Genomic DNA, 59,848 nt, shown 5'->3' with positions numbered 1-59,848 from the left:
AGCCATTCACTAAAAGCCACATCTTGTATGACGCCATTTACATGGAATGTCCAAAACAGGCAAATCTCTAGAGACAGAACATAGGTTAGTGGTTGCTAGGGGTTGGAAGGGGATGACTGCTATTGGATAGTAGCTCGCTTCTTAGAGTGGTGAAAATGTTATGGAATGAGAAAATGATAATGTTCCACAACTTCATGAATATATTAGGCACCACTCAATTTTAGACTTTAAAAGGGTAAAATTTTTTATATGTGGATTTTATCTCTACTTTAAAAGATGATGGTAGATCAGGAGATGTCTAACGCCCAGTTGTCTCTTTTGTTATGTCAGTGTCTTTGATGCTTAAAACCTGTATCCTACATTTCACTGGGGATTGCCAAGTGGTGATATTCTAATTCCATTGTGCTTTTTAATTAATAGGGATATTTTATAAAGAGATGCTTCTCCTCATCTGTTATTTGGTTAAATAGCAATACATTTTTTTCTGTGCAAAAGGTGGAAAAAATGCTTGAATTTTTCTATTTATCAGCTTTCAACATACATAACTGATTAGCTATCATCCTCCAAAGAAGCCAGTCAGGGAAAGTATACCTCAGAGACATTGCAGGTTTGGCTCTAAACGACTGCAATAAAGTGAGTATTGCAATAAAGCAAGTCAAATGAATTTTTTGGCTTCCCAGTGAATGTAAAAGTTATGTTTACATCATATTGTACTATACTAAGTGTGAAGTGGCATTATGTCTAAAAAAATGTACATACTTCACTAAAAAATACTTTACTGCTAAAAAATGCAAAGCATCATCTGAGCGAGTGTTCATCAGTTGTAATTTTTTTTTTTTCTGGTGGAGAGTGTTGCTTCAGTGCTGATGGCTGCTGACTGACCAGGGTGGTGGTTGCTGAGGCTGGGGTGGTGGTGGCAATTTCTTAAGGCAACAATGAGGTCTGCCACATGATTTCCTTTCACAAGTGATTTCTCTGTAGCATATGATGCTGTTAGCATTTTTCCCACAGTAGAACTTTCTTCAAAATTGGAGTCAATCCTCTCAAAACCTGCCTCTGCTTTATCAACTAAGTTTATGTAATATTTAAATCCTTTGTTGTCATTTCAACAATCTTCACAGCATCATCACTTAGATGGACCAGATTCCATCTCAGGAAACAACTTTCTCTGCTCATCCCAAGAAGCAACTCCTCATCCGTTCAAGTTTTATTATGAGATTGCAGCAATTCAGTCCCATCCCCAGTCTCCACTTCCGATTCTAGTTCTCTTGCTGTTTCCACCACATCTGCAGTTACCTCTCCAGTGAGGTCTTGAACCCCTCAAAGTCATCCATGAGGGTTGGGATCAGCTTCTCCCAAACTCCTGCTCACGTTGATACTTTTACTTCTTCCCATGAATCATGAGTGTTCTTAATGGCATCAACAGTGGTAAATTCTTTCTGGAAAGTTTTCAATCGACTTTGCCCAGATCCGTCAGAGAAATCTCTACCCATGGCAGTGATAGCTTTACAATATGTATCTCTTGGGGCGCCTGGGTGGCTCAGTCAGTTAAGCATCCAACTCTTAATTTTGGCTCAGGTCATGATCTCACCATTTGTGAGACTGAGCCTCACTTTGGGCTCTGTTCTGACAGTGCAGAGGCTTCTTAGGATTCTCTCTCTCTCTACCCCTCCCATCCCCTTTCTAAATAAATACATTAAGTAATTAACATTTAAGGAAAAAAAAGGCTGTTTTAAACCAAACAAAGCAAACAAAAATGTATTTCTTAAATAATAAGACTTGAAACTCAAAATAACTCTTTGATTCATTGATTGTAGAAAGGGTATTATGTTAGCAGGCATAAAAATAGTAATCTTGTTGTATATCTCCAAAAGAGCTCTTGGGTGACCAAGTGCATTGTCAATGAGCAGAAATATTTGCAAAGGAGTCTTTTTTTCTGAGCAATAGGTCTCAACAGTGGGCTTAAAATATTCAGTAAACCATGTCGTAAACAGGTGTGCTATCATCCAAATTTTGTTATCCCATTTATAGAGCACAGGCAGAGTAGACTTAGCATAATTCTCAAGAGCCCTAGGATTTTCAGAATAGTAAATGAGCACTGGTTTCAACTTCAAGTCACCAGAGGCATTAGCCCCAAAGAGAGTCAGCCTGTCCTTTGAAGCTCTGAAACCAAGCACTGACTTTTCTCTAGTTCTGAAAGTCCTAGATGGCATCTTCTTACAATAGGAGGATGTTTTGTCTACATTGAAAATCTGTTGTTCAGTGTAGCCATCTTCATTATCTTAACTGGATCTTCTAGAGAACCTGCTGCAGCTTGTACACAAGCACTTGCTGTTTCACCTTGCACTTTCTTCTTATAAAGAAGGCTTCTTTCCTTAAACCTTATGAACCAACCTCTGCTGGCTTCAAACTCTTCTTCTATAGCTTCCTTACCTCTCTCAGCCTTCACAGAATTGAAGACAATCAGGGTCCTGCTCAGGATTGGGCTTTGGGCTAAGGGAAAGTTGTGGCTGGTTTAATCTTCTATCCAGACCACTGACACTTTATCCATATCAGCAATAAAGCTGTTTCACTTTCTTATCATTTGTATGTTCACTGGAGTAGCACTTTTAATTTCCTTCAAGAACTTTTCCTTTCCATTTATAAGTTGGCCTAGCTTTCAGCAGCCTATCTTAGCTTTTGGCAAGCCTTCCTCACTAAGCTGAGTCACTTCTAGTTTTTGATTTACTTATTTGTTTCATATTTTTATTTAAATTCTAGTTATTTAATACATATTGTAACATGGGTTTCAGAAGTAAAATTTAGTGATTCATCAGTTACGTGCCTGTCATAACAAGTGCCATCATTAATACCCAGATTTAGCCCATCCCCCCCCCACACCTCCCTCTATCAACCCTGTTTGTTCTCTATAGTTAAGAGTCTCTTATGGTTTGATTCCCTCTTTATTTATCCCCCTTCCCATATGTTCATCTGTTTTGTTTCTTAAATTCCACATGAGTGAAATCATATGGCATTTGTCTTTCTCTGACTTATCCTCCATCCACATCATTGCATGTCTCTACCTCCATCCACATCATAGCAAATGGTGAAATTTCACTCTTTTTGATAGGTGAGTAATATCCCACTATATCTATATACCACATCTTTATCCATTCATCAGATGATGGACATTTTGGCTCTTTGCATAGTTTGGCTATTGTTAATAATGCTTCTAGCCTTTGATTTAAAGTAAGAGATGTATGACTCTTCCTTTTACTAGACCATTTAGAGGCCATTATAGGGTCAATAATTGGCTTAATTTCAATACTGTATCTCAGAGAATAGGAAGGCCTGAGGAGAGGGAGAGAGATGAGGAATGGCTGGCTGGTGGAGCAGTCAGAACACACACACCATCTAATGATTAAGCACATCATCTTACATGGGCCTTATCTGTGGTGCCCCAAAACAACTAAAATAGTAACTATAAAGATCACTGATCCCAGATCACCATACCACATATAATACACTGATCCCAGATCACCATACCACATATAATAATAATAATAATAATAAAAATAATAATAATAATAATAGGAAACACTGTGAGGATTACCAAAATGTGACAGAGACACAAAGTAAGCAAATACTGTTGGAAAAAATGGTTTGACGCAGGGTTGCCACAAACCTTCAATTTGTAAAAACAACAACAATAACCCACAATCCCTGTGAGGTAAAATAAAGCCATGTATAGTAAAATGAAGTATGCCTGCATCTGTATGTATAACACACACAAAATTACCAACCCATGAATTTAAATATATTTAATAGGTTTTGATCAGCTGAATTATTACCCTTTTTAAAGTTCAAATGATCTCATCTTTGGCCTGGGGAGCCACTGCATGCAGGCTCTTGAGTCCATTTGACACGGCTCTAGCAGTTTTCCATAGCTTCCTCTTACTTTCACCTTTTACATTTTCTGCCTGAGACCTGGAATCAGTTACTTCCCCAAGAATTCTTGGTGTCTTATAGTGGGAAATGCTGTTCTAAAAACCATTGTCTGGACTCTCAATACGCTCAGTGTGTCGGTTGGGCGTCCGACTTCAGCTCAGGTCATGATCTCACGGTCCGTGAGTTCGAGCCCCGCGTCGGGCTCTGGGCTGATGGCTCAGAGCCTGGAGCCTGCTTCCGATTCTGTGTCTCCCTCTCTCTCTGCCCCTCCCCCGTTCATGCTCTGTCTCTCTCTGTCTCAAAAATAAATAAAAAAAAAAACATTAAAAAAATTTACTGTAATGGGTTAGGTAACTGGTTGATATCTTTTTCAGCACTAAACAAGGACACACACACACACACACACACACTTATATAAAATAAAGGTATGTGCTATTGTAACATATATGACTACAGTTGACCCTTGAACAAGATGGACCTGAACCTCACAGGTCTACTTAATACACATATCTTTTTGATACAGTACAGTTCTGTAAATATATTCTTTCTTCCTTATGATTTTCTCTTTTTAATGTTTTTATTTATTTTTGAGAGAAAGAGTGAGCAGAGGTGCAGAGACATGGGACAGAGCTTGACAGACTTTATGCTCTTCATATTGACCCTTGATGCACTGTCAGCACAGAGCCCGATGTGGGGCTCGAACTCATGAACCACGAGATCATGACCAGAGCTGAAGTTGGACACTCTACCGACTGAGCCACTCAGGTGCCCCTTCCTTATGACTTTCTTAACATTTTCTTTTCTCCAGATTATTTAATTATAAGAATACAGTATACAATACATATAACATACAAAATATGCGTTAATCAACTATGTTACTAGTAAGGCTTCTAGTCAACAGGTTATTAATACTTGAGTTTTGGGAGAGTCAAAAGTTATACAGATTTTCAACTGTGCAGGGTCAGTGCCCTTAACCCCTTTGTTTTTCAGAGTTCGACACTATATATACAGATATATCTATATATATAGATATATATATAGATATATCTGTATATATATGTGTGTGTGTGTGTATGTATATATGTATATATGTATATATATACACACACATACATACACATACACATTCAGTTATATCTTATATACTATATCTTCTATATTATGTTAATATAGAAGATATATTTTATGTTATTTAAGTTAAAATATATCTTGAGTTCATATAATTCTTCTTAAAACACAAGGCTATGGGACTTTATGTTTATATCTTACATTGTATCTCCTTTCTTTGACACTGACAAATGTGGACAATGATACACGTGGACACAGAGAATAGGAGAAGTAGAATATTTCATAATGACTCATTTGCTCTTTTTTCTATATTATACACAGAACCATTTTAGAATATGATGCTAATATTACTGCCAGCAATCACATTCCTAAGAAAAATTAAAATATTTTGTGTATATATTCCCCAATCTCTGCATCATTTGTTTGTGGTTTATCATATGTACATTGAGCACAAAGCTACTTCCCTGGTGACTTTACAAAAACAGACACACTTAGAAAAATTCTGATTTTTGTTATTCTTTCATGTCTTGCATCATTTCCTTAATACCTTTTGCCTCATTATTAAATAAAATGTTGCACTTACAGTCTCTCTGTGGAGAACTATTTCTGGCATGTTTGATTATTAATTGTTTTGCTCATTTTTTTCTTATTATTACTTGGTATGGCATTTGACTTCAAAATAATTTTCTATTGAATATTTTTATGCAAATTTGTTGACTTGAACTTTCAAAGGAAGCATGGCTCAGAGTATGGTTTCTAACTTCACAAAGCTTGCTCATTCATTCTATGCATACTATGCTCAAAAATATGACAGCTCACTATGGGATTTCCTGGCTCTGTGCCCTCCCTACTTTGATCTAGACCTTCTCTTTTTCTCTACTCTGCCTGTTCTCCTCAATCTAGATTCCACACACAGTAGCTTTTCCTCAGTTTGAGGTCCTATCCTAGATGGGAGCCCTGGTAAGTTTAGGAAATCCATGGGACTTATACTGCTCTGAGACTTTCTATTCATATCAACCCATGATACAGAAGACAAAAACCTGTCAGCATCACCTGTTTTTCACAGGTTGGCCTTCCTTCGTGCCAGCTGGCTCTTTGGGATTTCTCTATTCCCAGGGTTCTCATGATCATCAGCTACCACATTCCTACCCTCTACCCCATCACCACCCTGCAGGTCCTATGATTATTGATGGTTCTATTCACCAGCATATATTATGGAATGTATGTATGCATGGATGTATGGAATGTATGCATGCATGTATGTATGTATGTATGTATGGGACACCTTTTGCAAATGCTGTCATGAGTTTTTAGTTTTGCCATTTATTGGCATTTTCCATTTTTATACCACCTTTGTTACCATCTCTCTAGAATCCTGCTTATTGGTTTCTAAAAGAACCAAACTTGTTTGAAAAGAACTCTAAAATGTGCGTATGAAAAAATAATTACTTAGAAATGACAGAGGGAAAAAAAAACTACATTTCTTCAGAGACCCATATTATAAATTTCCTTGGCCAAAATTTTACAAAAATAGTTGTAATTTTAAAAAATCTCTAGAAAGACATTACTTAAATTTCTACTGATTACATAAGTGTAATATGATCTCCTCCAAGATAATTCAATCAGTGATATTCGAAGAATTACATGATGTAGTAACATATCTGGAAACTATTCATCACAAGAGTGACCACATTTTCTTCACTGTGAAAAGAAATTACAAGAAAGTTTCAGAATAACCTTTTCATGTTCTCCCAGTCATAAAATTCTGCTCCGAATAAAGGGTTTTTTTTCATATTGGTCATCCTCTTTTGTTTCCTATTGTTTTCAGAGCTGTTTTGTTTGTTCGTTCATGTGCTTATGTGTTTGTTTAACAGTCCTAGTATAGAATGATTTTATTAAGTGAAATTTGAATCTAGTTCCACATTTTACAGTTATTTGCATACTTTCAGCAAGCCTGACAGAAAGCAAAATGTTGGTATACAAATGGAGCTGGCTTATTTAAGCCAAATATCCACTTATACTTCTGTAAAACGGAGATCACAAAAACAAAACAAAACAAAACAAAACAAAAAAAAAAAAAAAAACACCCCAGATGTAATAATCATGAGACTTCTGATCAGAAACAATGAAATAATGGACATGACACCTTCTGTAAAATATTAAGTACTTGATATAAATGCTAGTAATTGCTGTGAGTAGTACTATCCCACCTAAAAACAGAACTTTGTGTATTTCATGTTTACACTAAACTGTTTTTTAAAAGACTGCTTTTCATATATATGCTGTCATTTCTTCTGTGGTACCTACTGATTCAAACCAGGACATTTTTAATTCACCTCTTTCTGAAAATGTGTCTTTAGGTTTCTACAGAAACTTCTGTAAGGAATTCTGGAAGCTTTAGAAATGTCAAAGTTATCACAGCATAGGGATATGAGGACATTTTACATTTTGCCAATGTCATCACTAGAAGTCAACAACCACAGCTGTAACTGCAATTTAAGTAGAATTCTTTTGCCATACTTTACTGTGGAATCTCAATCTGCCCACTATTTTCTATTTTCTGCTGGAGTGTAAATACAGGTCAAATGACTTTCTTTGACATATGTCGAGTTCTGTTCCATCCCTCCTATATTCTGCTCCTGTTCACTCTGTCTAATCAGTGATCCACACACACTCCGCTTCTTTGTACATCTCAGAAAAGACCTTTCTTCCAGCTGCTATACAAATATTGCCAAGTTGTTCTAATGTAAAGACAGATTCCATAAGAAGAATTTCTGGATAAGTTATCACACAGTTTCAGGACTGAGAAGCAGAAGAAAAAGCCATTAAGGGATGAGGATTTGAGCACTGAAGATACAAGCCCTCAAGGCCTCATACTTTTATGAGATGAGTTAGACAGTGATTTCTCCTCTGTAGCTTTGTTGGAGTGAATTGTTCAAAGGAAACACCTTTCTGGTTTGCTTCGGCATGGCAGCTCAGAATGGCACAAAAGCACCCCTTCTTTTAAGCTCAGGTTCATAAAGTCATGAAATATGAATCTAATGGATGGTTTGCCCTTCATCGTGTCTCTCTGGTAAAATTAAATTTCCCAATTAGAAGTCTTAGGGGTTTGTTATCAGTAAAGCTTGAAAGAATGATGACGCTAACCCCCCACTGTGTCACTCCCTGTACTTTTCCTGAATGAAAGGAGTGTGGGTGGGATTATGTCACATAAACAGACCATTTGAGCAAAAGTAATCTTGGTTTTTATATGCCAACAAGCATTGAACTGAATTTTCCATCTATTAAATCAGACTAGGTGAGAAAAAAAGCAGTGGCTATGAGTTTTTAAAATATTAAGATCAGTGTTCAGTATATTATTGCAAGTATTTAAACAGTTTATCACTAACTGGAACTTCGTGGAGCAAATGTTATCGTGCTCTTTCAATAAAAAGTGCAAGGGATCACAGCAAGTTTCTTTCATATTAACCAGTCTGATACCATCATTTTCCCTATCAATTACTTTAAATTCTCTTACAAAGCAGCTAGGCTTCTCAATGTGAAAATTCTTTATATCAAGCAATGAAATGCAATTCTGTAAGATAAATATTCCTTTATTTTCTTTTTAAAATCTGAAACACAGCACATGTATCATCTAGGAACCAGAATGATTTTCTTTTCTTTTTTAATTTTTTTTAATGTTTTTATTTATTTTAGAAGGAAAGAGAGAGAGAGACAGAGCATGAGTGGGGGAGGAGCAGAGAGAGAGAGGGAGACACAGAATTTGAAGCAGGCTCCAGGCTCTAAGCTGTCAGCACAGAGCCCGATGCAGGGCTCAAACCCACAAACTGTGAGATCATGACCTGAGGCGAAGCCGGACGCTCAACCGACTGCTTGACCCAGGCGCCCCAACTGCTTTTCAACTGAGGTTATAGCAAGCTACTCTGATAGCTCATCTACTCTTGGTCAGGATCCACCCACATATCTGACACAGCTGTGTACCAGGAACAAATTTCTTAGACAACCTCTACGCACAGACCTTGCAGATTTTCCTTTTGTACACCCTCTGTGGCTTATGTAACAAATCTGTCTCTAATCATTCTTCATTCCTAAAGTACAAAATGTTACTATTCAGCTTTCACTGACCATGTCACTTTTGTGTCTGGGTCACATAAGCTTGGATAAGATCTCCCTTAAGGAATTTTTGTAGTGCTCAGTTTCCTACATCAAAAAAAAAAAAAAAAAAAAAAAATCATCCTCAGTAGAAAAAACTCATAACTGCTAAACGTAGATTTAAACTGTCTAAATGGCTTTATGACTTGAAAGTGTGTCTTAAATCCTTAAGGCAATTTAAACAACTGGTGATGAAAAGCTCTAGTCATTCTGAAATTTAACCCTTTTGTTGCAGGATGCTGAGTAACATTCATGTATTAGGCTTGGAAGAGACCTTTAAAATTATCTAAGGAAAAAGCCTAGCTTTTATAAAGAGGAAACTGAGTCTCTGAGATGTGAATGAAGATCACACAGGAAGACAGATCCTGAGCCCAAATCTGCATGTGCTGCTGCAACTCTGTGGACACTCAGGGATCATCAACTGAAGTTTTAGGAGGAGAAGAAAGGAGTTCTGGGGTCAGCAAACCTTGATTTGAATCCTAGCTTTTCCAGTCTCTACAGCTATGACTGGAGTCAAGATTTAGCTTTCTCATCCACGATGTTATATAAATATAAATATAAAAAAAAGTTTAGATTAGATTCTCTTAACTCTACCTGAACAAGAACCTCACGGCTCACACATGGTCACTGGTCCAAAGATTCTACTCCTCTTTTGACCTTTTTTGGAGAGTCTATGGCAAAGATTCAATAATCTTTTTTTTCCTCCCAAATTTTTGTTCCCTCTTCTCATACCTGTGTGCAGTGAGAAAGCCAGACTTCTATACTTCTCAAGTTGTTTGAGAATGCCTCACTGAAGCCCCCAAATAACTAGAACCAGTCTCCATTTTCTAAAGAAATCAGTAAAGCTATAGATGAAACTTCTGCTGGTTGGTCCTAAGGCCTATCTTTAGAGGAGTGCTTGCAATTTTGTCCTCTGAAGGTTGACGCTCACCCACAAACAGGATTTGTTTTGCTTTTGCAAAAGTTAAAAATGTTTTAAATGATTCATTTTTGTAAAGCTTCAATAATTTTATTTTTAAATAATTAAATGTTAAAGTTTTATTTTCTACCTTCTAATACTGTACAGTTCAGCGGCTTTTAAAAAACACGTTTATTTATTTTGAGAGAGGGAAAGAGAAAGAGAGCACAAGTGGGGAAGGGACAGAGAGAAAGGGAGAGAGAATCCCAAGCAGGCCCCACACTGTCAGCACAGAGCCCTATGCGGGGCTCGAGTCCACAAACCATGAAATCATGACCTGAGCTGAAATTAAGAGTTAGATGCTTAACCAACTGAGCCACCCATATGCCTATCAATGACTTTTAATACAGTCACAGATTTGGGCAACATTCACCACAACCAAACTTAGAATATGTACACTACCCCCAAAAGAAACCTCACACCCTGGAGCCATCACCTCCAATCTCTCTATTCCCCTAGCCCTGGCTACCACTATTTCATCTTTTGTTCCTATAGGTTTGTCTATTCAGAGTATTCTGTGTAAGTGGAATCATACAATAAGCAGTCTTCTGTGACTGGTGCTATCATATAGCATACTGTTTTCAAGGTTAACCCATGTTTTAACATATACTGATAAGCACTCTTTTTTTATTTAAATTTATACTTTTATATCTTTCCCCTCATTTTTTCCTGTGAATAGACACACATGCATGCACATGCATGCACATGCATGTACACACACACACACACACACACACACACACATACACACACACAGAGACTTCAATTTTTCAATTACAAGAGACTACGTTTCACCTGATTTATGCAATTATAAAATTAAACAATCAATAATCTTTAACATTCTTACATATATTGTTTGGCAATAAGCAGAGGGCAGGGGAATATAAACATTTTACTACCAATAACAAGTGGTGCTGAGTGACAGAATGATACAACTCTGTGTTAAAAAAAAATCTGCAAAATGGAAATGGAAACCATGTGTGCCAATGACTTCAGTTCTGTACCAATCCTTGTAATGAGTTGTGTAGAGGGTTCAATTTGATGAACAGGAAGAGACTGTGCTCTTCAACACCGACGTGAGCATCTCCCTCCATTAAATTATAGGATGCTTTTTTTTTGGCATCTCAAATCTAGCTGAACATTTTCAGTATGTCACAATAAAAATAAATAACCCAGACAAAATAGCTTCGATGTGGTGGTGGATTAGAGAAATTTTTTCATTGCCACTTAAACCAGTTTTAAGTAATCACTAACACCTAGTTTTATTTAGCTTCATTCAAAAGGCTGTTTGCAAAATAAATGAAGAACTGATAAGCCATCATGTAAAGTCAACCTTTTTTTCCCAGAAAGTGGAAACTGGTTTGATGTTACTGATTAAAACAAAACAAAACACAAAACTTCATATCACCACAGACATTTCAAACTAATATTTTAAAATAAATTATAAAATAATGGGCAAAATTAACATAGTTTACAAGACAAAAATTTAACTCTGCAATACATAAAGCAAAGTATATTCTTTTTTATTTTATTTGAATGAATAATCAAAGAAAAAAATATTAGTCATATCCTTGGAGTCATGTTGAAAGCATCTTCTTTCAAGTGTATGTTCCATAATTTAAAGCCTGGCCACTCTTTGCTTCCCACAGATATCTGAGGCACAAAGCCTTCCAGGTGTGTCAATATGACTTCCACCTTACAGCTAGAGATTTGCTTTTACTGTACTCCCCCCTGATATTACTGTAGCAAACACTGGAGAGCTTGGATGTAGTCCATGCTTTACTGTTCTTGTGATACGAGGAAAATCCATTCCCCTGGTGGACTTTTGCTGGCAGAAACTAGGAAGATCTTTCATGAAGCCAGTGGAAAGCACAGCTCTGTAAAGGGACCATGTAGGTTTCATATGAAGTTATTTCCATAAAACCCAGGAAGGATAGCTACCTGTGAAACACACTTAAGGATTCTGAAACTAAAGACCGATTTTTGGTCCAGTCCTTAGATGTGGAAAATGAGAAAACATTTTATGTGCCAGCAACTTAACAATAGTCAAACATCAACTTAATGAGTTAGGTGAAATTTCCCCCTTTTCACAGATGTGAACCCTAAGATTTAAAGTACTAGCCCATAGTTACATAGATGATAAAAGGTATAAGCATATTTGAACTCAGATTTCAAAGCAAGCTGAATTATCATGCTATACTGCCTTGTAAGCTATAAAAGGAAAAGACTTTGTGAGTTCAACCTGATTTCTCCCCATCTTCAACTCAATATTAAGTTTAAATTTAAATTTAGTTAAATTTAAAATTAATAGTTTCTTCCTACACATACCTATGATCTTAAAGTCCAACTAATCCATAATTTAAATCCTTTTCCCTGTTTTCAGATGAAGAATCAAACCATAAGTGGCAAAGACTTTTGACCACCTATTCAAACCTCAGGCCCAGGGATAAAGCCAGATTAGTCTAAACCAAGTAGTAAATGAATTCCACTGTCAATTATTATTCATTGGTGACAGTGAGGGATGGGAAGGGTAACACATGTCCTAAATTGGCTCAGTTGGACCGCAGGCAATGAAATGCTGTTGACAATCATCTTGCCACCACGAGAAGAGCTTTTTTGGAATGAGGCCAGAGCTGACAATAGCAGAGAACCTGGGTCCTTGATGGCATCATTAAGCCACTCTTGACGTCTTGCCTAGAATGTGCCTTACCTCTGAAACTCGTGGGTTTTTTTTGGATATAATAACTTGCTCTATTGTTAGGTCAGTTTCAGTCAGTATGCTTTGCTACTTGCAGTCTTAGACATTCTGATATATGACATGTAGTCAATGATTATATTGGCCAAATCATTTGTTTCTATTTTTTGACTCTTCAACAAATATTTGGAACACACTGAACAAAATTTAGCTGAGCAAGGCAACAGCCAAACTATCAAACAAGCAAATTCTAACTTTCTGATTCCAGTGGGGGAAATAAAGAAATAAAGAGCTCAAATGAAAGGGAATTGGTGACTCAAGAGTCAGTACATAAATAATGGCCCAAGGTAGCCCTGAAGGGAATCATCCACCTGAGGTAATATCTCCCAAGCAAAGTATAACACTGAAATTACTTATGATTCCATAATACTTTTAGAATTAGATATAAGCTAAGGGCCTTGCCAAATTCTGACTTGTGTATTCACAGGCTGTCTACCAATAGTAGACACATATTTTATCTTGAAAGTGACAGCATGTTGTTGATAGAAAATTGTTTTCTAAATACAGACATTTTTTTCAATTTAAAGCAAGTTCTGTTGAATTGTGCAAAACTACAAACCAGTATGTTTCTACCCACGAATGATAAATCCAACAGAAATAAATAATAAAGGAGATTTAGGGGAAATGTAGTATAGTGTCACCTTTGCAAGGTTTTTAATCACAAACACATCAACCACCACTGAGGGGAGAAAAGACAAATGTCTCCATTCCTCATCCCAGCCTCCAGCCCTTTTCTCAATCTCGGAAACCCTCTGTTAAGTAGAAAATCAAATATCTTAGTAGAATTGCTGAAGGTGTACTCACCTTTGTGTCCTCAGGGCCCAGTATACTACCCGGCATCTAACAGAGGATCTATAATATCAGACTGGGGGGTCCTGGGTGGCTCAGTCAGTTAAGCATTCAACTCTTGATTTCAGCTCAGATCATGATCTTGCAGTAGGGATTGAGCCTGTGTAGGGTTCCCAGATGACAGTGTGGAGCCAGCTTGGGATTTTCTCTTTCTCTCTCTCCCTCTCTCTCTCTCTCTGCTCCTCCCCCACTTGTGCATGCATGCACACGTGATCTCTAGTTCTCCCAAAGTAAATAAATAAACTTAAAAAATTAATATCAGACTATAGGCTCTATGATGGTAAGGAACAGATGTGTGTTACTAATATCCCAGAGACCAGAGCAATGAACACTTCTCGATCCTAATAACTAAATGTACAGGGTACTTACACCTGAGTAGCTCACAAGGTTTATGAAATACATATACAAGTGATAGCCAAGCTGTCCACATTCCATATTTGCATATCTGCTTGGTTGTTTGACTGAATTTATTAAATATTAACTGAATTTTTATCAGCTTTAAGGTTCAATTTATTTTATTAAACATGCCAAGAAATCAAGTGGAGTAATATTTTGAAAATATTTCTGTGATTTACTAGACTGGTGTAACTTTAGTCATGACACTACACCTTCCTGAACCTCACTTTCAGCAGCTATTAAATAGTATGTGTAGGGAGAGAAAGCTGAACCCGTATCTGATGCAGGAAAAAGGAAAAATGCATACTGGCATGTTTTTTTTGTTTTGTTTTGTTTTTTTATTTTTTGCTTATTCCATCTTTTAAAAAATGGGATGTAATTCATATACCATAAAACTCACCCTTTAAGGTATACAAACAAGTAACAACAGCAAGAAAATGAGAAATAGACTCATAAATACAAAGAACAAACTGGGGATTGTCAAAGGGGAGGGATCTGGGGGACTGGGTAAAATTGGTGAAAGGAATTAAGAGATACAAACTTCCAGGGGCGCCTGGGTGGCGCAGTCGGTTAAGCATCCGACTTCAGCCAGGTCACGATCTCGCGGTCCCTGAGTTCGAGCCCCGCGTCGGGCTCTGGGCTGATGGCTCGGAGCCTGGAGCCTGTTTCCGATTCTGTGTCTCCCTCTCTCTCTGCCCCTCCCCCGTTCATGCTCTGTCTCTCTCTGTCCCAAAAATAAATAAAAAACGTTGAAAAAAAATTAAAAAAAGAAAAAAAGAGATACAAACTTCCAGTTATAAAATAAATAAGTAATGGGGCATCTGGGTGGCTCAGTTGGTTAAGAGTCCAACTCTTGGTTTTGGCTCAGGTCATGATCTCACAATTTGTGGGTTCAAGTCCCACGTAGGGCTCTGTGCTGACAGTGCAGAGGTTGCTTGGGATTCTCTCCCTCCCACACTCTCTCTCTCAAAATAAATAAATAAACTTTAAAGTAAAGTAAAATACAATAAAATAAGTAATGGGAATGTAAGGCAAAGCATAGGAAATATAGTCAATAATACTGTAATACACTTATCATGATGAGCATTTCATAATGTATATAACTGTTGAATCACTATGTTCTACACTTGAAACTAATTTAATATTATATATCAACTATACCTCAATTAAAAAAATAGTTAAATATATACTTGAGTGGATTTTACTATATTCACAAGATTGTGCAAGCATCATCATCTAATTCCAGAACATTTTTGTTACCCCACAGATGTCATTAGCAATCACTTCCCACTTTGTCTCCCAGCCTCTAGCAAACACTAGTCTACTTTCTTTCTGTATGGATTTGCATATTTTCTGGGCATTTCATATAAAGGGAATCTATAATATATGACCTTTTGTGTATGGCTTCTTTACTTAGCATAACATTTTCAAGGTTTATCCATGTTTTAGCATGAATCAGTACTTCATTTTTATAGCAGAATAGTGTTCCATTGTTTGTATATACCACATTTCTTTCTTCATTCATCAGCTGACGAACATGAGAGTTGTTTCCACTTTTTGGCTATCGTGAATGATGCTACTATAAGCATTTGTGTACAATTATTTTACAGACATATAATTTTTACCTCTCTTTAGTATACAAATAGGGTCATGTGGAAACTCTATGTTTATCTCTATTGAGGAAATATTATTCTAAATCATCTGCCTCATTTTACATTCCCACTAGCAATGTATGAGGGTCTGATTTCCCCACCACATCATCAATACTTATGCATATTGTCTTTCTTATGATAACCATCCTAATGAGTTAAAAACAGAATCTCGGTGTGGTTTTGACTTATTTACATCTTACTAGTGATTAGTGATTTTGAGAACTTCTTGATGTGATTATTGATCACTTGCACCTTCTTTGAATGAATACCTATTCAAAAGCTTTATCCATTTTGTTTTGACTAGGTTATCTGTCTTCTAATTATTAAGTTATAGGAGTTTTTTATATATTCTGGATACTAGACCTTCATCATATATATTATATGCAAATATTTTCTTCCACTCTGTGGGGTGTCTTTTCACTTTATTGAGTGTTCTTTTAAATTCAAACATTTTCACTTGGAGTGAAAAATGGAGTTTAATTATATTTTTCTTTTGTTGCTCATGTTTTGGTGTCATATCTAAAAAAATTGCCTAATCCAAGGTCATGAGGATTTATACCTCTGTTTTCTTCTAAGTGTTCTATAGTTTAAACTCTTTGATTTTAGGTCATTTTGAGTTAATTTTTATGAATAAAGTGAAATAGAGGTCTAACTTCATCCTTTCCCATGTGGATATCCAGTTGTCCCAGCACCATTTGATGAAAAGATGATTCTTTCACTATTGAATTATCCTGGCAACATTCTTGAAATCATTTGGACATACATATGAGTTTATTTCTGTATTCACTATCCTATTCAATTGATCTATATGCCTACCCTATGGTAGAACCACTCTGTTTTGGTTATTGCAGCTTTGTATTGTAGTAAATTTTAAAAATCAGGAACAGTGAGTCAACCAAATTTGTTTTCCTTTTTCCAAATTGTTTGCATTTTCATGAGTTTAGAATCAGTCTCTTAATTTTTACATAAAGAAGTTGAGATTTTTATAGAAATTACACTGAAGGAGCAAGTCGGTGGCTCAGTCTGTTAAGCATCTGACTCTTGATTTTGGCTCAGGTCATGATCTCACAGTTTGTGAGATCGAGCTCCATGTCGGGCTCTGCACTAACAGCACAGAGCCTGCTTGGGATTCTCTCTCTCCCTCTCTCTTTCTGCACCTCCCCACTCATGCTTTTTCTCTCTCAAAATTAAACAGATGAACTTTTTTTTTTAAAGACATTAAATTGAATCTGTAGATATATTTTTGGGAGCATTTCTATCTTAACAATATCAGGGTTTTCAACCCATAAACATAGGATGTCTTTCTATTTCGTTAGGTCTTCTTTAATTTATTTCAGTGATGTATTTTTTTCTTTTTTAGTGTACAAATCTTACACTTCCTTTGTTAAATTTATTGGTTTTATTCTTTTTGATTTGATGTATATGTAATTATTAATTTCACTCTTGGATTGCTTATTGTTAGTGTATAAAATATAATTTATTTTAATATATTCATCTTGCATCTTACAAACTTGTCTATTGGTTCTAATAGCTTTTAGTTGATTAATAATTATTTTCCAGGTGATATCATTTAGAAATGTATTCAATTTCTACATATTTGTTAATTTGCCACATTTCCTCCTGTTGATTTCAAATTTCGTTCCACTATGGTTAGAGAACACACTTTGCATGATTTCAATCCTTCAAAATTTATGTAGGCTTTTTTCTTGATCTAAAATAAGGTCTACTCTGGAGAATATTTCATATGCATTTAGAAAGCATATGTATTGTTTTGAAGTGTGTGTTTTATAGATTTTTTTCCTCTATTAATTTTATAGTGTTGTTCAAGTCTTCTATTTCCTTTTTGATCTTCCTCCCTCTTTCTCTGTGCATTACTAAAAGGGAAGTAGTGATATATCTAATTATTACTGTTGAACTGTATATTTATTCCTTCTATTCTGTCAGTTTTTATTTCATGTATTTTGGGCTTCTCTTGTTGGGTGCATAGTTGTTATATATTTCTGATGGATTGATTTTCTTATAAACTAAAATGTCTGACTCTACAACAAATTTTTGTCCTTTATTTTATCTGACAGTAATATAAATTATTATAAATAATATTAGTTATAATTATTAATGTAATAGTTATTGATGATATTTTATCTATTGTGTTAATTGGTTTAATATATTTGATATTATTAGAGCTTTACTATTTACTCTAATAATCAATAACTATTAGTTAATAACATGATAGTAATATAAATTAGTGTCAGATTGTAATATATTGTTACCATCATCCCAACCATTTTAAAATATGTCTATGATTCATCAATTCAGTGGTAGTTACAAAAACTAGCTCTATAGTGGCATGGCCATATTTTATAGCTCTTTGGATGTTTCATTACCTTCTCTGAACCCTGAGAGTTAATACAACCCTACACAAGGTGTGATTTCCAAGATTCTTCTTTAAAGGAAACAAGCCTGACTAGATTGGAAATATAGAAAATCATCTCAGCCCAGGAGAATTTATGTTTGTTTATCATGTGTTTCATAGTCAGAAGAAGGCAAGAGGAAAAGAAGCTTGAAGCTATACTTTACATATTAAAACCAACCTTTAAAAAAACTGAAAAAGGATACAGTACAATCTGACAAACAATATAGGATCAAAAATCTGGACAAAATCATTTGGAGAGTAAAGGAAAGCATACACTGTATTCTGGGGAATATTAAGATACTATGTTGTTGAGATTTTGTATATGTGTGGCCATACATGTGTCTGTTTTCATAACATACAGGCTTTAAGAATCACTGCTTCTAAGATTTGACAGGCTAACCCATGGTACCATACAAGACACTTTTCTGCCTCTACTCATTTCATCTTTGCAAGAACGAATACAAGGTGATATTATTATGGCTGAGTGAACTTAGGCTCCATAAATTTAAGGAACTTGATCAAAGATACACATCCAGTAATTGATGGAACTAATATTTGGATCCAGGTGTAACTCAGTGTTCTCACAGAGCATGCAGTGCTCAAGAGGTTCTAAATAGCAACCATGAGTCTTCCTTTTGGATACATTAGATTTCCTTCATTTGAAAATTGTAAAGAAGCTACTATTTGCACAGTAGTCATATTAGAGCAAGGAAAAAGCAGTTTACAGTGCAGTTAGAGAGGCAGATACAAGTCATTATGCAAATAATGATGTTAAGTAATAGGTAGGAAAAATGAGACATAAATGAGAGACCATAACAGGGGAACCTGACTTAAACTGTGGGATTAGCAAACAATGCGTTAATTATGTTGAAGGGTGAATAGGAGGGCACAGCACTGACAGAGGACATCAGGCTGGATGGAATTGCTGATAGGCAAGAAACAGACAGCAAGTCAGAATACATAAAGCACCAAGAGTGACAGGGAGAGAAGATCAAAAGGAAGCTGAAGAAACAGAAGAGCAGAGATCATGCTGGGATTTAGAGGCTACAATAGCAATGTTTACTTTACTAAGAAAATTAGAAAAACTTTAAAGGACCTTAAGCAAGACAGTGACATGACAAGGTATGCATTTTAAAATATTACTTTGAATGAGACCTTTCTGGAATTATTTTGCAATTTTTTGTGGGTCTACAATCATTTTAAAATAAAAGGTCTTCTTTTTCTCTCTTTCTTTCTTTCTTTCTTTCTTTCTTTCTTTCTTTCTTTCTTTCTTTCTTTCTTTCTCCCTCCCTTCTCCCTTCTCCCTTCTCCCTTCCTTTCCCTTTCTGATTAAGATACAAAGGAACAGAAAATATTCCTCTTACAGAACTGTGAAAAATGAATGAGGGTGAGGGTATACAGTAGAATCAGGAGAAGCAGTCAAGAAGTTATCACTGTGGTCTAGGACAGGGATAATGAGGCCTGGTGAAGGTGTTAGAAGTAAAGGTGGAAAGATGCAGGTAAACCTGAGATATCTTCTGGAAGGAGAACTTTTGTGAGGAGGACAAATGAGAAGGATCTACCAAAAGGTGTTGCAGGATTTTTTTTACAATACCCAGGATTTGTTGTCTCGCTTTGACCAATGAAGGGGTGGACACACAATGAGCAGCAGGCAAAAGTTTAGTAGAGTATAAGATGAGAAAGGAAGAATACTAAGAAAGCTTTCTTTACAGAGAGGGGACATTCGAAAGTGAATGCCTGAGGACTACAGGCAAGGGTCCTAGTTTTATAAGGTTCTGATCAGCCCTCCCCCTCCCCTTCCCACTTGTTCCTTCTCAGGTTCTACCCTTATTGGCTTGATAGTGCTAGGCTCTGGGTTGTCCGTTCCTGATTGGCTCATTTCCATTGTATGAAGGGAGGTCTACAGCCATACTTAGGTCTTTTGTCAAATTCCTGAGGGGAAACCTGAGGGGGGGAGGGTAAGTGGGGTCTGTTACATTCTTAAGAGGAACCTTATGCCTAAGGGGGTTTGCTGTGGTCAGACACTCCAAGCATGGTTCCAAAATAGGTGTTTTTCCCCACCCAGGGACCTCAGGCCTTCATCTTTCTCTCTCTGCCTACTGAAGCCTATCTTCTCCTACCAAAGGGACTCCCATGCATCTTACGTGAGTATTTGAATAACACCATTTCCTGAGACAGAGAAACTAGAAGAGAAAGATATGTTACCAGAGGACAACTAAAAATTAGACTCAGGGGGCACCTGGTTGCCCCATTCACTTAAGCATCTGACTCTTGATTTCTGGCTCAAGTCATGATCTCGAGGTTGTGAGACGGAGCCCCGCAGCATCGGCCTCGGGCTCTGCACTGAGTGTACAGCAGAGAATCCTCTGCTTAGGATTCTCTCTCTCCTTCTCTCTCTCCCCTCCCCTGCTCATGCACTATCACACACACACTCTCTCTCTCTCTCAAAATAAATAAATAAATTTAAGAAAAAGAAATTAGACTCAGGATGTACAATATTTGAAACGCTTCCAAGATATCCATATGTTAATGTGAAGTAGACAACTGGATATGTGGGTTTCAAATTCAGAAGATGTAAACATGTACATCTTCAAGGTGTAGGTAGTATTTAAAGCCATAGGGTGTATGAACTTATCAAGGGCAAAAGAGTGGGAAAAGAGGTACAAAGACAAGTTCTAAGGAACAATACTATGTAAAGATCAGATAGATCAGGAAAGGTCATCAAAGGAAGCTAAAAAAGTTTATCTAGTGATGGATTTACATTCTAGGACAAAAGATTCATTAGTGAAGATTAAACACCAGCTATCTCTTAGGGTTAAGTTCCCAAGTTTTCCATATGAACTGAAACATTTAAAAGGGCTGCAAGCATTAGAGTGTGTATGTAACATCCATCATAAAGAATTTTCACAATGGATAAAATGCAGCTTTTCATCAAGCTTCTGGCTTTGGCAAACATTCCTCAGAAGTCCTGAATCACTAGGGCCAACTTTCCCTTAACTATTAGAATCCCTTCAGCTCAAATAGATTCAGAGATTGGACGGTGGTCATTTACTGCTTCCTGAGACATCTACAGACAGCTGAAACTTAGAAAACTCTTCCTTATTCTCAACTAAAATCTGTCATCCTGGGGCTCCCATCCACCATCCTTGTTTTATTCCTTGGGGTCATACAAAACTAGATTCTCTTTGTAACATGACAGTGCTTCAAACACCTGTACAAAAACTTTCGTGTCCCTCAAGAATTTTCTCCAGGCAAAATGTCATTGGTACCTTGTATCATTCCTTATAAGACACAATTATGAGTCAAGTATACCGTGCTCCAACTTATAAAACGAGTATCTGTGATGAGAGAAAGCCAACCCTATTAATAGACTATGTCAGAGTCATTTAAACAATTTATGTTATAAGGATCAGACTTGTTTAATAGTTTGATCAAAATCAAGTAATAACAACTTTTACACTAATGGGATTCCACTTGACTTAGAATATGCAACTGGCTGAGTCACCTGGGTGGCTCAGTCAGTTAAGCTCCAAATTTGGCTCAGGTCATTATCTCACAGTTTGTGAGTTCAAGCCCTACAACAGGTTCTATGCTGACAGCTCAGAGCCTGTAGCCTGCTTCAGATTCTGTGTCTTTCTCTCTCTCTCTGCCCCTCCCTAGCTTGTGCACTCTCTCTCTGTCAAAAATAAACATTAAAAAAAAATTAAAAAAAAATAATATGAAACTGGCTTGATATACTAGTATTTTGCTATGGAAAAGGCATAAATATATAAGCATAAACAGAAAAAGCATTTGAAAGATATATTAATATTTCATCCCTAGAACACACACACACACACACACACACACACAACCATATTTAAAGCACAGCTAAAAATATTAATTATATATACATATCGTTAAATAACTTTCTTTTTTTAAATGAAGAAGCCCTTTTCAAACATTGCCTCAGATTTGGTGGGGTGGATTACCTTTGGCTCCTCTTAGTATTCCTGATCTTTGGTTTCACTAGATTCACTTCAGATTTGTCACAGATTACAAATGTCCAAGTTGATGTCACAATGTCTGTAATTTTATTCCAACATCCTCTTGCAGCTTGGCTTAAAAATGGTGTGAAGTAGTTCCCTCATATCATATTCAAGTCAATAATAGTTTGAACCCTGTGCTATTTTTTCAGATCCTGTGAATGGTACAGGAAAAAAAATGCATTTGTTCTTCCATTCACACTGTTTTATTTTTATTTTCAAAACAGGCACCCTGTCCCCATTTTACAGACAAGGGAACTAGAGTTCAGGGATGCAGAGTTCAAAATCCAATCAGCCTTTGTCATGCAGATGATAACCTCAGCTCTGGAAATACACATTTCAGGGGGCAGTGTTAAGTGTTTGCTGGTTAAATACAATGGCTTAGAAATCTAAGCACTCTGCTTTTGAAGTAAGGATCTATCAGAAGGGGATTATGCAATCTTTGCCCAAGTTACTTAATCTCTCCGTGCCTGGATGCCCTCATGTGTTAAACAAGAATATTAATATCCATGTCTTCATTTACTGTGCGGATGGATATAATGAGATGTATCTAATGCACTTTCAGACATTAAATTCTGGCACATAGCAAGTACACAATAAATGGTAACTAAAAAGAATAAAAATTAAAAGTTTTCCTTCTTCTATTAAGGACTCAGTTGTGTGTGTAAATACATAGCAAAAGAATTGACCTTCCATTTCTTATTTCAGAAACAATTATCTTGGAAAAAACTGTTTCCTCTCTAATCCCATGACAAATGCTCCACCTTTTCATGTTTCTTATCTTAAAATATTTATGGGGCCCACTATGTTGGGAGACTTCATATAAATTCATCCACACTCTTAAGTTTTCCTCCAAATAGTGCATAGTTCAATGAACATAACTTGTTCTGACACATAAAGTAGGTAGGTCATGTTGAAGTTATGTCTGGCTCACTCCCTGATTTTTACAATGAAATGCTAAGATGCCCAAATGGAAAGTGAAAAATGCAATCTTGCTGTTTGGTGTTTCATCAAGTTCCCTGGTTTTGTTTTGTTTTATTCAATCCAGTGACCAAACCTGTGGCTACTTGATGCCCTGTGTATTCGTCTAAATTAAGCATTGGGAGAAGTAACATTTAAACTGTGTACTTGCAGTCTTTTAAACAAAACAGAACAAAAAAGCTGGATTTTTCTAGTTTCAACGTCTTTGATATTACTTAAATATGTCCTGTCCAAATCTGTCGAGTTGTGGTCCCATAAATGTAACAGGGCATTTTTTGGCAGGCATAGCCAGAGACTGCCACTACAAACAACATCCATTAACCACTACCCCCCACACCCTGCTGTACTCCTCAGGAGATTTTTATATCTATTCATATCCATAGGAGACTTTTTTTTTAAGTAGGGAAAAGAGAGGTAAGTGTTAGGTGGGTTTAGGGCAGGAAGGAGAACAGAAGTAAATAGATAAGTAAATTTAATGTCCATGAAGACACAGCTTTCTCTTTTTAAAGTGCATATAGTTAACATATAACATTGAGCTTGCTTGCCCCTGTAAGTGCTCAGATTATATATTTGTTGAGTATAAGGTCCTTGGACTGTGCAGCCATAAACTAGGGGAGTTAGAAAGATAGAGGAGTTGAAGGAACACTTAAGAGGAACTTTGGATTTGAATAATCTCTCCACCTCCAAATAGAACCCATCACTTTTCTGCTATTCGTGAACCTGAAGTTAGGGTCCCCCTGGAGATGGCATTATTAGTAGAAATGTGGGCATTCTCATACTGGTCAGTGCAAGTGACACTTTCTCTCCGAAAGACTTGGCAACATAGAACATGTGGTGAAATATGAATGAAAATACAGGGAAGATGTGTTTTGGCATACACAAAAGCATTTTTTGAGGTAATCACCACCCTCCCCCCAAATCATGAGATACTCCTAGGGAGCTATTTTGGCAAATTTCCAGTGATTAGTGTGACTAGTGTAGCTCATGCCATAAAAATTGGAGAATATGAAGAAATAGTGACTAAGTCTGTAATATACCTAGTATTTTCATGCATTTTGGTGTCTCATAATGCTTGTTTCTGGTACTTGCTTCAGCAGTACATATAATAATGTTTGTTACTGGATTTCCAACAATCTGGGAAAGTAAACCTGTGCTTATTTTCAATTCTTACATTGAAGCTTTGTGAAATTCTCATAATTTCCAAGAGATAATGTTAACTGAACTGTTCAACTTTCCCCCTTTGAAAACCTCCTGTCAATTTAGTGCAGAATCCATGCCTCAGTTCTATAATTCAAAGAACATTTTTATAGAAATAGTAACATTTCCTCAATGTCAAATACTTACAAAAAAATTTTTTTGTGTGTGAAACCATCTTTGAACTTTCAACTATAATGTGACTGAGTCTAGAAATTTAATGTAACAAACATGTTCACTTTTGTAGAAAATTTTTCATAGCCCTTCACAGGAAAATTACTTTCTGAGGTTCTTTAGTGACAGAGTTAACAGAAGAGATAACCGATACAGATTAGCTGGGCATTCAAGAAGACATCTGCCATTGGCAATCACTGATGATAGACTGGGAACCTTCACTTCTCCACCCAAAAGTAACACATATTGCCAACAGCCACAGATTCATTGCAGTTCCTCCCATCAAGAAGTGGATATTCTTTTCCCACCACACATTCAAAATGGTTTGACCTTGTGACTTTTTTCGACTAACAGAATGAAGCAGAAGTGACTTTATGTGAGCTCTTGAGAAAGAAAGCTGGTTAAAAAAAAAAGAAGAAGAAGCAGCAGCAGCTAAAAAGGAGCAGCCAGATGTCTGAGGCCAGATACTTTCCTTGCATGCTTTTGGCTTCTTCAAATCTTGCTTGCCTCTTACATCAGCCTGTAGCCAGGAACCAGAAGCTTGACTGTAACAGCCCCACCCATTCCAGAAGCACATTTGTATAAAAGACCAGTACAACCAGAGCAGGATGCTCAGCCTTTGGAGGTGACTCCCCTGGGTCAGCACTGGTGAGAAATAAACAATCTTTTCTGATTCCCCAGGGCTTGTTGCCTGTCTCTTACTGGGAACCAAGTATTTGCTGCAATAGTCTGAACCTAAGCCTCAAGGTACATTGAAGTTTCTGCTTTTGCTGTCTTGGAACAAAGCTGACAGGTGAATAAGCCTCAGTTAGCTTCTTTGGAGATAAACACCATCTAGAGAGAGGCATAGCTATTCAAGCTGAGACACCAAACATGAGAATATGCACATCCTAAAGCACCCATCCCCAGCGCAGCCATTCCAGACCAAAAGAACTAACTGGATAGCCCTAAGAATGATGAGAAATAATGAATGTTGTTCTAAGCCACAAAGCTCGAGTTAGTTTGTGATGCAGCAAAAGCTAATTCATACCAAAGGCATAAAGAACCAGTGAAAATAAGTAGGTTAAAAAGTTAGTACCTGTTGGGGCGCCTGGGTGGCTCAGTCAGATAAGGGTCTGACTTTGGCTCAGGTCATGATCTTGCAGGCTGTGAGTTTGAGCCCCGCCTCGGGCTCTGTGCTGGTAGTTCAGGGCCTGGAGCCTGCTTCAGATTCTGTGTTCCCCCCTCTCTCTGCCCCTCCCCTGCTCATGCTCTGTCTTTCTCTGTCTCCAAAATAAATGACAACATTAAAAAGAAATTTTTTTTAAGTTAGTACCTGTGTTTGTGGCTGGACTCTATGTCCTTTCTTTTCCTTTCCTTTCCAAGAGTCGAAAGAAGGAAGGAAGGAAGGAAGGAAGGAAGGAAGGAAGGAAGGAAGGAAAGAAAGAAGAAAGAAAGAAAGAAAGAAAGAAAGAGGGACAGAGGGAGGAAGGAAGGAAGGGAAGGAGGGACAAACGAGGAAAACAAAAGAAAGAACACTACCAATAAACTTTCTCTTCTATTTTTGGCACCTATTTGGCTCTTCCTTTTTGCTAGACGATCCTACATAAATATCTAGATGCCTAGTGCACCGCCCCCCCCCAACTACACCACCCCAACTGTCCTCCTCAAGAAGCTTCAGATCCAGAGCTCTTAACTTTATTTCTCATTGTCCAATTTTTGATGGAATCAGTACTTCTGCAACGATTTGATAAACTTATCTGGTAGGAGATGTTAATTGTTGATAAATCTTGCATCTTTATCTTATCAGCTAGACTTTAACTGATTAGGTTGAAAAAAATCCATGAATTTATCAGCAAATGGGTTTTGATTCAAACCTTGATACCCCTACTCCATCCTTCAGCTGACCGGCTTTGGGCAAGACGCTTCAACTCCACTAAGCTTAATGTTCTTATTCCTTAAAATGGGGTTATTATCTGCATTTCACAGTATTTGTGAAAATTAAATATGTTGAAGCATCTTAAGGGCCTGGAACCTAATAGATGATCACAAAATATTATCAAATTGCTTTCCAAAATAGTTATAACAATTTCAAAAATTGTGTATATAGTTTCTATTTTCCTTACTTAGACTGTGGGATCTTCTAGACACTGATCATATTCTGTATCTTTGGTGCTCAGCACAGTGTTGAACGGTAACTTCTAAATAAATGTTTGTTCACTGAATTTTTTTTAAACGGTAGAATTTTCAGTCACATTTTGAAGATGCTTTAAGCCCAAATAGGTTGTTCTTTCTGCTTCCTCCTGAAATGGGGGTCCAAATCACTGTCAACCAAAGTCACCATCAACACATCATAACTGACAGTGTCCTGGCCGAAAGACAAAGATCTTGAAATCTATGTTTATATATCCCACTTATAGCTCCATGTTTTTAGGGATTATAATAGTCCTTAATTTGATAAACATGGTCAGGACCAACAAATCATTTTGCTTCAGTTTCCATCCCAGCTTTGCTATAGATTAGCTGTATGACATTGCATATTTCTTACATACTCAATTTCTACTTCTCTAAAATGGGAACAGGAGCACCTGGGTGGCTCAGTCAGTTAAGCGCCCAACTCTTGATCTCAGCTCAGGTCATGATCTCACAGTTTGTGAGTTCCAGCCCTGCATCAGGCTCTGTGCTGATGGTGCAGAGCCTACCTGAGATTCTGTCCTTCCTTCTCTCTGCCTCTCCCCTGCTTGTGGTCGGTATCTTTCTCTCTCCCTCTCTCAAAATAAATAAATAAACTTAAAAAAATAAAAATAAGAAAACAACATGAGAGCAATAATGGAAATTGTTGCGTAAGGTGAGGAATGTTAATTGAGATAAATCAAATAAATACATTTATCACACTGTTTGGCACACAGTAGGTGAGCAATAAAAACTATTTTTTCTAAAATAGGTGCTACAGAAACTGGTCTGGATCACCCAGCAAAAGAACCAAGAGGCACTCTTGGAAGGCGGGTTTATTTTACACCGTGGGCTCAGAGGAGATCACTCTCCAGGGGTCTGAGCCCAGAGCATCAACAGAGGGGACAATTTATAATCTGTTACTTCGGCACTCCTCGTTAGTAGTAATTTGGCGCCAGGGGCAATTAGGGTGGGAAAAAGAACCAGGAAGGGGATTCTTCAGGCAGGGACAAGAATTCCCCTATCAGTCCTGTCAGCCATCTTATAACAGATTTTTCCCTATCATAGGGACATGATTTTAGGGAAGAGGTGGCTAATTCCTCAAATAAGAACTTTTCAAATGTGCCTAAACTAGAGAAGGGAGGGGTGGGTGGAGAAAAGAATTTGACTGACTACAAAGGAAGGCATTTTTTCCAGGTCACTGAGTCACTGAAGTTAAAAGCAATGTCAAACTCCTAAAATATGGTTGATTATAGTAAGAGAAGACAGACTAAAAGGTTTTCCATGTGTGGAATCGGACAGATCTATCTGTAGGGTTTATGTAGATTCTTGTCATAAAGTAATGATGCTGAAGAATTCTTCTTAGTCCTGAGTATTTTCAAATTTTAGGCAATTTGTTCTATAATAAAGTTTGTGACATAGCCCATAGATGACAACTCCTAGTGTCAACTCAGGATTACATTCAAGCTTAAACAGGAGCATAAGTCAATTTCTAAATCCACACTTAACAAACAGGAAAAAGTGTTGGTACAGACACCTGTTTTAATCTAAAATATTCTTATGGGCCCTCTATAACTCATTCAATGATTGCTTCCATAAAATGAATAATCATTAATATAACAAATATAAATACGAACATCTACTAGCCTCAACAAAAGCCTTTTTAATGATTTGGAAGCCCTAAATGAGGAAAAAATTACTGCAGAACTAACAGAAAGGCTTTCTCACAGATGAGGGACCTAATACCAGTGCTTGACTTTTGCAAAGACAAAGTCACAAACAGTAGGGCTAACAGAAGTACGATTTGAAGTTCTGATCATTTTTGAAGGTACTTGGCCCTCCTCTATCTGGCTGATTAGTAATAAGGCACACTGCTTATAATTATGTCTTTGGAAAAAGGATTCATTTTAAGAAAAAGTTACAGAAAAATTAAAATTAATTGGTGACTATTTATAAACATATTCACAGTGATATTCATTTAAATAGGGAAATGTTTGTGCAATGAAAGTATGATTTAATTTAACAAAATAGATCTACATACAACCTTTTCAGAAAAATATTACTAAAATTACATAGTGTGTATAAAAGAGACAACAAACAAGGCCTTGGATACCCTAAAGTCTATTACAGATCAGTTAGAGGGTTTTGTCATACCTATAGGAGCAGGAAGTGGTGATGTGCATATTGTATATTTGCTGATTTCCTAAACATTCTTGAAAGCTTGCTGTATGGTAAATCCATACCTGTTATGATGACTGACTTTCGATCTCTAGGTGCAATAAAGTATTTTTAGAAGAGCATCAAGACAAAATGATAAAGGAGAAAATTACCATATGATTGAGAGCTAAGGTTGATGCTTCAGCTTCTATCTTTGATGAGGTTGGCAATCTAAGATAGAAGGGAGAGATAATCTAAATAGGGCAGGGAGAGTTTTCATTTCTCTGTTGTAATGTATCTAAGGAGAGTAATCATACATTCCCATTTGCCCAGGATTTCTTGTCCTGGCATTTGTCCAGATTTATTAAATTTATAACAAAGTAGTGTTATTTTGAGTTGCATTAAAATAAGCCTATATATAACTTTGATAGACCTCCTCTTCACACTTCTGGCTTCTGCCAGGACTTGTCTAGTTAATGTGTAAATAGAGTGGTGAGTGGAGTTGTCACCTTACCACGTGGCTATATGTGACCTGTCTTCTCTTTTCTGAACCTTTTCTGATGCAACATTATTGATGCTTCCCTTTCAAGAGCATCATGCAGGGCATTTGAAAATGAGATATCAGATCAAATAACTAACTTTTTCTGGTTTGGTTGGCACTGGAATAAGATTTGGGACTGCTGCTCTGCTGACCACTTCCTCACCAGTCAGATATGTTATGGTCCATGCCATGGCCTGGTAGACACAAAGACCACAATGTCACCAGTTGGCAGGGACAGTGGGGAAGCATGGGAAATTAGAGACAAGATACATGTAGTCAACAGCACATCAAGATACGTGTAGGCAATAGCACATCAGAACACTTGTTGCAGAGCTAATAAAGAAGAGTCTGACAAATCTCGTTGTTACATGAACCTCAAAAGCAGAAATGTTAATATCAATGTAAACTTTTAAGATCCTGTCTGTTGTTCTCTCCTAATAAATCAAAATATAGTGCCTTTGTTGGCAAAATGCTCACAAAGACATTACAGACATGGATGCAAAAAAAAACTCTATGCCAAAGACACATAGTAATCCTACTATAAATGGTATTATTTTATTTAAATGAATGCCTAGCTAACAATTTGAATACACAAGAGGACAGAGTCCAGAGATCCAGAAGACCAAAATAAATGAAACTTAGTCTACATAGAAAGCATAACAATGCATAAGGTTAGACTTAACCAGTTGTTTCCAGAGTTTAAGTATTCCTAGGGATAAAACTAGGAAGTTCCACACCTTCACTAAACTTGTGAACCATTGAGAAATACAGTATCTACATAACCATGTTCTAAGCTATAGGCATATTGCGTTCATGCTACAAATCATATTTTAAGGAAAAAATTTGTAGAAAGTGGAGCATTTCCAAAAATGGGAGACTGGAAGTATCTAACACAAGGAATTAAGTCTCACAACCTGGAGAAAAGACTAAGGAATCAGGATAGTTAGCCAAAAATATTAACCCTAATTTAAAACCCAACAAGCTACCCCAGAATACAAAACAAAAAGCTCTATGCTTCCTCTTTACTTATTTAGTGCATATGTGCCAAATGCCAGCTACTGTTTACAGCCCTGACTGTATAGCAATGAACATGAAAAATGTGCTACAAAACTTTCATGGAACTTAAAATTTAGTAAGAAAAAATTTAAAGGATGACAGATCATTAAAAAAACATCATTTATACCTAGTTAAGTGCTATAAAGGATGCAAACAGTTAATCTAATGCAGAAAGATGGGGTTTGGGGGAATCAGCTTTATATCAAGGTTGTCAAAGAAGGTTTTGCTGAGAAGGTAATATTTGGGTTGACACCTAAGAGAGCAGACAACCTGCCATGCAAGAATATGAATGTGAGCGTAAAGCATTTCAGGTAGGGAAGGCCAGCTAGTCCAATACTGTTAAGAACGGTATGAGTTAGATAATTCCGGAAAAAAAAATCTATTTGTTTAGGTAAGGTTTGGGTTCTTGGCTGTTAGGAAAGATGGACAAAGAAAGAAACATGTTTATTTTCCTTCCATGGTGGAGTTTATAAGCTCCCAAAGATATTCAAGGGAAAAAGAGTGCCAAGCCTATGCCATCTGGCCTTTGCAGAAAGCACAGTGAACTGACCCAACTGAGGCTAGAGTTCCGAAGTTTCAATATCTCTATTGATATGCCCCTTCCTCTTACTAAACTGTCTCCTCTGGAAAACTTCCCATTAACCCTTGAAGAGGTAGAGTTAACCATGGCCACTCTAGGGGAGCGGATGCTGAAGCAGTTGATGTTAGGGGTGAAGAACATTGCCCCTAGCCTTTGGTTGGTGCCCTCAGTGAAGATTCATATTGTGAAGCCTCCACTCCCCACCACTCCCATAGCGCTCATGCCTTCATATATTGGCTTGGCCACAACACTGGCTTCATTCCATCTCTAGGTGAGCACTCTTTCAAACACATGAAAAGCTGTTATGTAAGGGAGTAAAAACAACTGTTCTGTATTACTAATGAGAACCAAACTTGGACTAGAAGGTAAAATTTTAAGTAGAGAGACCTCAGCTCAACCTTTTGAAAACACAGCATGCAACACTGAGAACAAATCATCTTATATGATAGTAAGTTTTCTGTCTCTGGAGGCACTGAAGCAACAGCTTTTGGACTTGTAGTTGATATTGCATAAGAGATTCTTCTCCTGCAAGAAATTATCTGAAATGTCTTCTGTGGCCCTTTCCACCTCTAAGAAGCTAAGAAAGAGTCCATTGTTAAATAATGTACTGCTTGTCTGAGGGAAAAATATATACATAATTTCTCTGAGATGCCTGGCCTGCTACTACACCTAGTAGTACTACATACTAAAACCAGTATGAATTTACCAATAATAATAATATAATAATGATACTACAATAAAGAAAATGATATTGGTTGGTTTGGAGGTTTGTAAGATGCCTGCATCATTGAATTCAAGTCTTGGTTACATCTTTTTGGGTCCCCTTGGCTTTCCCCCAACATGTGAGCATAAGTCATGACTATGAATCCTCATGATTCTCAACCTTGGATTCAATGCTCCCCTCTGATAATAAATTCCTTATAATGCTCTTTGACTATCTTTAAATTAGATTCATAGAAAATATATCTTACATCTCCACATAATTACAAAACAACGTCATAGCAATACTCAAAGAAGAAAAGTAACAACAATTTATACTAAAATAATCTACATCGCAATATGAAAACAGATGGACACAACTACACTAATGACACACAGAAGTAATCAAAAGTATGTTCTACATGTAGGCTCACCATGAATGTGACAATAGCAAATGCAGATTGATTCCAGGGTACTGTATTAGTGATTCAAAATTCGCAAACAACATTGCCATTGGAAACATGGCTTTCTGTAACAATGGACAACTCTTGTAAGGTTTCCAAGCAAAACAGAATACATAAAATCTTACCTCAGTTGAAAGAGTAGTTCATTCTCAGGAAACCCAGTGTTTTTTTTGAAACTAGACAAAAAATACTTTATATATATATTTATGTATATATACAAACTATTATATATAAAGTATATATATAAAGTACATGCATAGACTTAGGTTCTAAGCTCAGGTAATTATAAAAAGAGAAAGAATAGTCTGGGTGATATTAAAAAGTCATTTAAGATAGAGGACAATTCTTTTTTTGTTCCTGGTTACTCTATCCACTTTAGAACATCTGACATCTCTAGCCTCCTTACACTGATGCTTCTTCACCCCAGTTATTGTGAAAACCAGGATAAAAAAGCACCCACAAATTTCCAAAATAGCACCTGGGGGAAGTACTAAGTTATTTGAGACGACTGACATCAGACTAGGACAAGCACAGTATCTTTATCTCCCTTCCTTTAGCTGTGGGAGGCTGTTAGAGCCAAGGGATATCTTAAACAGAATTGACTTTCTGAATCAGTACCAACCCACTGCAGCCAAGGCACCTTGGAAACACCCAGTTACCAAAGTGATCTGAGCAGGCCCTTCCATCCAATAAACTGACCCCGATGTGGTAGCTGGGATCTTACATAGTTGGAGATAGACATCTCAAATAAAGGACTCCTATTTTGAAATCAGCAAATGAAGTCTCATGTCCCTTCATGCAACTCTAGTACCAGGGCCACCTTGCGAATCATTTATTTGCCTTGACCAGGTAGGTGTTTGAATGGCTGTTTTAGAGCTAAAATAGGCCATGGCCCAGTTTCTACTGTGCTTAATCTGGTGAGCTTTCTTCACATTAAATTTAACCAAGGGTAATTATTTATTCCCAATGAAAAGGTAGTGTTTAGGTGATTTATTAATTTCAAAATTACCAAATGCCATTTCCTCCATGAAAGTCTGAATAGGAGATATATAAAAGTCAGTGTCTGGAGGAATCGTAGGGAGATGAGGCTGTGGGGAAAATACGGGAACAGAGTCATTCTGTCAACATCTAATTCTCAAAAGAACTCCAGAATTGATGCCTATCTATTCTTACTGCATTTCCCAGAACAGACATATTGTTTCAAGCTGATAACTCCTGAAACGGCTAGAGAAACTATTTTATTTTGCTCTAAATTTTGCCTGTTAGCAAACCACATTCTCCAGATTTGCACAGAAGGAATAAAACTTCAGTGAATACATGTTAATGTTCAGTCAGCTGCTCTCATTTTTCCACATCCATATCCAGATTTTTTTCTCACTCCACCCACAGAGAAAGAGGAAATATGGTCAGAATTTGCTTTTGCAGCAATAGACAAAGTGTTTCTCCCAAAGCATCACGATGTGTGTGTGTGTGTGTGTGTGTGTGCGTGCACGTGCGCGTGCATGTGTGTCTGTGTGTGTGTGTGAGAGAGAGAGAGAGAGAGATAGAAATAGGGATAGAGCTAGAAGGATAGAGATAGTTCATTCATTTCTGGAAAGCAAAACATCCATTTTTATGAGACAAGGAAAACTTTATAAACTGAGGTCTTTACTGCAAAAAAAGCTTCTTACATCCTTATAATGACTTGCATTATACAAAACATTTTCAAAAACATGATTTCATTTTATCATCACTACCAACCCATGGCATAGGTATGATTGTCTCCCAATTATAAATAAGGAAATAAAGGTACAGAAATGTTCATAACTTTCCTTAAGTCACACAATGAGGAACTAGGGGACTGACCAAAAGAACAGGTCTCCTGAATCTAGGTTTAGTACTCATTCTAATATTACTTATCCATATAAATTGAGTTGTTTTAAATCATCATACTGGTAGGGCGCCACGGTGGCTCATTTGGTTGAGCATCAGCTCTTGACTTTCACTCAGGTCCTGATCCCAGGGTCATAGGATTGAGCCCTGGGTCAGGCTCCACGCTAAGCATGAAGCCTGTATAAGATAGTCTCTCTCTCTCTCTCTCTCTCTCTCTCTCTCTCTCTCTCTCCTTCTGCCCCTCTCCCCTGCTCACACTCTCTCTCTCAAATAAAAATAAATAAATGAAATAAAACAAAATCATCATACTAGCAAGCTAAGCAGAAAGGCCCATAGAAGGTAATATGTAAAGGTCTCCAACCAAGTTTCCAATGTTTGTTGTATAAAAATATTTTGAAGATAGCTAATTTCTGTATCTCAGTATGTAAAACAATAAAGCTCTAAGGATGATACTGTAATTTGCTGAGGCACCAGTTGAACTAGTTTGGAAAAACTGAAGATTTCAAACTCTACGCTTAAGGTAAAGCATCAATAAGATATCAAATGCCGTGTGATCTTAAATAACATTTAATGATAACAGAATATGATAATTGTGAGAATATGTATGAAGCTAATGATTATAAAATGTTCAATATATTTTTCACATAAAATTATTTTTAAATATAATTTTTAACGTTTATTTATTTTTAAAAAAATTTTTAACATTTATTCATTTTTGAGAGACACAGAGAGAGAGAGAGAGAGACAGAGCACGATTGGGGGAGGGGCAGAGAAGGAGACACAGAATCTGAAGCAGCCTCCAGGCTCTGAGCTGTCAGCACAGAGCCCGATGTGGAGCTCCAACTCATGAGCCACGATATCATGACCTGAGCTGAAGTCAGACGCTCAACCTACTGAGCCACACAGGCGCCCCAGTGTTTATTTTTTAGAGAGACAGAGTGAGAGCAGGGGAGGAGCAGAGAGAGAGGGAGACACAGAATCTGAAATATGCTCCAGGCTCTGAGCTGTCAGCACAGAGTTTGACGCAGGGCTCAAACTCACAAACCGTGAGATCATGACCTGAGCCAAAGTCAGATGCTTAACTGACTCAGCCATCCAGGCACCCCTTTAAATATAATTTTATACCAAGCTATGGTGCATATTGAAAAAATGCAACTTATTTCATTTGGCTTTCTGCTTTACACATAGATGTTTTCAAAAGCGTAGAAGTCTCCCTAATCACATCTTGAATGTAAACCTGGTTACAAAGATAAATCGGTGTGCCATGTGTTATAAGGAGAGATTGGCCTATTTGCTGCATTGTACTGAGTATTATAGGATCATGAGGTTATCCTTGATAAGAGTTTATTTTAAACCAGATTGTTCAGACTCTGGGACATTTCTTTTCTTTTTTAAGTTTTTTTATTTATTTTGGGAGAGAGAGCAAGAAAGAGAAAACAAATGGGGGAGGGGCACAGAGGGGCAGAAGGAGACAGAGAATCCCAAGCAGGCTTTGCACCTTCAGCACAGAGACCAATGCTGGGCTTGATCCCACAAACCCGTAAGACCATGACCTAAGCCTAAATCAAGAGTCAGACGTTTAACTGACTAAGCCACCCAGGCATCCCTAGGACATTTCTAAGTCAAGACTGGGGATCCTGTAATAGGTATCTGCCACTACCTACACATGAACTTCTCAAGCTTGGCGTGGTGTCTCCGAGTTGGTGAGTTTAGTGCTTTTGCATGGACTCAGCATGCATTATATGATCGAGAACATTGCATTGATCATTCCCTATGCTAAGTGTTTCTATCCTCACATATTCCTTTGAGGTGGTACTTCAGTTAGGGTAATGCTAACAGCTCTCACAAAAGAAATCTGTAATTTCAGAGCTTTGTATAATAGAGATTTATTTCTCAAAGCAAAATCAGGCAGACGCTCCCAATCTGTAGGCAATCCTCCACCATGTGGTGACTCACAGACCAAATCTCCTTTCACCACAAGAGGCTACACTTTCCTAAAGCAGGGATCAGCCAACTCTGGCCTGTGGGCGGAATCTGGCTGCCAAGTGTTTTTAATGATCCATCAGCTAAGACTATTATTCAAAGTTTTAAATACTAGAAACAAAACAAAAATATAATATTTTGTAACATAAAAAATTATACGAGATTCCTACGTAGGTGTCCCTACACAAAGCCTTTTTGGAATATAGCTACACTTACCCATTTATGTATCATCCGTGGCTGCTTTTGCAGTACAAAGACAGAATTGAGGAGATGCCACAGAGATTGTTCACAAAGCCAAAAAATATTTACTATCTGACTGTTGTGGATTGAATGCATACCCCCAAATTAATTAATATGTTGAAGCCCTAACACCCAACATGATGATATTCATAAGTGGGGGCTTTGGGAGTAGAAGACATCAGGAGGGTTGGGCTCCCATGATGGGAATAGTGTCTTTATAAGTAGAGGGAAAGAACCAGAGGGTTCAAGAGCTCGCTCTCTCATTTTCTCTCTTCGCTGTGTGGGGACAGAGTGAGAAGGGAGACCATCTGCAAGCAAGGAAGAGGGCCCTCACTCAGAACCCAGACATACTGATGCTCTGAACTCAGACCTGGAGCTTATGAGGAATAAATGTTTCTTTAAGCCACCCAGAATATGGTGTTTTGTGATGCAACCCAAGCTAAGACACTAGCCATTGACAGAAAAAGGTTGCTGATCCTGGATCTAGAGCTTCCTTACAGACTGAGTTCTATCCCCAGAAGAGTGGGGAACACGTTCCAACTCACAGCTTAGAGAGGTTAGTGGCTTTCCCAAGGGTTGATTCCATGTTGTATATCCAGGATCCAAACATAGGTGTCTTTGACCTCAAACCTCAAAATCTTAACCTTATTTCTTTACTGTTAGATGCTTGAATCTCCCCACCAGTATATTCATTCATAAATTCCCATACTGTATTCATCTTTGGGAAACCAATGATGTCAGGCAAATATGCCTCATCACATTACTTTAATTTAACACGCATTGAGCTCTAGCCATGCTCTAATAATATCTTCAAGGAAACAATGAGAAGTGTTTAGTATGAAATACAAAAACCTCGTGTGGCGCTGTGTGTAATGATTATGTGACAAACAGTTAATAAATCTTCAGAACAATAACACTGCTTCCAATAATGTTTTACATTCCAAAATGATTAATTTTTAACAGTACTTTGTATCCCTTGTGTATAATGTCTTAGATCCCATAGGATAAGCAAACCAATCTCCATGTTACTATGAAACAGAAATAAAATATTATAGGATTTTCTGATGACTCTGAGGAGTGGAATGGCTCCTTTGGGACTGCAAAGTTAATTAAAATGAGCATAGAATTGCTATGCTCTATTACGGCACAATTATGCTCTCCCCTCCTTTTTTTGGTTCCCTCCTTAAAGACTTTACAATGAAGGTCAAAGTGAGAAAAATAGCATTTTCTTCTAACTTTGCTTTTACATGAAATGAGTTCCATTCTTTTCTATGTATATGTTTAAAAGAAGCCAAGTTTTGCTACCTTGGAATTCCTTGGAGATCATCACCCAATATATAAGAGGATAGAAGAATTAGAGATAAATGGTCGTGAAATATTCATAATAATAATTGCCATAGGTTTTCTCTACCTTATATTTAGACTTGCAGAACAAGCTTAGATAAATCGGTCAATATAATAGTGTATCAGAAAAAGTAGAGACAATATCTTGATTTTGATGTACTAAAGACAAAAATAGAACTCTTTCTTTAAAATATTGTTTTTAAACTATACTCCAGATGTCTTTCTAGCATCGGTAATTGTCTACACACACACACACACACACACACACACACACACACACACACAGGACATACCCCCAATAAATGAAAGAAGACTTTCATTCAGATGGGACAACTTATTCTAAGGTGAAAGTGTCTTCCTGACACAACTTATTCTAAGGTGAAAGTGTCTTCCTGACACATACTGTGAGGTACAGATGATAAAGTCTCTCAGTTCTGTGGGCATAGGAAGGGTAGAATATGCTGGCTTTAGAAAAGATCCAAGTGTCTTTTGATGTTAACAGGAAGTATTATACAGTATCCATTAAACTAGAATAAATGCAAACTTCATGATGAAAGGAACTTACCCTGCATACTTAAAACCTTATGTGTTCTTTCATTTATTACTTGTAGCAAATTATTACTATTTAACAGATGGGAAATTTGAGGTTCTAAGAGTCCAAATTATTTTTCCAAGAACACATGCTTTATTTGTAGTAGACACAAGATTCAAACACAAACATACATCTTTCTGACACATCATGTGGCCTCTAATGTGATGACCATTCATTCACCATCCACATTTCACTTCACCTGACCTGTCAGTTCTTCCTAGCAGCCATAGCTTGGCTCTTGCAAGTCACTGGTGATGGTTACACATCTTTCAAATCTATCACATCAGAGAGTTCACAAACACCATGTCAAGTGAGCTCTTTTCGGTCCCAGGTATCAGAAAAAAAAGCTTCATGTAAGACATATAATAATGGTAATTTATTTGGCACATATAATTATTGTAAGGATTAACTTCTAAAAAGTCTTCCCTTACTAGCTCTAACATGTCTCTAAGGACCTCTTTTTCTTCATCTTTCTTCTTCATCTTCTATAATGCCCATTTTATTCCAAAGCTTGTCTCTTCAATATTCCAAGAAGGAAAACAGAAAGACACAGAAATGCATTACTTCCTCTTTCACAATGGAAGTAAAGGAAGAAGCTTCATCTCAACAATCCTTACAAATCTTAGATGCATTTTTATTAAATAATAGTAAATGACATGCCCAACCCAGAAGACTACTGTCTCCAGGAGAGTCTCAATTGTTTTGGCCTCAATAATAGGCTCCAACATTGAAGTGTAGGAGAAGTCAATCTCCTGGAAGCTACACGGACCCACAAATAAAGACTGGGGGACACTAAAAAGCAAAAAGATGGATAGATGTTTCAGAATTGGGTATATTATGTTGTAGTAACAAGTGATCCCCAAATCTTAGTAACTTAAAACAACAAATGCTAGGAGTTCTACTCTGTATCATCATTGCTTTCACTTCAGGACCCAGGTTGAATGGACAGCCACATTCTGGAACACTGTCAAATAGTGAGGGAAAAGAGAATGTGGAGAAATATGCCCAATCTTAATGAGTCTTCACTTTTGATCAAAGGTCAAAAGCAAGTCACATGGTCATGTAATTTCAAAGGAGGAAGGGAAGTTTAATGCTACTATGTTCATGGAAGGGGAAAGCTAGATTCTTTGTGGGGAACCTTCATAAACATTCCAAGAAATAACCAACAAACAGCCACCGTGTCTACCCTGAGTTAGAGAAAGAGAGATGTTCTGAGTTGTAACACCACCAAAGGACTTCAAGAGGACAATGGTATAAGCTTGAAGAATCACAGGCCTCTCTAAATGGGAACGAGGATGAATTGCTCTCAGGTACCCACTGAATTCTTGCCTCCTTCACTGATATTTACATTGCATAATAATAGTTGCAGCACATAGTTAATACCAGGAGAATCAGCTACAATGAAGAAAATATATAGTGCTAGGATTAAGTCATAAAAATACTCCATGTTCAGTTGTATGGCTGGGCAATAAATTCAAGTACCTGACTGACATTTCTTTAGAACTCACAAACATTCCATTTACTCCAGAGCTAATGGAAGAGATATGATCAGAAAAAAGCAGAGACTAATTTTAAATTTCACTTAAAATCACTACTACTGATACTAAGATTTAAGAAACTTATTTGGATGCTGTCAGAGTGCATTGTCATAGATCTTTTTCTCCATTCCAACAACAACAACAACAACAACAACAACAATTTTTCTGAAACCCTGGCCAAAATAATTTAAGCTCTGTAATTCTGATTTAAAAATAAATATTGAGAAGCCATTGAGAAAATACATAAAAATAAATGAGAAGTAGAATGGCCTAATACACAAGAAGAGTTTCAAGACATTGCACAGTGAAGAAGTGTGGAGGGTGGCCTCTGATGAAAAATGGGAGAGGAAAAAATCAAGACTCAATCCATTTTTGCTTTAGAAAATAAGCAATAATGCCTGCAAAAGAAAAGTTTATTTTTCAATGTTACTATTTATTTTGGTAAAGGGAAATGAGAATCTTAATGACTTTGGGACCCATCACTTGAGTGATGTCATATGATTTTATGAAGTGGGAAGTGAAATGAAGAGAGTCTTCCCATGTGTACATACCACATTCTATGTCTTAAAGAGTTTGATCATCTACTCTAAGATTTTTCTTTAATGATACCTATCCAATTAACTGTAATAGCTTCTCCTAGCCTAGGAAAAATATGGTTTCAATCTTAAGTGCTTAGAAGTGCTTGTTTCTTATTTCATTCAGTGAATATGTATTACATCCCAACTGTGCACAGTCGAGGAGCTAAGAACAGAGTGGTGAACAGTATAGACAAGAGTTCATGTTGCTAAATTCCTTTCTTATGAAAGAAAGGGTCTTAGGGGTTTGACCTGGGTTTATGTCTCATAAGCTAGGAACTGATACAAAAGTGGGTTGGCTCATGGCTATGGGGTTGAGACTCACGGAAATTTTCAAAATCAGCATTCGAGGTCAAATGGAATGTTGTAACTTCAGAAAACCTTGAATTAGAACAAAGAAAAAAAGTCCCAAGGTTCTACATAGTATGATGTGAAGATAAAACAAGGAGAAAAGAATAACAAAAGAAAATGATTCCATCAGGTGGGATGGATCCTGGCACAGTTCTAACTTTAACGTAACAGTTCTCTTAAACTTCACAGGAAGGCTATGAAGGGAGTGCTTTTATTATTCCTACTTTATAAGTGACAAAACAGGCTTAGAGATCCAGGAACAAAGTGTCATACCCAAGATCACATCCATCAGCCTAGCTCCACAGTTTGTGCTCTTAGTAAAATGGAGCAAACAGATTCATTTTCTATGTATAAGGGCTGGACAATATTAGGCTTAGACAGATTATCTAAGCCATTGGAACATAAAACAGGTTTTCATTTATAGAGCATTGGTACCGACTTGCCTACATAGGAAGTAAACCATTTATTTCTGGAGACACATTTGATTAACCTAGAAGCACTGGAGATTTATAAAAGTCAGATCCATATTAAACTAATTCCAGCAACTTTGAGGATACAAGTTTTCCTAGAGTAGACGCTCAAGTATCATATTTATCTTGATCAAGCATGGCGTTAAAAGGGATAATGATATAGAATAAATGAATACATAAATGAATGAACTATGAATGACCATGGTTTAATTTTTCTTTTCAAACTTCTATTTTCTTAAGCAATTATTGATATTCTTTGTAAGGAATTAGACATTTTTCACTGAAGCAAAATAAATAGCAATTACACCATTCCTAAAAGAATTCAGAATGTTTTAAGAATGTATAATATCAGGATATACCACCCTGTTTGCTTCCTTCTGCTCGACATGGGATTGGAGAATGGAGCATTCATGCAATGGTGATTCATTCATTGGATTCATCAGATGAATCCAATGCTTCTAATTGAAAACACATCCCTGTGCACCCTTAATTACTTTTCCAATTTTTTCTCTACTTCTAGTGCTCAAGCTCTGGAACCAAAACAAAACAAATAAACAACAAAAATTCTCATATAAGTATCACAAGAAATTTTGGTTTGGGTCATCGCCAATGGTATATATTTATTCAAATATTCCAATTAACTAAGAGCACGAGGCTCCCACAGTCTCAGACTGTTTGGCTAGATAAAATACAGGATGCTTAGTTGATGTGAATTTCAGAAAAACAACGAATAATTTTCTTAGGATAGGTATGTCCCAAGCATTGTATGTTTGTTTGTTTGCTTGGCTTTGGCATATCTGGCAAGCCTATCACCAAGGTTTAAAGAAACAAAGGCTCCACTGGGAGAATGCTGTAGTACCAAACAAGTGTGTCTGCCAGTAATTGGTTCTGCTACCCTGATTAAGTTGCCTTGCCCTGCTGAACCTCAGTTCCTTCATTTGCAAAGGGAAAAGAGTTGGACTAGTTGAATTCTGAGGACCCTTTCCTCTGTACATTTCTAGATTCTAGTAGTCTGTAAGAGTCTGAACTACATACAAAGACAAGAAGTATGACGTCATTGTTTGTAAAATGTCCTGTGAGGCAGAGAAATTATAAAGCATTCACTTATTACCATTCTCCCCAAGAAGGAGAGAAAAAGAACAACAACAGCAAATTAAATAGACAATGGGAGTGGGAGACAGCTGTCTTCCAGAGAGTTCCTAAGAGGTAAGAGAGTGTGCCCTGGGATGTCCTCCTCTCTAAAGGCTCCTGCTGTTCTCTTTGGAGGTTACCATTTGTTCCACCCACAGGGTTCCAAAATTAAGAACTGGCCTCTTTTGTGGGGAAAAGTGATTTTAATGCATTTATAAGGAGCTAAAATACACAGAGATGTAAGAAAAATGTTATATGTTTTTATAAATACACAGACATGTAAGAAAAAAGATATATTTGCATTCATTTAAGGGATGCAATGCTGAATGTAATTGTTATAGCTCAAGTTTTAGGGGTTTTTAAAATTTTTTGCTTCATAAATTTTATTTTATTTTATTTTTATTATTTATTCATTAATTATTATTTTGTGTGGGGGTGGGTAGCAGACAACAAAAGGATACAGCTCTGCCATCATCATTTATCAAACTTAGCAAGACTAATTCATACCCTTCACAGCACCCTCCCTAAGAGGTCCTGATGAAAGATCACCCCAGTGCCTTCATTAATTATGACACTGTTCATAATTGCTCAGCATTCCCCCATTCTGGCTTGAGTTAAATCAGAAATGCAATTAAATATATGTAATATATGTGTGAACCAGAATACTAACAATTCTTCCCTTCCTGGGCATTAAAAATACAATTCTTCAACTTCTACATACTGTGAGCACCATTTCTTTTCAGAGAAAGATAAAAACACAAAGCAACTTCTCATTGTGGCAAGGAAATCCAGGGAAATCTTTTCATAATAAGACCACAAACAGGGCAATACAGGGATAGTTTGGAAAACTCACTGTGTAACATAGGACAGACCCTGTGGATATTTTTGGTGAGAGAAGTACATCATAAGCAAATGTAAGGTTAAGTGGAATCTTCCTCCAGGAACTGTATTTTTTAATGAAAGGGAGCTCAGTTGAAGCATGAATGTGATTATCTGTAACAAAGAGTCTCACAACTGATATGCTAATCACAGTAGAATAAAAAGACACAGACACAGACAGGGTTCACCTTCTTTTGGCCAATGAGGACTGAAGCTTTAAAGCACCAACTCTCTATCAGGCTTGTACATTTAGAGGATTCCAATCCCATCTAATCTTGTAGGTTTCCCTGGGTACCTTCCATAAGACTTTAGCCCTGTTCGTATTTCCTGAGTTGTATACACAGGGCAGAGAGCAGGATAGAATCAGAAAACGTAATTCTCAATCAGGGTTTTTCAACCCTGACACTATTGACATTTTGGATAGAATAATTCCTTGAGTGACTTAGACTCTCAGGGAGGAAATCAGACTCTGGTAAAATAAAGTCCACAAATAAATATATAAAAGGTATATATACATATATATATATATTCATATATATATATAAGAAATATACATTTCTTCTCACTGTGTTGTATCATTCTCAAGTGATAGAGACAACTTCGTATGAATTGTATACTTTACTCAAGCATCACGTGTTGGCTATAAATGTTATTTTTCTGTCTCTAGACAAATACTTTATTTGAACATTGCCTTCCTGATTATCCACTCTCAAAACGATCAATACCTCTCAAAACGCCACAGTTGTTTTTACATACAACAGATGGCTTTCATGGGTCTATCTATTCCTTCAAGATCTAGCCTCCACCTGCTCTCCCAAACCTCCCCTCCTCCTTCTGCCCCACACGAATTCTCGAAATGCATGTGTGCTATCACACTGGTCAGTCTCTCAGCCTGGAATGCACATCTCCTCATCAGATTGTGAAGTCACTAAAAACAGACTCAGTGTGTTTCTCCTTTTCTCTTTTTTTTAAATGTGTATTTTTGAGAAAGAGAAAGTGCAGGGGGCGGGGGGGGGGGGACGGTGGAGAGAGGGAGACAGAGGATCCCAAGAGGGTTCCATGCTAAGCACAGATGTGGGGCTCAAACTAAGGAACTGTGAGATCATGACTTGAGCTGAAGTTGGACGCTCAACCCACTGATCCACCCAGACACCCAAGTCCTTTTATTTTCAACACCAAGCAAAGGCCCTGTGATAGTAATGTTTGCTATTTTTAAAAACAATTAAATGAATTAATATCAACTCGGAAGAACTCTTAGGTGGCAGCTCTACTTTCTCTCAGGAGACAAATCACCTCTAACTCTTCAATTAGTTCCTCCTTGGAGTCAAAGTTAGACACAGAGTTGATTCAAAGAGTAACTGTTCTCCATTTTTTTTCTCTGAAAATCTTGAACTCTGGTTACTGGTTAGAAAATGAAAACGGGCTTCTTGTGTATTTACTGCACTGATTAACTTTAGGGTTTCAGTAGAGGGGTCTGTTGTGTAGTGAGTCAGAAATAAAAAGTGAAAAGTGAAAAACCTGTGCGTAAGACCCAGGTGCTTTAAAACTTCTGGACTGGAGCGTCTGGGTGGCTCAGTGGGTTAAGCGTCTGACTTCAGCTCAGGTCATGATCTCTCAGTTCAAGAGTTCCAGTCCTGCATCACGCTCCCTGCTGACAGCTTCGATCCTGGAGCCTGCTTTGGATTCTGTGTCTCCCTCTCTCTCTGCTCCTCCCCTGCTTGCACTCTGTCTCTGTCTCTCTCTCAATAATAAATAAACATTAAAAAAAAACAAAAACTTTTAAAACTTCTGGACTTAGCTAGTTTGGATGTGGGGTGGGGGCAAAGAGGGAAGAATGATATAAACCAAAATAATAAGTTTACCTTAAAAAGAGTAGGTCAATCATATAAAAATAAAGTTCCTTTGGAAGTAGCAGGAAAATCATCATGAAAGACTAAATAAGACATTTTATTAATACATTATAGTAGAAGCCTATGTTGTTTGTTTGGCCAAGGAGGGCTCCCCTCTCAGCCAGTCTTTGATTTCAAAATTTGAATCCTGTACAGAGACCTTAAGGACCAGTGAGATCAGTGCTTTTCTCTTCCCCGAGGGGAAACTGGCCATACAAAGATTCTAATTTTAGGAGTGAATTAAAATTTATTTATTTTTCATGCCACCTTAACAATATTTTTGCTATGATAGAATGGAAAATGTAGTGTCCTATCAATTCTCTATTGCTAATATGAGCCAAGAAAATCATCTAAATAAAGTCCAGTGGCAAAGAAAGCATGAATCATAAAGCAATGCAATGCCAAACTAAGCCATGTTTCATCAGTCACCAAAATTAATCCTGAATTTCATCAGCTCATGCAGACTGTGTCCAAAGAAATGTTCTGGGAGGCACACAGATTAAAATGAAGGACTGAATTAAAATACCAAAGTTGCATTTTATTTTCTAAACCTGTACTTTCCACTGGTAGTCAGTGAGAACATGAAAACAGGCTTCTAGCTAAAACAATGTCTCCCCTAAGAACTACTACAGAATGCTGTAATGGGGCAGGTATCCTCTGAATGCCAGAGTTTGCAAACTTTTTCCTTCAAGGATCAGAGAGGAACTAGTTTAGGCTTTGCAGGCCTGTGGTGTCTGTTGCAACAACTCAACTCTGCTTTTGTAACCAGAAAACAACCACCCACCGACAACACTAACTAATGCGTGTGGCTATGTGCCAATAAAACTATTTATGAAAAGAGGCAGTGGGCTGCATCTGCTAGAAGGGCCACAGGTTGCTGTCCCCTGCTTCTTTAATATATTAGGCAACCAAGAACTGAGAACTGATGAGACACAATGTGGAGTTTGTTGTTCTTTCCTAATTTCTCACTAGATACATGTTTGCAGTTAATACCTCACAGTCATTAATTTAAAATGGAACCTCCAGCAACTCTGAACCGGCAATTAGTTAAAACAAGGTAAACGTGTAAAACGCCTGCCAGTTAGCTATCTGATCTGCATCAATCCACACGTATTAAGTCAGTGAAAGAGCAGAAATGTAATTTTCCAGAACATGCAACCCTACCGCTCCGCATGCCTCTAATGAGGGAAAGCTAATTATTTTATTATCTTAACATAAACCTCCCCAAATTAAATATTTCCAGGGTTATAAACGGTTTGCCTCCGAGCTTCTCCAAAAGCTTAAAATCAGTCCTTTCACTATGGCAGACAATGCTCCTGGTCTCCTCAGAGTTCAAAGAAAGCCTTGACATCTTTCAGAGTTTTGCGTTTTGTTCTTCTCACAGAAAAAATAAGGTGCTACTGATGTTGCTCTCCTTATTGAGAAGAAAGTTCAATACCATTATATCCTGTTGACAAAAGGGTCCAGAAATTGTGAAAGAAGCTGCAATAGCCGTCATCATTCTTCCTTTAAATCCAGCTCTAATCTCATCAGTGTTAACTGATTTTATTTGTACCTATTATACATTTTCAGTTTGCCAAATAAGTAAATAAACAAATTTGTGCCTGTTATACATTTTCATTTTAACCTCTTTCAAAGATAAACAAATAAATAGATGTATTTATTTATTCCTCTTACAAAAGCAGATTCAGTTATTTGATTATTAACCATTTCCTAGTTCTCTTCTCCTCCAAGCTCAATAATTGTTTTTATTTTCCTTTCCTAAATCTGTGTTGCTGGATCTGCCGAAATTTGTCATGAAAAACCCATTTGGGTGAGACTTTCTCTCAAATTATTTAATCCCAGGGAATTAAGTTTCAGGATAATAGGCAGAGCGATGGGCCAAATAACCACATTTGGCTCCTACATTGTCTGTTGTTAACTCTTAAAGGCCTAGTGTTATCATATTCATCTCTTTGTCCTATGGTAAACAAAAAGCCACACTTCTTTTAAGCCACCAAGTAAAACTAAGTCATAAACGTCTGTTCCATGGCCATTGGAGTGCGTTCCTTTCCTATGTTTCTTCAGGAAGAGCTAGGAAAACAATTTTTAATTTTCATTAGTCATTTCTCATAAGACATACTCATATGTGAATGTTTTCATATTCCCCCAAACGTAAACTATTTCCCAGTCATTCTCTCTTTCATGCTGACTTTTTTAAATACCCTTATTCTTCACAATATCCATTGCAAATTCATGGCCAATTACTACCCATACTCCCTATTCTTAATTGAAGTTTGAAACCCTCAACTACCTAAAATAAATGAGTTCTCTTGGAATTTTGGTGGCAGAGGACAAAACAAAGATTGCTACCTGCAAGAGTGCCTGCTGTCACAACAGGGCTAAAGTCAAAGAAGGGATGTGTTCCCCCTGACTTGATTGCTCCCTTGGGGAGGAAATTGTGGCAAATGAGAATCCACTACTAATTCCTTTGGCCTGTCTTAAGGAGAGGTTCATGGCAAAGCCATAGAGCCCTCAAATCTCCCAGATAAGCCTATACTAAGGTACTTCCTGCCTTGCTCAATCTTCAGGTTTATTATATGTTTTTATATGAAGTTCTTAAGAATTACTTGTGGAGGGAATGAAGGGGAAAACGGAAGGAAGAAGAAAGGCATCATTTATATGACTTACATGATAACAGTTCCCTTAGTACAACTGACCAGGTGTATGTTTTCATATCACTTGCTTTCAAGTTTAAAATGCATGAGTAGCTACCTGGAATTTCTTTTTAATAAAGTTGGAAAAAGGGGCTGTGGAAAAAAAATTATTGTCACAATAACTAGATGAGTGAGAGTATTAGATATATTAAAGGATACAAATGAATACTATTTTCTTTTCAGATTGTCTCAGTATACTGTATTTTTATCTCCAAGTCTTTGAATTAAGTTTCCAAGCACCCAAATGCCATTTCTGAGTTTTTTGTTTGTTTTTATGGTTGATTCTTTTTTTTTAAATATAATTTGCGGTTAAGTTACCTAACATACAGGGTAAACAGTGTGCTCTTAGTTTCAGGAGTAGATTCCCATGATTCATTGATTATATACAACACCCAGTGCTCATCCCAACAAGTGCTCTCCTCAATGCCTATCACCCATTTTCCCCTCTCCCCTACCCCCCATCAACCCTCAGTTTGTTCTCTATATTTAAAAGAGTCTCTTATGGTTTGCCTCCTTCCCTCTCTGTTTGTAGCTATTTTTTCCCCTTCCCTTCCCCCACGGTCTTCTGTTAAGTTTCTCAAATTCCACATATGAGTGAAAAAATATGATATCTTTCTCTGACTGACTTATTTCACTTAGCATAATACACTCCAGTTCCATCCATGTTGTTGCAAATGGCAAGATTTCATTCTTTCTCAGTGCCAAGTAGTACTCCATTGTTACCACACCTTCTGTATCATTTTGGCTCTTTCCATAATTTGGCTACTATTGATAGTGCTGCTATAAACATTGGGGTACATGTGCCCCTACAAATCAGCACTCCTGTGTCTTTTGGATAAATTCTTAGCAGTGCTATTGTTGGGTCATTGGGTAATTCTATTTTTAATTTTTTAAGGAAGCTCCACACGGCTTTCCAGAGTGGCTGCACCAGTTTGCATTTCCACCAACAGTGCAAAAGGGTCTCCCTCTCTCCATATCCTTGTCAGCATCTGTTGTTTCGTGAGTTGTTAATTTTAGCCATTCTGACCAGTGTGAGGTGGTATCTCAGTGTGGTTTTGATTTGTATTTCCCTGATGATGAGCTTTATTGTCAAAAGACTCTAAGAATGCATGAAGGGGTGGGCACTAAGGAAATGTTTGGGAACAACTCTAATTTGCTTATAGGTATAGCAACACTCAAGGTTAAAGGGTGCATGTCTTTTCCGAATGGAAGAATATAGATCTCTGAGAATCCAGGCTCAGTTCTTCTCAAAATGTCTATCTCATTGTGCTATCTAGGTAAGCAGGCTACTAAGAAAAACTATAGCAATCTGTATAGTGCAGAGTGTTAAAAACTAAAAGGAATAAAAAGTTTTTTAAAAGTTTTTTTAAAAAGCAAAAAAAAAAAAAAACTAAGAGAAAATTGGTTCCTAGTTTTCCCAAATTCAAAGGCCTTATCAGAATTCATAAGACAATGTAACTTCCTAGTCTGCAAAGCTCACGTTCCTGAAGGCCCAGGGGGACTCAGCTTTTGAAGCTGCTGCCTACTCCTCTTGACAAGCTCAGTCTGCACTTTCACTGGAAAAAAAGAAAAGCAAAGGAGAGAGAGAATTCTTCTTTAAATGCTCAGGAAACTGAAGAGACATTTGCTTTATTATTATGAATCCATCCTACCAGCTGCAGGTGGTAAAATTTAGCACTTGGTCAGACAACCCCCCAAGAAGATCCACAGAGGATCAAAAAGATACCCTGGGAAGTAACAGAAAATTAGCAAATTCATAGAAGCATAGAATAGCGGTTGCCAAGGGCTGGAAGGAAGGGAAAATGGAGAAGTGATGGTCAAAGGGCACAGTGTTTCAGTTACAAGATAAACAATTTTTGGCGATCGACTACACAACATAGTGCCTACAGACAATAATACTGTATTGTGTACTTAAAATTTGTAAAATGGGTAGATCTTATGATAGGTGTTCCCACGACACACACACACACACACACACACACACACACAATAATAATAATAAAGGGGACAGAAGACAACTTTAGGAGGTGATGAATATGTTTATGGCATTAATGGCAGGGATGGTTTCACAGATGTGTACACTTGGTACTCAAATTCACTGAGCTATAAACATGAATATATATATATATATATATATATATATATATTGCATTTCAATGATACTTCAACAAAGTGGTTAAAAAAAAGGTTGGCTGGTCATGGAAATGACATTCAAACCTTGGTTGTGCTTCCTGGCTCAAGTATGAGGGGAATTTTGCCTCCACAACAGTGGGAGGAGAAACTGTGGTAATGCTGAATTTTCTGCAGGTAATGAGAGATCAGAAAATTCAGGGACCAAAATTGATTTTTAGAAATTATCCTTAATGGTCAAAATAATAAAGCCAGTTCTTCATGCAGGTCAATATCACATTTCAGGGTATAAAGCTGGTGTTTAGAAATTTGAAACAAATAAGATTATTTCCACCAAACGTTGTAAAAGTGAAAATGTAGTCAAGTAGTATTTAGCATCATAAAAAAATAAAACAATCTTCACAGAGTAACCCAATATCTGGAATAGGCACTGGGGGAGTATGGGCATGAAGAAAGAGGCTGGAAATGCTGGGATGATAATAAATAATTATAGGATTTAATAAATAATTTAATAAATAATTATAAGGGATTTGCATTAAATGCAGCAGGGGAAAATAACACCCCTGTATTGAAAAATAATGACCACAGGAAAGGGAAATAACTTTAATTGACAACCATGTGTGGGACACAGCACTGGCATTTGATACATATTACCACCTTTTTTTATCCATACTGTGAGTGGATAAGATATTCCATTTACCAATAAATAAAAAGACACTCTGAGTTGTTTATGTTTTGCAAATGTTTTGCAGGATGCACTGTGTCAACTGAATATTACAAAACCTTTAAAAGACAAGAGATTACGCCCTGGAAAATCTGTGTGTGTGTGTGTGTGTGTGTGTGTGTGTGTGTGTGTGTGTGTATGTATATAAATATATATAGTATGAATTCTGTGAAATGTGCTTCTGTCAGCTCCGTGTAGTCACAAAGGTTTATGTGGGGTTTACAACATCTCTTTGCTATTTTCCAGCTCCTGTTGTGGAGGCTGCAGAATGATGCTTACGGTACAGATGGACTTGCTGGTGTGAAATCCCATCTTGACCATGCACGAACTATATGTCCTTGAGCAAGTTACGTAAGCTGCCTTTAGCTTCTCAACTATAAATGAGAGCTAATGATATCTACCCCATAAGATTTGTGAAGATTAACTATTTAAGCCTGAGCACAGTGACTAGGGTATACAAAAGCACTCAGTAAAAGTTTGGTGTTAATTTTGTCTGTTTTCTCTGCTGCTCTGGCTCCAATACTTGGAATAATAATCAGCAAAGTACACAATCAATAAATATTTGCTGACTGATTGCTTAAATATATCATTCTCTCTTCCAATTTTTTTTTTCCTGTAAAGATAAATCCCTTCCATGTCAATCCCCTCCTGCAAGACAAATGTAAAAGGCATGGAAGGCTTAGTCTCAGTCCAAATTGACTTGCTTTGTGTGAGGAAGTGCTGGGCCTTCACTCTGGTGTGAGAAAATGAGAATCAAATACATGTGAAGAAACGCTAGAAAGCTGTGCGGAATGAATACAGCAGACTTCTCTAGCAATGTGTTCTCCTTCAAAGAACCCAGATTCCATTAACTTGAGGTCAGCTTCCCTCATTGTACCTCTTGTTTGTCTCCCCTCCCCAGACATTTATTTCCCTGACATTGTGGGGATGAGCTGAACAAACAAAGGAGAAATAGAGCTGTAACTACCCTCACTGAGCCAACAGGACCCCAGTGTGTAATGAGACAGCTCAAGTTATTATCTCACTTGCTTAAAGGAAACCCATGGGACCAGATGAAAGACGAGAACAGGAAGAGAAAAGGCTGTGAGTGTGTGAACATGAACTAAGCCCAGGTGCAGAGTCAATAATCCTCATTGTTTTTATAGAGATATTAGCTACCTTCATTTGCTCTATTTCAAGCGTTAATACGCCATTGCAAAGGACTGTATTAAAATGCCATCGCTTCTACCACAGGCAAAGCTAACATTTAATGAGAAAATTCCATGGGTCAGCGTTTGTACGCATCACTTTGCATACATTGCCACATTCAATCCTCACAACAACCCTTGGAAGAGATATGACCCCAGTTTTCAGATGAGGAGATGAGGCTCAGAAACCTAACCACTCAGCTGGAAAACCATGCTATTGTTGTGTCAAGTCTGTATGGCTCCAAAATGCTTATATCTTTATCTTATAACTTTCAGCCATACGGGAATTTCGTGGTGGTAATTACTACTTGAAATGAGCAAACCTCCAAAGGATTTGACCATCTCTATTATTACATGGAATTTTTGTTCATGGTATTATTTATGGTGAAGAGGTGTTCATCGCCACTTAATCTCAATCAACCTACATTCTATTCATCAAAAAATGCTTTCTTGAGTGCCTCTGAGGTCCTAGTTTAATCCTATGTGACTTTTTAAATAATTTTGTCATTAAATGGATGCATGAAAAGTTTACTTTAGACATTCCATGCATTAAAGCAGCAGTGTATACAGTTCACAAATCTGTTTTCACCTGCATTCATTCATTTAGTTCTCAAATCAAATCCTTAGGGTACACTGGTTTTTCTCCCACCATTCTCCAGTTGAGCATCAGGGATGCACATAGCTTGTTAACAGCACAGCCAGAACTCAAATCCTGTGCTCTTCCAACTCCAAGCCCAGTGATTTCCTCCCTGAATCACAGCTATCCAGTATGATGACACTGTACTTGGAATCCATCCAGTATAAACCATCCCCTCCATCAGATGCTCCCTATCAGCAGATGAGCAAAGCATAGCTGTTGGAGTGGTGGTTCAGTGTAGCTAAATATTCATCAGAAGTGTGCACATTAACAGCCACACACAATAATTAAACTGAAATTAATTTCCTCAGTTAATACATGCCACAGAATTAAATTAAACCTCAACAGAAAACAGGGCAGACTGTAACTATTAATCCTCCCCTAAGCAACAATAATTATTTTTGCCAACATTTATTTCATTTGCATATATGATGTTATGTCGCAAATTTTCACATACCAGTGACAATTTTCTCTGCTTTGCCAGATCGAGAATTAAGCAATATATTAGGTCAGATAGTCTGTTGGCAAAAAGTTCCAGGGATCCAGTTCAGGAGTAAACTGCTAACATTTGGGGCAGCCGAGTTCATTGATGTTAGGGCTCTAATTCACAATGGGATCCACTGATTGCAAATATTTGTATAACATATACCCCATCCATGACTGAAGAATAATTTTATGATAAATGGAAAGTACCTACAAGTCACATAAGAAATACTTCAAAAATTAATACATCTCTCATTTTATGTAGTTATTATGGGGATCAATCATGGTTTTCTCTGATTGGAAAATCGTGTTTGTAAAATTCATTGATTTAATTTTTCAGTAAATTCTTCCTGGAGATGTCTTATGTAAGCATAGCTATCAGTCCTGGGAATATAACAGTGAAAAAATAACCACAGATCCTTTTCTCATAAATCTTGCTTTCAGTGGGAGACAGACATAGCTACAACTAGAAACTAAATTGTTCATGCCAAAGTGCATAATGCCCACTTCAGGAAACAAAAAGTGCCTGAGAAATGACTATGAACCTGTCACTCGTTAAATTGTGAAACTTTAGATAAGTCATTTAACCCACCTAAACTTCAGTTTCCTCATCTGTAAAGGTAGGAGTGAGGTGCAGATTAAAACAAACAAACAAACAAACAAAAACAAAAACAAAAACACAGAAACACTAATGTTTTACTTTATAGGAGGTAAGTATTGCACTCATTGTGTACTCTCCATATACCAAGCATTGTACTAAATACTTTGCCAGTGTTTTCTTTTATTCCCCCTTACATCAATCCTAAAAGGTGAAATTAATATTTATCAGTGTTGTCATTTTATAGGGTTAACTGTGGTCACACAGCCAGTAGGAGATAATGACAGCTTTTGAACTTGGTTAAGAGGAGTTTAGAGGTACTCTTATTTACTATTAGGTCATTTTACCAAGTAAGGAGTGCCAAGACAGACGTTAGCATATTTCTCCCACTATGTCATCAACAATCAGGACATTCACTAGCAAGAGTAACTAAGCTTTTTCCTTCCCAACTACCAACAATTTATATATATATTTTTAATGTTTATATATTTTGAGACAGAGACCACATGCAGAGGAGGGGCAGAGAGAGAGAGAATCCCAAGAAGACTCTGCACTGTCAGCACAGAGCTCAATGTGGAGCTCAGTCCCATGAACCATGAGATTATGACCTGAGCCAAAATCAAGAGTAAGATGGTTAACCTATTGAGCCACCCAGGTGACCCCCTCCTCCAACTTTTTATGTTTTAACTGATGCTTCAACCATGACCAAAAAACAAAACAAAATAAAAAACAAAAAAACACACACATAATAAAATTCTTAGTAACAAAAATGTTGTCTCCAGTGGGTGCAGTTCTGCAGTTTTCATTCAAGCATATGCAATTTTTGAGAAGAAACATATGTGAACTCCAGCACAGAGCTGTTTATTGGCAACTGATTAATATTTCTTTGGCTGTGAGTTTATTGGGGAGTTGTGAGTTCTTTATAAATAGAATGTAGAAGCCTGTCACCCTCTCACTGTTCAATTACCAAGTTTTATTAAGGAAATGGCAAAAAAAAAAAATCTGTGACGTTGGTCTAGGATATCTACTAATAAAGGGATTGGCTGCCTATATGGAATCCTGACAAATGATATTTTTTAAGAAATGCCTTTAATACTCTGTTAAATAGACAAAAAAATACATAAATAGAAGGACACAAAAAAAGAATACTATAAACAAACCCTGAAGTCCTTTCACTGAGAATTTCATGGGCTGCAGCATATTGCTAAGATCAAGATCCTGTAAAACGTTTACACCCAATGTTTCTATAAACCTTTAAACACAAATAGAAAAATGTGACTACCACATGGCTGAATTGCTCTAACATAGTCTATATGTAAATTCAATGGATTTCAGTTTTTATCTTTTCCCAAATGAGAAGGAATTGACCTTATGATCTTATGTATCTCTTTGGCTTCCTTGATAGAATCCCTTTTCTTCCCTACTGGGTTTGCCTCTCCCTCATATAAGAAGTCCTCCTTCTGATGGCTCCTGATTTCTGTGTGGGAATCAATGTGGCTTAAGGGAATTTCCTTATTTTCCAGAGGAGGGTATGACCTAGGCAAGATGTGCTTCTTTTCCCACTGGACAGCAGTGGGCATGGGATCTAAACTGTTTAAGTCACTGAGAATTTCTTTTACAATTCTGTTTTCTCTCTCTCTCTCTCTCTCTCTCTCTCTCTCTCTCATGTTGTTGTTGTTGTTGCTGCTGTGAGCGCTGGTGCAAAAGCACTCTCATTCCTGCTTTTGTGCAAAGGGAATACATGATCCCAGGAGATGCAGACAGCCATCCTGGGACCAGGGGAGAGATCACTTTTAAATGTAATCAACACAAGGAAAGACAGAGTAGGAAGGAAGAAAGAAAACAAACAAGGACATGAGAAAGGGAGAAAGAGAGGGAAGGAGGAAGAAAGGAGGGAAGGGAAGAAGGGATGGAGGAAGAAACAAGGAAATTCTGACCTCACTGCAATGCTGGATCAAATCTAAAATGAAGCTAGAAGCCACAGCACATTCTTTATTTTTTGCCCCAAATTCCCCTTTATTGTTAAACCAGTTTGAGTTGGCTTTTCTGTTAAGTGCCTCACGAACATTCTTACACTAAGTATATTAGAAAGACCCATCAATCTTAAGTCCTTTTGTACGTGTGATGAACTTCCTTTTCTGGTTCTCAGACTTTTGGAGCCTACCTAATTTTCCTTTGCCCATCCATGGTGTAAATCAAAATATCTAAACTATATAACCACCCAACCTGTGTTCTAGTCTTGAATCATAAGAGGTAACAATCAAGAGTATTGGTTTTGGAGGCAGATAGATCTGGCATCCAATAGAGCCGGTTTTAGTTATCAGCTCCTTACCTGGCCTCTGGTCCAGTTCCTTTTATGTAACCAGATTAATTTATTTTGGCTTTCACAACAAATTACCACAAATTTAGGAGCTGAACGGACACAAATATATTATCTTATATTTCTATAGCTCAGAAGTTTAATATGGGTCTCACTGTCCCAAAAGGAAGGAAGGCCTCCACAGGGCTGTGTTCTTTTCTGTTCTCTCTGAGTAGGATCTGTTTCTTTTTCCAGCATTTGTTCCCCTTCCTCTATCTTCAAAGGCAGCAAAACAGGTTGAGTCCTGCTCACATCACTTCACTTTGACCCTCTCTTTTGCCTTCTCTTTCACTTTTAAGGATCTTTGAGATTACACTGGGTTCACCCAGATAACCAGGAAAATCTCCCTATGGTCGGCTGACCAGCAAACTTAGTTCCATCTGCAGCCTTAATTCCCCTTTGCAGTGTAAAGTATTTGGATCCCAGCAATGTGGATATGGACATTTTGGGGGGCCATACTCTGACTACCACAGTAACATGCCCTCTCCTTTCCGGTTTGTTGTAAAAATTAAATGGTATAAACCCTGCAAAGTGTTTTGCACATAATACATGCACTATAAATTGCAACTCCTACTATTAAGTCACAGGGAAGTGAGAAAGATGTGAAAGTCAAGTTGGTTCTTTGATCTTCCTTATGCAACCTGTGGATCAGGGCCTTGAGATCCAGAGAGAAGAGTGTGAAGAGTTAGCACTGCTCCTCCAGCCCACTTGATGATCAAGCCCATTCCCAAGTGGTCACCATTATCAAACTGCTTTCTCTCCCCAGTGCCCAGGTCTCTTGCTACAGGTCATACCTGGGTTTGTTCAAACTCTTGACATGCTGATTCCAAATACTCCCTATACCTTAACAAAGCAAGCCTGTATTAATCCCAAACAATCTCATAAATTATTAAACCAACTGGTTGAGGATGTTGATTGCTAAAACACCTGGGCATGTAAATTATTACCTTCTAACAAAAAACACCAAATCTCCAAACACATTTATCCTAAACTAAGCTTTTTTGATTCTCACCTCCATGATATTTGTCATAATATTACACCCGTATTATCTCTAAAAGATTGTTTAGTGGCACCTGCATGGTTCAGTCAGTTAAGCGTCTGACTCTTCGTTTTGGCTCCGGTCTTGATCTCACAGTGCCTGAGATCCAGCCCCATGTTGGGCTCTTAGCTCTCAGCAGAGAATCCCTAAAGGGATTCTCTGTCTCTCCCCCCTCCCCACCCTTTCTGACCCTCTCCTGTTCATGTGTGCCCTCTCTCTCTCTCTCTCTCTCTAAAATAAACATTTAAAAAAAGAAAGGTTTTTTTTACATCCATCCATTTATTTCAATCAAAATTATTTTAAAAGAAAACTTTATATCAGCACTTAAAAAGAAAGCCACTAGTATAGTCTGCCATAAATAGAAAGTAACCAAAAAGGTAAAGATAACGAAAACAATGCCATTCAAACTGAGGTGGTTATTGCTGCTTGCCAAGACTCTGAGCTGAAAGGGAGAAGAGAATGGTATTGCAAGCCCAAGAACCCAAAAATTCCTTGACACAGAATAAATAAGTAAATTGTGGTATAGACATACAATGGAATACGGAGATCAAACGCTACAAATCACAGAGAACGTTTAGGCCTGCTGTTACAGCATCAAGCTGGTGGCTAGAGGGTATTCGAAAATGGTGTGACAGGGCTGCAGGGTTCAATAAATTGGGGTTAATGCAAGGTGATACCGTATCTGAGAATGACAATGTGAAAGAGGCCACAAGAAGTCTTCCTGAGAATCTGTATAACGACAGGATGTTTCTCATTAACTTAGCAATGGCCCTGACCAGGAGGCAGCAGATTCGCCTAAAGAGCATATCCTAAAATATGAGGAGGATAAATTCTACCTTGAACTTCTGAAAGAAGTTATTTGGGAAAGAAAAGAGAGAGAAAAATGGGCAAAGAAATAATCGTGGGGTTGAAATCTGTGGTTGCAGATGCTATCAGATATTTTTAAGAAGTTGGGTAAACCTGAAATGTATGATTTAGAACTACTGGAGCTGCAAATGTATTACTTTAAATAAATGTCTACTGTAATTATTTTTTTTTTAAATGTATGTTTATAGCTGATCCTACAACAGGGATGAATCTCACAAATGTGGAAGATAGTTCAGAAAAGACAGATGCAAAAGAGCACTAGAGGTAGGACAGCACTGCACTGACATAAAGTTCAAAACCAGGCAAAACTAATCTGTGCCAGAAGTCAGGACAGTGTCCATCCTAAAAGCAGCAATGCTTAGGCAGGGGCACAAATGGAACTTGCGGGGGCTGGCAAGGTGCTACTTCCTAATCCAGGTTCTGCAAACTGGCATACTTATTGTGTGTAATGTACCAAGCTGCACATTTAAGATCATACTTTTCTTAAGGTTTGTTACATGTCAAAGAAACGTTTGCTTAAAAAACATCCTCTCTGCAAGCACACACACTAGCAACAAACAGACTCTTTCTCCTAGATGTAATCTAAAGATTCACTATCACACCTTAAGAAATGCTGCCCCAAGCCAGAGCAATGATGATAATAGAACAGGTAATAGACTAACAGAGGTCCCTATCTGCTGGAGGACCACTTCCCCGAGGCTGAGTTGGTGACCTTCTCCTACACTTTCAGAGGACCACAGGGCTTACCTGGATCACAGCATCTATCTCTCTGTATTAAACGTGATTATTTCCTAGCCTGCTTCTATCAGACCCACTTCCTTGAGGGCAGGAACTAAATCTTCAACTGCAGGACCTTAGCACCTAACAGGGTATCTACAGGGATGCTCGATAACTATCTGTGGAATGTATGAATGGATGAGGGTATGAATTCATCCTATGACATAAACTGTACTGAGCTGGCAGAGAGAATAAGGACATGCATCTGGCAATGGGGAGCAATTGCACATAAATCCTGACACTACTTTTTACAAGTTTGAAGAGAAAGGGGGTCTGGGATACTAATAATCAGCCTGAACCCCACTGGAGGACAACTGATACTACTTTGCTTTAAAACAGCCTTGAGTAGAACTGTACAGAGTCTGGTACTTTTTACTATTTAAAGGGCCCAAGGTGGTGCTAGAGCTGTAATATCAGTAATGAAAGCAAATGTGTGAGCTGCTTGGACCTATTAAAGATAAGTTATTTCAGGTGCATTCAGAATAAGTACAAATGGAGAGGTAGAGCCATTTCTTTTTTATCCTTGCTGGGGATGAGTCAGAGGAAAAGTATGTCTGAATTCTCCAGATAAAGCCCCAAATGCCTTTAAGCCACTAATTTACATTTTTTTTGTACCATAGGCAGAACCAATATTTTGTATGCATAAATGTGCCATACTTATTATTATCTAATGTTAGCAAAGCCCCAACATCCTTACAAAAGTACCTGGTGTTCAGTAGACATTCAATAAATGAAATGGATTCTATCAAGCCCAACCATTATCTATGTGCCACTGAAAAATAAAAGAGAGAGAGAAAGGCACCTGGGTGGCTCAGTCAGTTAAGCGTCCAACTTCGGCTAGGGTCATGATCTCACAGTTTGTGAGTTCGAGCCCCACGTCAGGCTCTGTGCTGACAGCTCGGAGCCTGGAGCCTGCTTTGGATTCTGTCTCCTTCTCTCTCTGCCCCTCCCCACTTGTGCTTTTTCTCTCAAAAATAAACAAATGTAATAAATAAATAAATAAATAAATAAATAAATAACAGAGAGAGATAAAGAAAGAAAAAGAAATGTAGAAGGGAGGGAGGGAAGGAGGGCATACAAGAAAGAGAGAGAAGACAGAAAAGAGACAGAGAGGTAGAAAGGTAAAGACCTGGAGGAAGGGAGAGAAGAGAAGGAAAAAGAAAATGAGGGAGAGAGAAAATAAACAGAGGAAGCAAAGTGTACATCAGAAATACAGTTAATTCGAACAAAACATTTTGGAGGTTATACTAAAGTGAAAATTAAAAAAAAAATAACCAACAAAGTGAATTCTAAAT

At 37.4% G+C, this 59,848-nt stretch overlaps 1 pseudogene; it reads left to right on the top strand.

Annotated features, from left to right (window-relative positions):
* Positions 1-30,596: 30,596 nt before the first annotated feature.
* On the top strand, positions 30,597-57,808 carry LOC125916962 (cytochrome b-c1 complex subunit 7-like; annotated as a pseudogene).
* Positions 57,809-59,848: the final 2,040 nt, after the last annotated feature.

This window comes from Panthera uncia, unplaced genomic scaffold, assembly GCF_023721935.1.
Source record: "Panthera uncia isolate 11264 unplaced genomic scaffold, Puncia_PCG_1.0 HiC_scaffold_1362, whole genome shotgun sequence".
Lineage (NCBI taxonomy): Eukaryota > Metazoa > Chordata > Mammalia > Carnivora > Felidae > Panthera > Panthera uncia.
This window is presented reverse-complemented; position numbering and strand designations above follow the sequence as displayed.